This window comes from Nicotiana tomentosiformis, chromosome 3, assembly GCF_000390325.3.
Source record: "Nicotiana tomentosiformis chromosome 3, ASM39032v3, whole genome shotgun sequence".
Lineage (NCBI taxonomy): Eukaryota > Viridiplantae > Streptophyta > Magnoliopsida > Solanales > Solanaceae > Nicotiana > Nicotiana tomentosiformis.
This window is the reverse complement of record NC_090814.1, coordinates 58,711,774-58,783,862: the sequence shown is the minus strand read 5'-3', so window position 1 is coordinate 58,783,862 and position 72,089 is coordinate 58,711,774. Positions and strand designations below refer to the sequence as shown.

Below are 72,089 nucleotides of genomic sequence, written 5' to 3'. Positions count from 1 at the left end.
GGTCCAGAGTCGGAATGGGTGGTTGATACATCAACATCTTACCATGCCACACCGATAAGAGATCTTTTTTGTAGATATGTAGCAGATGATTTCGGTACTGTGAGAATGGGTAACACAAGTTACTCAAAGTTTGCGGGGATCAGTGACATTTGTATCAAGACAAATGTCGGATGCACATTGGTTCTAAAGGACGTGCGACATGTACCTGATTTGCGGATGAACTTGATCTCAGGAATTTGACCGAGATGGATATGAGAACTATTTTGCAAATCAAAAGTGGAGACTCACCAAGGGATCATTGGTGATTGCAAAGGGAGTTGCTCGTGGCACGTTGTACAGGATAAATACAGAAATATGCCAAGGTAAATCGAACGCGGCACAAGATGAGATTTCTGCAGATTTGTGGCACAAAATGATGGGTCATATGAGCGAGAAGGATTGATGATTCATTCCAGGAAATCACTCATTTCTTATGCCAAAGGTACAACGGTAAAACCTTGTGACTACTGTTTATTTGGTAAGAAGCATAGAGTCTCATTTTAGACATCGTCTGAAAGAAAACTGAATATACTTGATTTGGTATATTCTGATGTTTGTGGTCCAATAGAAATTGAATCGATGGGCGGTAACAAATATTTTGTTACTTTTATTGCTGATGCTTCACAAAAATTATGGGTTTAAATTTTAAAAACCAAAGACCAAGTATTTTAAGTTTTCCAGAAGTTTCATGCTATGGTGGAAAGGGAGACTACCCAAAAGCTAAAGCGTCTCCGAAGTGACAATGTAGGTGAGTAAACTTCAAGGGAATTTAAAGAGTACTGTTCGAGCCATGGGATCAGACATAAAAAGACAGTTTCTAGAACCCCACAACACAATGACGTAGCCGAAAGGATGAACCACACCATTGTGGAGAAGGTGAGAAGCATGCTCATAATGGCTAAACTGCCTAAGTCATTCTGGGGTGAAGCAGTTCAGACAGCATGTTACCTAATCAATAGGAGTCCATCAGTTCCGTTGGCGTTTGACATCCCAGAGAGAGTTTGGACCAACAAGGAGATGTCCTACTCACATCTGAAGGTGTTCGGTCGCAGAGCTTTTGCACATGTACTAAAGGAGTAGAGAACAAAGCTGGATGATAAATCTATTCCCTGCATATTCATCGGATATGGAGATGAAGAGTTCGGATACAGATTGTGGGATCCTGTAAAGAAGAAGGTCATCAGAAGCAGAGATGTAGTCTTCCGAGAAAGTAAAGTTGGAACTGCTGATGATATGCCAGAGAAGGCCAAGAATGGTATAATTCCTAACCTTGTTACTATTCCTTCTACTTCTAACAATCCCACAAGTGCAGAAAGTAGGACCGACGAGGTTGCCGAGAAGAGAGAGCAACCTGGTGAAGTTATTGAGCATGGGGAGAAACTTGATGATGATGTCGAGCAAGTGGAGCACCCCACTCAGGGAGAAGAACAACCTCAACCTCTGAGGAGACCAGAAAGGCCAAGGGCAGAGTCATGCAGGTACCTTGCCACAGAGTATGTCCTCATCAGTGATAAGGGGGAGCCAGAAAGTCTTAAAGAGATGTTGTCCCATACAGAAAAGAACCAGTAGATGAAAGCCATGCAAGAAGAGATAGAGTCTCTACAGAAAAATAGCACGTATAAGCTGGTTGAACTTCCAAAGGGCAAAAAACCACTCAAATGTAAGTAGGTCTTTAAACTCAAGAAAGATGAAAATGGCAAGCTGGTCAGATACAAAGCTCGATTGGTGGTTAAAGGCTTCGAACAGAAAAAAAGGTATTGATTTTGACGAAATTTTCTCACCTATTGTCAAAATGACTTCTATTCGAATAATTTTGAGCTTAACAACTAGCCTAGATCTTGAAGTGGAGCAATTGGATGTGAAAACTGCATTTCTTCATGGAGATTTGGAAGAGGAGATTTATATGGAGCAGCCATAAGGATTTGAAATATCTGAAAAGAAACACATGGTGTGCAAATTGAATAAGAGTCTTTATGGATTGAAGCAGGCACCAAGGCACTGGTACATGAAGTTTGACTCATTCACGAAAAGTCAAACATACATAAAGACCTATTTTGATCCATGTGTATACTTCAAAATATTTTTTGAGAATAACTTTATTATATTGTTGTTGTATGTGGATGACATGTTAATTGTAGGACAAGACAAGGGGTTGATTGCAAAGTTGAAGGGAGATTTGTCCAAGTCATTTGATATGAAGGACTTGGGCCCAGCACAACAAATTATGGGTATGAAGATAGTTCGAGAGCGAACAAGCAGAAAGTTGTGGTTGTCTCAGGAGAAGTACATTGAACGTGTACTGGAACGCTTCAACATGAAGAATGCTAAGCCAGTCAGCACACCTCTTTTTATTCATCTAAAGTTGAGCAAGAAGATGTGTCCTACTATAGTAGAGGAGAAAGGGGACATGGCTAGAGTTCCTTATTCTTCAGCAGTCGGAAGCTTGGCGTATGCAATGATATGCACCGGACCTGATATTGCTCATGCAGTTGGTGTTGTTAGCAGATTCCTTGAAAATCCTGGAAAGGAACATTGGGAAGCAGTCAAGTGGATACTCAGGTACCTAAGAGGTACTGTAGGAGATTGCTTGTGTTTTGGAGGATCTGATCCAATCTTGAAGGGATACACAGATGCTGATATTGCCGGTGATACTGATAATAGAAATTCCACTACTAGGTATCTATTTACTTTTTTAGGGGGAGATATATCATGGCAGTCTAAATTGCAGAAGTGTGTTGCACTTTCAACAACTGAGGCAGAGTACATTACCGCTACAGAAGCTGTCAAGGAGATGGTATGGCTCAAGCGGTTTCTTCAAAAGCTGGAATTGCATCAAAATGAGTATGTCGTCTATTGTGACAGTCAAAGTGCAATAGACTTGAGCAAGAACTCCATGTACCATGCAAGAACAAAGCATATAGATGTGAGATATCATTGGATTCGTGAGCAGGTGGAGAGCGAATCTTTACAGGTCAAAAAGATTCACACGAGTGAAAATCCTGCTGATATGTTGACCAATGTGGTACCACGAGACAAGTTCGAGTTATGCAAAGAACTTGTCGGCATGCACTCAAACTAGAAGATAGTGCTACCTCCTCTAGATGAATGAGACTGGAGGGGGAGATTGACGGGGTCCATCTCATTCAAAAACCAAAGTAATAGGCATGTGCCTAAGAAAAATATTTGGCTGAGAATTTTTTTGGTTTGGTAGCCAACTTTGTTGAATTTTTTTTTTGTTTGGTAGCCAACTTTGTTGAATTTCTTTGGTTTGATAGCTAACTTTGCTGAATTGTTAACATTGAAGAAAAAGAAGGAAAATTGTGCGCAAATTGTCAAATATAGTAGGCTTTAGAGAGTGAGGCTTTGGCTATAAAAGGAGAACCTTGGCTCTCATTTCTACACACCAACAAAGAGAGAAACAAAGAGTGAGGTTTCACAGACAAGGTATAAGAAATGATAATTCATTCCACGTAACTTTTTCTCAATTGTTTATCTTGTCTCCCTCTCATGTTAGAAAAACTAACTTGCTTCCTCAACTTTAGAAATCCACCTTTGTGCGTTATAATATTAATCAAAATATACACCGCATATCAATAATAATAAGATAAAATTATTTGGTTTCAGACCCTGAACCACTTGTGAGGGGAGAATATAATATACTTTCATATATAGCCTATATCAAACAGATATATATAACTTTGTCCTCATAAGCAACAGTTTAGCTATTAAATGGAGGCACTCAATAAATTATTTTGCTATATTAACTGTGATGTAAACTAACTTATCAAGATGAACTGTCTTGAATAGAAAATTTAAAAATTATGCTCTAAATTAAATTATTGAGCAAGTTACCTCGCAAATACCAGGTTGCGGGTTAATAATAATTGCACATGTAACCATCTCATAGATGCATCTTATGTGGTATACATGGCAGGTGAATGGGCACATATTCACCTTTGATATTTCCAGCATTCATGGGATTCAATCCCAATTTTAATTGGTCTACTGATTAATGAGAACAAGCAACATAAGAGAATTCGTAAAGAACTTTGTAGTTCTTTAATATTTACCCATATGAATTCTCTTTTATTTTTGCATATCATACTTAAAGTAACATGGCTAAATTAATTATGCCAACCAGATAAATTATCAATATGATAAACTTCAAGTTTACACCATGAGCGTGCAATTATCAATAAACTCCAAGTTTATTTTAATATGAGTTTTATATCAATAAACTTCTACCTTATTATGGCATTCTTTTATTCATATAGTACAAACCGGAGAATAAAGCGCGTAGCTTTTCACATACATATTACTCCGCTATAAGTTATAGTAATAGAAGATATTAAATTTTTCCTTTATTTATAGTCTCAATATAACCAATCACTTTCCCGATACTTTAGAAACTCTATAAATTTCTTTGAGACTTACTACAGCTCAATACTTTATTGATAATCAATTTTATTTCTCCGAAATAGTACAATTGGCTCTTTCAGAGTTCTCAATTAATTTTGTACTGCCACATATTTATCAACATACATATGGTGAATATCTCTTTCAAAGAGAAAGTTATACCATTATGGTTAAGGTCAAATTATATGCAAGATCTGTTTATTGCATTACTGTTGTCCTTTAATAATCATATTGCCAAAATATTTTGGCGTACAATAGGTACGTGACCAATGATCATTCATGCCATAATAATGACATTATTTTCTTATTTTCTCTCAACCTCCTTCTAGAGATGAATATGGTATATTCACTACCGCTAGCACATTTATATTCTTTCTAGTAAATATATATTCATAAATCACATGTTGTCACATTCACACCATGAATGGACCATAATCATCTATATGTGCTTTACAAAATCTCATGTCAAATCAATGACAAATATTATTTTCACAAAGTGAATGATTATTTTGAGGATCCTTATTGTTCTCTCCACAATAGTGATGATTATAATTTTGTCTCTTGCCACGCCCACATCTATTGATACCTTCACGGTAATAATTTTGTCTTCTTTCAGACTTATCACATATTGCTACCACATTCTCTTAAGAGAATAAGAATGAAGCAAAGTCAATGGGACATGTTTCCACTTCTTGTGCTCATAATCATACATGAATTTGATTATGGCAAGACATAAAAATTTTACCACTTCGGGTGGTTATAATTTCTACAAACTCCATTAGAGTTATAATCAAAATTTATTGTCTTTGCTTGTATTTAAAATCAAATTATAGAATTTCAAGAATTTAAAAGAGACAAATAAAGTAAAATACTTACCTTAAATTCAGAATTTATTCCTAAAGTTAGTTCATGGAACAATTGACAATCATTATGCTCAATATTATGTACAAGTTGGGCAGCATGCACGTATCCCAAAGTCTCTACTCAATTGGTTAGAGTTTCGTGTTGATAACGTGTTATGAAACAATAAGAGAAGAAGAGTATTGCAGAGAAAAGTAGAGAGATATTTCTTACTGATTTGGGATGAATTACAATGATATAGAACCCCTCTATTTATAGGAAAAAAGTAACTTAGCCACCAAGTTACAAACCCTAAAATCTTTCTAAAATATAGACATTCACCTTAAATACAATTCTATTTATAACAAATAGTTCTTTTAAAGACTTTGCTATAACGTTGGGGTGTGATCAGCGACGGACACACCATTATGTAAAGCGGTGTCGCCCGACAGTAATTCATCGAAAAACTCTAATAAATATTTATATATATATAATATGGAAAGTCTAAATATTGATAAAATGAATATAAATGACACTGCTTGACAGTAACGACTTCCGGGACCACTGGCGAAGCGCCTTACTTCTTTAGAAGAGGTTGAGGGTTTGAACCACAGTAATTGAATTTCCTCATTTCTAAAATAATTTCCATCTTTAGACTACTCAAAAATATAAGGAAACACCTTACACTTAACAACAATTGAACCAAAACCAGGAAAAATGCTCAGATTTCTATTTTTATGGGGTCATCCTTACTTAAGCCCGAAAATTCCCTATCTAATTAACCACTACAGACCCATCTTTAACAACTAGGACCCAATCAAATTTACCAAATAGACCTGAGACACCACAAAACCAAATCGGACCATTTCATCAAAATTGAAACCTTAAACAAATTGTCAAAACATTGAAGTGGAGGTACACTCAATTAAAACTTTAATTAAACTTATTTTAATCATGCTGAAACTCCTATCAAATTAAACATGCAAACTAATTTTAGTTAACAAATAAACATGCGACCTATTTTTAATTAACAATTAAATATGCAATCTAATTTGAATTAACAAATAAACATACGACCTAATTTTAATTAACCATGCAACCTAATGTGAATTAATCAACTAAACATAAAAAAAAAGCAGAAATATATTCTAAAGTAGTTAGGCAAACAGAAGCAGAAGAGAAATAAAATAAGGTTTAGATGTACCTCTATAACTCGAAAAAGTAATGGCCACTATGTGGCGTTCAATTTGCTACTTACCACCGTAGGTCTTTGCTCCTAGAAGACCCATCATGGGTTCGACGACCGGATGGGTCTTCTTGGAACAAAGACCTACGGGACTTAAGATAATGTGGAGAGGCAGAGAATAAGGGGGAACTAAACAAAACTTGAAGGATTCTGACCGGTCAACGGTGAGTTGACCGGCGACAAGTGGATGGGAATCGAACTAGAACTAACATCAATTGACAACTAATGCCAAGAGCTGTTGATTGATGTAAGTATCAACATCAAAAGTGCCAGAATCGATAAGGAAACGAATAGGGGATTGTCACGATCCAATTTTTCGCTATAGGTCGTGATGACGCCCAACATCGCCGTTAGGCAAGCCAACGGTGAACTATCAAATTAATTGTTCATTTCATTACTTTTGAAATCATGAGTTTTATTAAATAAAGAAATTTGCGCATTAAAATCATGATAGATACACAATTAGTAAGATATAAAAATGAAAGGTGACAATGTTGTGCCATCCAGTAAAATATCAACTAAAATATCTCGAAATCCGGTGTCACAAGTGCATGAGCGTCTGCTAAGAGTGCAATAATAGTACAACATCTGTTTGTAATGTAAAATAGACAGGATAAAGTAAATAAATAAGATAGTGACTCTGAGGGTTGCAGTGCGTAGCATAGAAAGCAGCTCACCATAAAATCCCCTCAGCAGTTGCGCCTACGCGCCATGATGACCATCAAATGAACCTGTCAGAGCCTGCACGTTTAATGCAGAAGTGTAGCATGAGTACGTAAATCAACGCCTACCCAGTAAGTATCTAGCCTAACCCCAGTGAAGTAGTGATGAGGGTCAGCATCGACACTTACTAGTGGTCCAATAAATAAAATGCAGGAATCATAAGCAGGCATGAAATAGGAAAGGATCAATAGAATAAGGAACAATAAATAACAAAATATGTTAGCAAAATATCATCAGTTTACAAATCCCCAAGCGCCACATGCCATATCCACAATTAAGAACTATCAACTAAATATCCGATATCAGGTCATAAAGAGAATAACATGAAAATTCTAAGTTAAATCAAGAGGGTAATCTCGTGGGTATTCGCACTCCTAGCGATTTTACGCACGAATTATGCCGAGGTCGTTCGGCCCGATCCATAGTCATGTACATACACTGCCAAGGTCGTACGACCCGATCCATGGATGCATCTCATATATACATATACTGCTGAGGCATTCCCGATCCCCAGGAAGAGAAGAAACTTATCGACTTATGACTCGCGTATTTACTATACAGGGTCATAGGCGTAACATAAACATGATATTTACCATCAGTCGATTATCCCGCCAAATAACTCACAAAATTTAGATTCAATATAACATGATCTCTATCAGCTTTCACTTATAGACTTCAAGTAATTACACTAACAATTAAATTCAAGTAATACAATTTATTGCATGGTAAAGTCCTATGTCTACCTGGACATAAACATGAATCTAGCTACGTACGGACTCTCGTCACCTCATGCGTACGTAGCCCCCACAATAAGTAACACATATCAAATACATCACCAGGGGTAGTTTTCTCACAAGGTTAGACATGAGACTTACCTCGCTCCGAAGTTTCATAACCGGCTCCAACGCCTCTCTAACACCTCAATCGATGCCCATCGATCCTAAACTAGTCAAACAACATGCAAACCAATCAAAATATACTCTAATACTCTTAATTAATCAATTTATAACAATTTCCAACTCCGCTCGAAAAGTCAACAAAGTCAACCCTCAGGCCCGCGTACCTGGATTTCGAAATTTTTTGAAGATAAACTTTACCCATAACGCCACGAACTCAAATATATGATTTATTCCTAATTTCATGTCTAATTTCGTGGTCAAAGTAAAAAAATACGATTTTTAGATTTTTCTTCAAAAATCCCACAATTTCCATAAATTTTCATGTTAAATCCTTTTAGAATCCATATAATTAACTTACAATATGTGGGAATTACTTACCTTGCAATAGATGATGAAAATCTCCCCTTGAAGAGCTTCAAAAATCGCCCAAACCATGTGAGAAGTGGAAGAAATGAGCCAAAACCCGAAATAAATTGAAGTCTGCCCATTCCCCCCCTCTTCGCGATAGCGGGAATGACTTCGCGATCACGAAGACCAAACCAACTTGCCCTAGAAATCCTTCTACGCGAACGCGAGCTCTACTACGCGATCACGCTTCACAGTTATCCAAACCTTCGCGAGCCGTCGCGAACGCGAAGGTATAAACTCCTAGCCTCAACACTTCCTCATACGCGATCGCGACACACCTCCCGCGATCGCGTAGAACAACTCACCCATAACAGCCCAGCCTCAACAACCCTACGGTTTCACAACTTCTCCCACGCGAACGCGAAGAACCTCCGGCTCAAACATGGCGATCGCGAGACCATTTCCGCGATCTCGTAGAACAAAAACTCTGCCATTCCACTTTACTCTTCGCGATCACGACTGTTCTTCTGCGATCGCGATGCATACCCAACACACCAGAAACCAACAGCTGCAATACTTAGAGAAATGGTCCGAAACTATCACGAGGCCTGCCGGACCCCGTCCAATCACACCAACAAGTACCAATGCCTTATCCAAACTTATCCAAAGGCTCAAAACACCACAAATAATATCAAAATCACAAATCTATGATCAAAATCCTTCTTTCAAATTTCAAACATTCAAACTTCGACGAACACGTCTGAATCATATCAAAATATTCCGGAATGACGCCAAACTTTACGTACAAGTCATAAATCATGATACGAACCTATTTCAAGTCTCGGTATCCCAAGCGGACATCGATAATGCCAAAGTCCACTTCATAACAAACTTAGAAATTTCAAAAACCTTCAAAATGCCAACTTTCCACAATAAGCGCCGAAATGCTCCCGGGCCACCCGATACTCAACCCGAACATATGCCCAAATTCAAAATCATCATACGAACCTATTGAAATCTTAAAATCACGATTCCGAGGTCATTTACTCAAAAGTCAAATGTTGGTCGACTCTTCCAACTTAAAGCTTCTAAATTGAGAATTTTCCTTTCGAATCAACTCCGCATTTCCTGAAATTCAATTCCGAGTACAAGTCATAAAAAATGAAGTAAAGCTACTCAAAGCCTCAAACCGTCGAATGACGTGCTAGAGCTCAAAACGACCGATCCGGTCGTTACATGGATGATTTAGGTTTTTGGCCAATTATCGATCTACTAACCGAAGAGTTCTAGGTTTTTGTTTTGATGAAACTAATAGTAAGGGAGGCATGGGAAGAGGATGGGGAGTATATGGTGATAATTTGGGACCGTTTGAAATTTTTCGGCAGTGGTGAAAGGTGGTGGCAAGGCTGAGGGCGGCGGAAACGATTTTCGGCCGCATGGATTCCAAAATGTGGCGGAGGGAATGAGAGAATTAGGGGAGGAATGTAAATATGGGATTTTTAGCGTTTTATTTTATGAAAAAGGGGTAATTGACTAAACGACGTAGTTTCGGCGTCAAACTACGTCGTTTGGGTGGTCTGATGGGCAAGGCTTTGGACCGAGTTATTGGGCTGGGGTGGATTAAGGGGTAACTGGTCCGTCCAACTGGTTTCGCCCAGTTCAGATGCAAAGCAAACAACCCTTTTTTTTGTTTTAATTTTCAAAACTAACCTCTTTAAATAAAACACCTAAATTAACCTACATACCTATTTCATCTAATAATTAACTGATTAATTAATTAATATTGGAAATTAACAAAAGGAACTAATTAATTATACCTAAAATGCAAAAATACAAGAAATGACTTTGTGATTTTTGTATTTGAACAATGCATTTAAAGTGCGACTAAATCCTAAGAATTCAATAAAGAACCTAAAATGCAATGAAATAAAGATTAAAATATTTTTGATGATTTTTTTATAATTTTAAAATGCTCCTAAGAATGCACTAATGCAAGTAATCTAGAAATGCAACAAAATATAATAAAAAGAAATTCTCTAAAATTCTACAAACTAATTAATAGACTATTTGGAATATATTTTAGGAGTAAGTTTATGCACGGAAAAAAAATTATGTGCTCAGAATGGTAAAATATCAACCGGATGCAACATATCAAAAACAGAATATTATTTTCCATACTACTTTACTGTTAGGCAGGAGATACTTTATACTAATACATTTTTTATGTATGCACGTCAACTAATAATTTTATGATTGCCCACAATACTACTTTACTCTTGATAACCTCACAGGGCTTACTTTAATTGACAGAGTCGTGGAAAACTGTCTGCTTTTAAATACCAAAAGAGGTATATTAGAGTGAAACAATTACTGTTATTTATTAATCCACGTAAATATCCTAGAACTACAATCATATTTTTTTTATATCAAATACGTACATACAGGTGGCCTAACCCTTTGTCACTCACTTCTCCACGATTGTCTCTATTATTGAGTTATCACCAAAACTATTGGATAAACATAGCTTTATCCTACCAAAGGGAGTTGGCACTTATCCATTCACTCTGTATTCATAGAATAGTTGATCTATTATTTAGAGTAGTTACCAAAACACAAATGAAATTGGTGGATCTCTTCTTTCCCAAAAATTGAGAACGAATAATACAGTAGGGTCCCACAAATGAACAAATCCGCAAAACACTTCCAATTTAATTCCAACTTTTCTTTTTTCTACTACTTTCTTCAATTGATCTGTTCATTTTGCAATATCCTTGACGCAAGGGATCTTTCCTGATAGACCGTGACCCGACCGCAATGCTTTTGATAATTCATTTATTTGACGCTTTTTTAATTTTTGAGTTTTCTTTTAACGTTTGATATTCGCATTGGGGCTTGACTGAATTCGAATTAGCGTTTGAAGTCCGACATTGAGAAATAAAACGCTCCATAATAAAGACAACCTTATACTTATAACTCGAACTCGAAACTTCTAATTAAGAATAAATGTATATTTACCACTTCATCACAACTCTCGTTGGTATTTGTTTAACGCTTTTAGCATTCCATTACAAGATTCCCATTTTCTTCGTAATCTCAAAACCTAGATAACCCTACCCCATACAAAAAGGATAAAGTTACATATATGTGATTCAAATAACCTTGTAAATGTGGACCATCCAATTTGGACAAGACTGAAAAATGAGTAACATGGGATTTTTTTTTTTTTGGGGGGGGGGGGAGTTATGGATAGGTAGAGGCACGTAACATGAGTAAGCTAGCCCATAAGGTAACCACTACTAAGCATGCTTCCTTGCTAGGAAACCGCTCGCGTTGCACTTTGACAATTGACAATGTTCTTCAAAGTCAACACAGCATGACATTTTCTGGATATTCCAATCTTCCCAACAAAGATCACATAATCATTATGTTCATATCCCTTTTTCTGGTTTTCATATCTCTGACTCGCGGATAAACCATTTTCCTTTTTTTTTTTCCTTTCTAATTTTAGTCTCTAATTTTTTTCGGTAAAAATCATTTTGATCTTATAACTTTATCTTAAAAATCAAACTGCTCCTCCAACATAAAACAATAGATATTCTGCTCCTCCTATTGTATGTATTATCTATTTTACCCTTGATATTTTCAATTCCTCTTCTATGCATATAATTTTTTTATTATATTATATAAGATATATTTTATCTTTAGCTAAGTGTTTTACCAATTTAAAAATCTTATTATAAATCTTATTGAAAGGCTGATGGAGAGTTGAACCTCGCATTTCTAGAAGAGAGCCGAATTAAGAACAAAACTTCACACCTCAAAAACTCAAACTCCAGAGGGCAAAAAATATAATAAGAAAATAAATGTATTTCTTAATTGCGCACCTCTAATTAGCGACACTTTCTGTTCCTTTAATAAATAACCAAAAAGAATTCTTGGCTCCTTCACCTTTTCTTTGGTTTTATTATTTGCAAGCGAAAAATATTGGACCGCAATTAGATGCACATATCTGGTAGTTGTTATATTCACCACCTTTACTTCAATACATGCATTTATAGATGAAAAGTTTCAAGGAAAAAAAGAAGAAGAAGAAAGATTATTACGGTAAGACTTGTTTACCCGAAAAACGGATAGTTAAATTTATTCGTAGTTCTAAGGATATGTGATATAGCTCAATACGAACTGCAGGGATAGAAGGAAATATCGAATATGGACCGCAGAGAAGACAAAATAAACACAATTGTAACGAAAATGATTTTTTGGGATTGAGTAAAATGAATCAATTTATGAGGCTTACAAGAATAACTCTTCCATATAAGAGAATATGGTACTTCAATTATAATGTGTCCTAATAATTCTCCAGAAACCCCCTTTATAGTAGAGGGACCTTACTTTAAATATAATTTAAAAATACTCAGTGGGAGATCCATGATAAATCAGCTTTTCCACAATTCCTGCCAAGATTCTCTCATCTAGTGGGATTGCAATGACTTATGTCTATGAGTCCGATCTGACTCGGGCTTTGATCTCGGCTTGACCCCGATTTTAACTCGAGCTCTCGATCTTTGGCTTAGGCTCGATTCTGACTCGGACCCTTGAATTGATTCGAGGTCGATGTTGGTTGGTCTCTGGCTCATAAGCTTGATAGCTCTATTCTGCATTATAGTCAGATTTGGGTTCGAGCTCAGTAACAATATCGAACTCGACGTCGATCGGCCCCTCGGGTTCGAGACTTGTTTGCTCCATCTTCGGAGATCATCTCGAAGTCTCACTTCGATCGATTATCGTTCGAACTTGAGCAGACGTGCGAAGGCCGAAAGCTATTTCGACCGTATACAGATAGTCCCCTCATTTCTCAGAAAGAATGTGGTGAGAAACGATATGATCTTTTAACGGCTCGATCGGATTATAACCTGACGTTTTCATCGGGCTCGATCATGACGCATGTGATAGCTTTTAGTCTTTCAAGGCATTTAATGCATATCAGATGGTGGTCGGCCACCGCTGATACTGAACCGCCATCGCTTGAACCTATAAATAACCCTTCCTTTTATTATTTACCACTTTTACATCTTTAATCTTCCAAATTTCCCAAGTCCCTTTTCTTATTCTCTGACTTACCCGTAAATCTGTGATTTCCTTTTGCAAAAGCCCCTCTTCAATTCTATCAAATCTTTGTCACTTTCTTCTATTCCTCACCTTTGAATTCAAAAATGGCAAAAATATCACAAACCATTCCTCAGAAAGAGAAAGCTTCATCTTCACAATGTGCCGTCGATGAGACACCGGCAGAACCACGGCTTGAGGAGTGCGTTCCCGGGGCGTGTGTTCTTACTTTTGATTTTAAGGTCAATAAAGGCTCATCGATCCCTGGCCGATGTGAGCCAGTATCGAGGTACATGTGTTCGATAACCGAGAAGCATCTCAAACAGCTAAAGAAAGATTGCAATTGGGATGAAAAAGAAATAATGATTCCTTTTTCTGACGAAGATATCACTTCTTACGTGAAAGGGTTTTTGAATGTGTATACTTATCCTTTCACGTTAGGTCCTCTCGATTCCGTTATTATTGACTTCTGTCGTCAATATCAAATAACCCTAGGCCAGGTCCATCATTCTTTTTGGCGGATCATTATCTTGATCCGATATTTTGTGAGCAAAATCGAGGGGATGCCGTTCACCCTCGACCATCTTATCTGTTTATACTGTCCTCGACTTTTTCGAGGAGGGTTAATAAAACTTCAGCGTCGAGCTACCAAGGCTCTGTTCTCGAGCATTAACGAGGACAGGGATCAGGGCTGGATAGGTAGGTTCGTTCGAGTGAGGACTTGGGACCTAATTCCGACCAAAAAGATGCCCTTTCCCGAGGAGTGAAATATGAAACGTAAGTGTGATCCTGTTGTTGCTTCTATTTTGTTCTTTCATTTCTTTTCTCATCCACACCTTTTTTTTTATGATGTAGCGGTTCCTTGGATATCCGGAGCAGTTCCCGATCTCAAGAACTGGGTATGAGCTCTTGTTTCGACCTCCACATATGCCGAGCGCTCATGGCCCGATCTGTCAAAGGGTCGGTGGGAGGCAAAAAATCATGGTAATCCCCTTTCTTGCGCTCTTTGGTAATTCGAACGAGGTGATTTCCAAATATTTTAATAAAACTTCCCATATGCAGGTTTGGGCAAAGATGCGGTTTTGAGGCCCTTGTCCAACGAGGAAGAAACTTTGGCTTTTGTCCCAAAGCCGGTGAAGGGAAATAAAAGGAAAAGAACCCCGTTCCCGAAGATCCGAAACCAAAGAAGAGGACGGCTCGTAAGCCGAACAAGAATGCCATTCCTTTGACCGTGGAATCAGTTCTGCGTCTAAGGGATGAAAATGAAGAAGAAGAATAAAATGATAAGTCCGCGCTGGCGGCCCGAATGAAGAGAACCACCGATGCCCTATCGGCAGCTGGATCGATGATGCTTCATGAGGCTCCGCCTCGAACTGAGGATATACCGGAGAGAGATTCAGGTGGAATCCCTGAATTATTGGAGATCAAAGACGCACCTCATCGGAGCCAGCGGATGGGGGATATGTCTGAAAGGGCCCTTGAATCCCTTCGAACCGAAGAGAATGCTCTAAGTGATTCATTTGGGGCAGCAGCAATCGAAGATTCGCCTACCTTTCCTGCTTTTTCTGCAGGGGTGATTCGGGAAGCCCAAGCTCTGGGGGGCCTCGATCTAGACAAGCCTCACGATGGAGAGGACCCCTTTCGTGACCTGTTTACCGGTATCGAGGACGTTGCCAGTACTGGTGATGAATCAGATCTTTTTCACGGGGTGCGGCAGGCATTGAATTAGGTATTTTGGGTAAATTATTTTGTCGGTACCATATTTATGTTTAATTTTCGTTAACTTCTTTTTTTGTTTCTTTGTAGGCAACGACAGTTCATCGAGAAACATGTTCTCGGTCCCAAAATGAGCTGCGTCGATATGAGGCCGATCTTCAACGGGTTACTAATGAGAGGAACTCCCTAACACTTCTCTTAGGGCAGAGAGAAGAGGAAATAAAAGACCTCAGAGCTGAGTTGGTCAAGGCTCATCGAGACCAGACCGACTTGTCTGAGCAGGTAATGATACTTTTAAAAGCCTATGGGCTTGATACCAGAACGATGGCTAAATTTTCGGTCTCACAGTTGCAGCAAAAAATTGAGATGATCGGGAAAGTTTCGTTAGGAGGTCGACGTGATAAAAGCGGAGTTTTTGCAGTGGAAAGAAGGTATGGACCGCTTTGCTACAGAGAAAGAAACTGCTCGAGCCCAATTATCATCGGCTGAAACCCAACTTCAGGGAATGAAGGAAAAAGGCATGGTGAAGCAAGGAGAATAAATGAGCTCGAGACTTGGTTGGCCTTTATACTTGCCAAGGCCGAATCTGACGCCGAAAAGGCAAAGGACGATGCGGATGCGCTCGTGGCCGTCTATCGGGCCGATGCTGAAGCTGCCCAGGTCCAAGCAAGAGAGGCAGCCGAGATCGCCGATACTCGAGTACATTGTGTCGCCGAACTTGCTAAGTGCCGATCTCGGAGGGAAACCCTCGAGGAGATCCATGCTCGTGGTTTCGATCTCGCTGAAGAGATAAAAAGGGCCAAAGAACTCAAAGCCGATGCTGAGGCCCTGGTTTCTGATGATGGTGATGATGGTAATGATGATGATGATGGGAGTAAGAGCGGATCCGAGAACGGGGGGGGGGGGGGGAGCCCGATAGAGAAGAGTCCGCTCCTGAGGATGGCCAGGAAGCTTAGTCCTTAATTTTTACGTTGTAATCAATAATATAGATAATTTTGTTGACTTGCTTCTATTTTGTGAAAACTTTATACATACCTTATGAATGTTTTCACAAGGATTTAAACAACTTAATCAAATTTTGGACTTTGTAGCCTCTATAATCGAGCGAGTGCTTATTCAAATTTGAATTTATGTAGCCCTTAGGCTTATTAGTCGAGCCAATGATTCAAGCTACGAGAAATATAGCATGTAGGCATAATGGTCGAGTGAGTGCTTGCTCGAACTCTAAATAATAGTAGCCCGTAGGCTTAGTTGGTCAAGTGAATGATTCGAACTCAGAGTAATGTAGCCCGTAGGTATAATGGTCGAGTGAGTGCTTGCTCGAACTCAAAATAAAAGTAGCCAGTGGGCTTAGTAGTCAAGTGAATGATTCGAACTCAGAATAATGTGGCCCGTAGGCGTAATGGTCAAGTGAGTGCTTTCTCGAACTTGAAATAAAGTAGCCCGTAGGCTTAGTAGTCGAGTGAATGATTCGAACTTGAAGTAATGTAGCCCATTGGCATAATGGTCGAGTGAGTGCTTGCTCGAACTCAAAATAAAAGTAGCTTATGGGTTTAGTAGTCGAGTGAATGATTCGAACTCGAAATAATGTGGCCCATAGGCATAATGGTCGAGTGAGTTCTTGCTCGAACTCGAAATAATAGTAGCCTGTAGGCTTAGTTAGTCGAGTGAATGATTCGAACTCGGAGTAATGTAGCCGGTAGGCGTAATGGTCGAGTGAGTGCTTGCTCGAACTCAAAATAAAAGTAGCCCGTGGGCTTAGTAGTTGAGTGAATGATTCAAACTCGGAATAATATGGCCCGTAGGCATAATGGTCGAGTGAGTGCTTGCTCGAACTCGAAATAAAAGTAGCCTGTAGGTTTAGTAGTCGAGTGAATGATTCGAACTCAGACTAATGTGGCCCGTACGCGTAATGGTCGAGTTAGTGCTTGCTCGAACTCGAAATAAAAGTAGCCCGTAGGCTTAGTAGTCGAGTGAATGATTCGAACTCAAAGTAATGTAGCCTGTTGGCGTAATGGTCGAGTGAGTGCTTGCTCGAACTCGAAATAAAAGTAGCCTGTGGGCTTAGTAGTCGAGGGAATGATTCGAACTCGGAATAATGTGGCCCGTAGGCGTAATGGTCGAGTGAGTGCTTGCTCGAACTCGAAATAAAATTAGCCCGTAGGCTTAGTAGTCGAGTGAATGATTCGAACTCGGAGTAATGTAGCCCGTAGGCGTAATGGTCGAGTGAGTTCTTGCTCGAACTCAAAATAAAAGTAGCCCGTGGGCTTAGCATTCGAGTGAATGATTTGAACTCAAAATAATGTGGCCCGTAGGCGTAATAGTCGAGTGAGTGCTTGCTCGAACTCGAAATAAAAGTAGCCTGTAGGCTTAATAGTCGAGTGAATGATTCGAACTCGAAATAATGTAGCCCGTAGGCATAATGGTCGAGTGAGAGCTTGCTCGAACTCAAAATGAAAGTAGCCCGTAGGCTTAGTGATTGAGTTTATCTTAATTCTGTTTGCATAATAAATCTTCAAATAAAGGAATTTTTCTCGGATATAGGATGTTGGCAAAGAGGCGAACTTTCTTTGTAAGTCACTATACATGTGTTTGTGTTTCGTGTCTGGGTTCGGGCCAACTACATGGGCATGGTTCGTTTTGACCATTTGGCTCTTACAACTTTTCCTATTGGAAACCCGTTGTTTGCGAAATAACTTTATTGCATCAGAATTTGATATATTCGAGGGCTAATGCTCCCCCAGTATTCGAGGTCAATTGTAAGGGGGCCTCGGATATTGTTGTAAGCGCAACACGATCATTGGTTGCCTCATTAAAAACCTTGCCGAAAACCCATTTGGGATAAAACCGATCTAAGGGAAAAAGAGTGCAACGCGTGCTTTCAGATCTTAAGGCTTCGTATTGAAGGATCCATCTTAGCCCCTGATCGGACTTCTGCAGGGGTCAGTTTTGAAATATAAATGAATATGGGAGGGTCGTACCTTAGCAGTAGTATCATTTTAGATGTGACACATTCCAATTGCTTGATAATTATTTGCTGTTTATAATACCGAGCATGTATGATCCCTTTCCAATGTTCTCGAGAACCTGATATGGTCCTTCCCAATTCGGTCCTATTTTTCCTTCGTTTGGATTTTGGGTATTGAGGGTGACTTTCCTTAGAACTAAGTCCCCGGGCTTGAAATGGCGGAGCTTGGTTCTTCGATTATAATATCTTTCGATTCGTTACTTTTGGGCGGCCAATTGGACGAGAGCAACTTCTTGTTTTTTGTCAGATAATTCGAGGCTAGTGTTCATAGCCTCGTTATTTGATTCTTCTGTTGTGTATCAAAATCTGATACTGGGTTCGCCGACTTTGACTGGTATTAATACTTCAGACCCATATACTAAGGAGAACGGGGTTGCCCCCGTACTGGATTCTGACGTCGTTCGATATGCCCAAAGGACTTCGGGTTGGATTTCTTTCTACTTTCTTTTAGCGTCGTTCAACCTCTTCTTTAGGTTCTGAATGGCAGTTTTGTTCGTTGATTCGGCCTGTCCGTTCCCACTGGGGTGATACGGTGTTGATAATATCCTTCTTATTTTGTGATCTTCGAAGAATTTCGTCACTTTGCTGCCCACAAATTGTTTCCCATTGTCACATACTATTTCGGCGGGTATCCCGAATCGGTATATGATATGACCCTAGATAAAGTCTATAACTTCTCTCTCTCTTACTTTCTCGAACGCCTGTGCTTCAACCTATTTAGAGAAATAGTTAGTCATAAATAAGATGAATTTAGCTTTACCTGGGGTCGATGGCAGTGGGCCAACGATATCCATTCCCCATTTCATGAATGGCAATGGGGATAGGACCGAGTGAAGTTGCTCTCCGGGTTGATAGATCATTGGTGCAAACCTTTGACATTTGTCACATTTTCGAATAAATTCCTTCGCATCTTTGCCCTTATCGATCCAATAATACCCTGCCCTGATTATTTTTCGGACTAATGGATCGGCACCGGAGTGATTCCCATAAGTGCCCTCGTGCACCTCACGTAATATGTAATTGGTATCTCCTGGACCCAGGCATATCGCCAATGGTCCATCGAATGTCCTTTGGTATAGCGTTCCATCTGAAGCCAACGTGAATCGAGTAGCTTTAGTCTGTAAGGCCCTTGAGTCTTTAGGGTCTGATGGGATCTTTCTGTTCTTTAAGTATTCAATATACTTATTTCTCCAATCCCATGTTAATCTTGTAGAATTTATCTCAACGTGACCTTCTTCGATCACGAATCTCGAGAGTTGAACGACATTCCCCAAGATCAAGTCACCTTCCTCGACCGATGATCCCAAATTCGCAAGTGCATCAACCTCATTGTTTTGCTCTCGTGGAACATGCTGTAAAGTCCATTGTTTGAAATGGCGCAAAGTGACATGTAGTTTGTCTAAATACCTTTGCATTCTATCTTCTCGAACTTTGAAAGTTTTATTTACTTGACTTACCACCAACAAAGAGTCACATTTGGCTTCAATGGTTTATGCTCCCAAGTTTTTAGCTAGCTCGAGACCTATAATCATGGCCTCATACTCGGCCTCGTTGTTAGTCAACCTGGTAGTTTTAATAGATTGCCTAATAGTGTTACCCGTGGGTGGCTTTAAAACTATGCCTATCCCGGACCCCTTTACGTTCGAAGCCCTGTCCGTAAAAAGGGTCCATACCCTCGATGATGTACCTAATTTCAGCATGAGTTCTTTTTCGACTTTGGGTACGAGGGTTGGCGTGAAATCGGCCACAAAATCTGCTAAAATTTTGAGACTTGATGGCCGTACGGGGTTGATATTTGATATCATACCCACTGAATTCGACGACCCATTTGGACAATCGGCCTGATAGTTCGGGCTTGTGCAAAATATTACGAAGTGGGTAAGTTGTTTATACGCATATGGGGTGGCATTGAAAGTACGGTCGTAACTTTCTAGAGGCGCTTATCAGTGCAAGTGCCAATTTTTCTAGGTGCGGATATCTAGCTTCTGCTTCTCCTAAGGTTCGACTTATATAAGAAATGAGAAATTGCGTACCTTGCTTATCTCGAACCAGGACACCAGTTACTGTGATTTCTGATACTTCCAAGTACAAGCAAAGTTTTTCGTTTGTTTTTGGAGTGTGAAGTAGTGGCGGGCTCGACAGATATTGTTTTAGTTCCTTTAATGCCTGTTGGCATTCCGGGGTCCAAGCGAAGTCGTTCTTCTTTTTGAGTAGGGAGAAAAAATTGTGACTTCGATCTGATGATCTCGAAATGAATCGGCCTAAGGCCGCAATTTGTCCAGTTAGCCTTTGTACAGCTTTCACGCTGTCCACGATGGTGATGTCTTCGATGGCCTTGATTTTATCGAGGTTAATCTCGATTCCCCGATTTGACACCATGAAGCCGAGGAACTTGCCCGAACCGACCCCGAAAGCACATTTTTCGGGGTTGAGCTTCATGTTGTATTTTCTCAAAATCTCGAACATTTCCTGCAAATGGGTCAGATGGTCCTCTACGCGCAGGGACTTAACTAGCATGTCATCAATATAAACTTCCATTGATTTACCTATTTGTTCTTCGAACATTTTATTTACTAAGCATTGGTAAGTTGCCCCTGCATTTTTTAGCCCGAAGAGCATCACATTATAACAATATGTTCTATATTTGGTGACAAATGAAGTCTTTTCCTGGTCCTCTAGGTTCATCTGGGTTTGATTATACCCGGAATAGGCATCGAGAAAAGTGAGGATCTTGTGACTGGCCGTGGCATCGATCATGCGATCGATGTTGGGTAGCGGAAAAGAATCTTTGGGGCATGCTTTGTTTAAATCCTTATAATCCACACACATTTTAAGTTTGTTTCCTTTTTTAGGCACTACAACTATATTGGCTAACCATTCGGGATATTTCACCTCCCGAATGGACCCTATCTTGAGAAGTTTGGTTACCTCGTATTTTATGAATACGTGTTTTACCTCGGACTGAGGTCTTCTCTTTTGCTTCACCGGTCTGAACTTAGGGTCCAGGCTTAGTCGATGCATCATTATGTCCGGTGGAATCCCTGTTATATCTAAATGGGACCAGGTAAAACAATCAATGTTATCGATAAGAAATTGAACAAGTTTCTTCCTGAGTTCGGGGCTCAACCCCGTTCCCAGGTATACCTTTCGTTCGGGCCAGTGCTCGATTAGTGTGAGTTGCTCCACTTCCTCAATTGTTGATTTGGTGGCGTCGGAGTCATCGGGAATCACGAAGGATTGAGGGACCCCCTGATCATCATCTTCTTCGATCTTCTGGTTATCTGGTTGGGTCGAAGCCGATGTCTATGATTGCTATTTGGTGTCTCGTTCTCCTTCTGAGCCCGATCCCTTTATTGGCAAAGGCGAGGATATTGGTTTCACTTCCTCGACGACGAACATTTCTTTTGCGGCTAGATATTCTCCGTACACTGTTTTGACTCCTCTCGATGTTGGGAATTTGAGGACCTAGTGTAGGGTCAAAGGTACAACTCTTATGTTGTGGATCCATGGCCTTCCGAAAACGGCGTTGTATCTTATGTCACCTTCGATCACGTGAAACTTCATTTCCTGGATGGTCCCGACCACGTTTATTGGTAGAATTATCTCGCCTTTGGTGGTTTCACATGCCATATTGAATCCGTTTAGAACCAAGGTTGCGGGTACGATCTGGTCCTGCAGGCCGAGCTGTTCTACGACCTTCAATCTGATGATGTTGGCTGAGCTACCTGGATCAATCAACACGCACTTAACTTTAGTTTTATTCAAGAGTACGGATATTACTAGTGCATCATTATGAGGTTGTATGACTCCTTCTGCATCTTCATTATTGAAAGACAAAGTCCCTCTGGGTGTGTAATCATGAGTTCGAGATCGCTTTTCTCTCACAATCGATGTTTTAGTGCATTTAAGCACGAGTCCCTGAAGGGTATCGGCACCGCCGATGATGATGTGAATGATGTGTTGTGGTTCTTCCTGTTCATTTTGCTTGCCGAAATTCCTGTTTTTAAAATGGTTCTTCGCCCTATCGCTCAAAAATTCCCGAAGGTGCCCTTTGTTGAATAACCAGGCCATTTCCTCTCTTAGTTGCCTGCAATCTTCCATTCTGTGGCCATGGGTGCCATGGTATTCGCACATTTGATTGGGATTCCTCTGGGCAGGATTGGTCTACATGGGTCGAGGCCATTTAGTGTCTTTTATGTGCCCGATAGCCGATACGACGGCGGATGCATCAACACTGAAGTTATATTCCGATAACCGAGGTGCTTCCTTAAATCCGGCAGGCCTATCGAAACTACTTATGTTTATCCCTCGGGACACTTGACCTCGATCACTTCTTTTGTTATTTTTCCTGAGGTTATGTCTCGATTCACTGACTCTGTGGCTTCCGTTGTACGGTTGGTATCGATCCCCAATCGGACCTCGTTCCCGATTAGTATCCCTTCGAACAACGGGTTCAGATCCCAATTGATCATCTTCAACCCTAATTTTCGATTGGTATCGATTGTGTATGTCGGCCCATGTGATGGCAGGGTGTTTGATCAAGTTATGCTTTAATCGCCGTGAAGCCGTCGAACTTCGCTCGTTCAAACCTTGAGTGAAATCCTGATCAGCCCAATCGTCTGTGACTGGTGGCAAGTCCATTCGTTCCATTTGAAAACGAGATACGAACTCCCTCAGCACCTTGTTATCCTTTTGTCTTACCTTGAAGAGGTCCGATTTTCTTGTTGCGAATTTTATGGCGCCGGCATGTGCTTTCACAAAAGAATCTGCTAACATGGCGAACGAGTCGATGGAATTTGGCGGTAGGTTGTGATACCAAATCATTGCCCCCTTCGAGAGGGTCTCAGAATTTTTTTAGCAACACAGATTCGATTTCATCGTCTTCTAAATCATTTTCCTTGATGGCACATGTGTAAGAAGTGATGTGCTCGTTGGGATCGGTCGTCCTATTATATTTGGGAATTTCGGGCCTACGGAATTTTTTGGGGATTTGTTTCGGGGCTGCGCCCGAGGAAAAAGGTTTTTGTACGAATTGTTTTGAATCTAACCCTTTTATCATTGGTGGAGCTCCCGGGATCTGATCGACCCTAGAGTTATAAGTTTCTACTTTTTTATCGTTGGCTTCGACTTGCTTTGTGAGTTCCTCGAGCAATTTAGTAATTTCGGGAGTAGTCCCCAATTCTTGCTCATTTGAATTTACTATGGCTGGTTCCATTCTGTGAGTGATTTCTTGGGGTGGATTGGGCTTCGGCCTGCTTTGTAGCTGGGTTTAGCTCTGCAACTGAGCTATTGCTGCATGTTGGGCTTGCAACATTTTGAAAATCATACGCAAGCTAACACCGTTTTCCTCGATGTTATGGGTATCTCGAGCCGCAGACCGAGTGCCACCATGGATGCTATTCTCGGGTTCGGCATGTAGGTTCGCCTCAATGGCTACATGCAAATTGATATCAATTGGCGCTCCGATTTGAGCTCCAACGGTATTCACAGGTGGTCTTTCAGTACTGGGTGTCAAGTTGTTATTTTCGTCTTGAAGACCGACCCCGTTATCGATAGGTGAATCCATTTGATTGACGGTTAGTCGTAGCTAATTCGAAATTCAAGATATTTTTGTAAAACACAATAGCGTATTTTTTCAGATTCGTATCAAATAACCACTGTTATCCTTAGCCCCACGGTGGGCGCCAAACTATTTACCGGAAAAACGGATATAGTTGAATTTATTCGTAGTTCTAAGGATATGTGATATAGCTCAATACGAACTACATAGATAGAAGTAAATATCGAATATGGATCGCAGAGAAAACAAAATAAACACAATTGTAACGAAAGTGATTTTTTTGGGATTGAGTAAAATGAATCAATTTATGAAACTTAAAAGAATAACTCTTCCATATAAGAGAATATGGTACTTCAATTACAATGTGTCCTAATAATCCTCCAGAAACCCCCTTTATAGTAGAGGGACCTTACTTTAAATATAATTAAAAAATACTCAGTGGGAGATCCATGTTAAATCAGCTTTTTCACAAATCCTGCCAAGATTCTCTCATCTAATGGGATTGCAATAGCTTATGTCTGTGAGTCCGATCTGACTCGGGCTTTGATCTCGGCTTGAGCCCGATTCTAACTCGAGCTCTCGATCTTTGGCTTAGGCTCGATCCTGACTCGGACCCTTAAATTGATTCGAGGTCGATATTGGTTGGTCTCTGGCTCATAAGCTTAATAGCTCTATTCTGCATCATAGTCCGATTTGGGTTCGGGCTCAGTAACAATATCGAACTCGACGTCGATCGGCCCCTCGGGTTCGAGGCTTGTTTGCTCTATCTTCGGAGACCATCTCGAAGTCTCACTTCGATCGATTATCGTTCGAACTTGAGCAAACGTGCGAAGGCCGAAAGCTATTTCGACCGTATACAAGGCTAATTGTCACATAATAGTATTGGGCGGAAAGACATTTACTCTTACTAATTGAAAATCTTAAATCCTCTACGTTGTCCTTGATATGCCTAGAGATGTGGACTAAAAATTGCATTCGTGATTCATGTTAGGCTAATATTTCTTTTGTGAAAATAACTTATTTTTGATGGATCACCCCCCCCCCCTCCCCCCGAGATTTGGTCCAACATTTACTTCTCAAAATTCTCTCTTGTTGGAGCTTTTAGATTTCACTCCATCTCTGATATTTCCCCGTTTACTCGTCCTTGTAGCAATCATGAACGGCAAAGACATTCCGTATTTTAGTTCCTTTTCTTTGGTGACAATAGTGAACGACTTAATTTTGGCGGATCATTTAATTTCAAGATTCTCCTTAGTTGGAGCTTTCACTCGCAACTCCGTTCTTGAATTCCTTTTCTACTCCGCCATTGTATTAATTATTGAAGGCAAAGAAATTCCGTCTTTTAGGGTGTGTTTGGTACGAAGGAATTTTATTTTATTTTTTGTAAAATATTTTTTAATTTTTTCATGTTTGGTTAGCTTAAATATTTTGGAAAATATTTTTATCATTTTTCACCAATTGAAGGAAAATAATTTCCCTACCAAAATGAGGAAAAACTGTATAGGGTAAAGTTGGTTTACATTAAATGATCGAATGGTAGCGTGACATGTGGAACTGAAGACAAGTAGAAAGCAAATCGCGTAATAATCAGTACCGAGAGCAAAAGCTGCAATTGACATCGGATAGACGCCGAAGGGAGCATGATCAATGTGAGCAGATCGAATGCTTGCCATCGGATAACATTCAATGAAGAATTTCTCCGGTATTAAATGGGTAGTCGTTGCAGAGGATATTTGCATTCATGGCCTGCCGTTACATATTCATCAATGACCCATTTATTGTCATTTAAGAGGGACTTGATCCTAGGATCTTATTTTCCTATGTATAGCTATAAATAGTAGACTCAACAGCCATTGTAAGACAGGAAATCTTGGCAAAACTTATGCTATATTCTATTCTCAAGATAAATAAAATCACTTTACTTGCTCTTTATATTACTTATTTCCGTTCCCGGAGGCACTCTTATTCGTATTCCCAGCAGAGGAAGAACGTCGCCTTTTTGGTTGCTTATTCTCTGTATGGGGACTCCAAGAGGAAGTGCCCCCACCGGAAGTAGACCAGAGGGCATCATTTCGAGCGAGAGCACTTTATAACAGTCTCGCGGCCTCCACGGGGTCAGCCAAAACCTCGACCTCGGAGCAGGTGACAGAGCCCTGTGGGAGTCCTGAATCAAGCAAAAAGATATGGTTAGAAAATTTACTTATGTACATACAAAGGCAGAAAGTAGAAGGACTCAGTTTACTGTAGTTCTTGGCCTACCACGTATATTTGGGGGCCATCTCCTTCCACTGACGGGTTTCTAGCGTTGTAATATCCAGAATCTTCTGAACCCATTGACCCAGGACTTGAACACTTGGTGGTGTCACCAAACAGCTGAAACAACGGAAACAAAGAGGTCAACAATGACGGAAAGCAGTCTTTTTACAAAGAAAAAAGATGAATAAATTACAAACTTACATGAACGATTTCATGATTCAGGAAAGGATGGAGTTGTGGCCGGGATGATATCCTTACTAGTAATGATGACAAGCCACTCTATCCATCCACGGTCATTGTCATCATCCACGTCAATAAGAAGGGCGTGGTGGCCACATTTACTGAAATTTATTACTCGCCCACGAAAGATTTTAGGGGAGATTCTATCGACTCTCTCCTGCCAGCAGTATCGTTGTAATTATTCTGATTGTGTGATTTTCTGTAACAAGCTAGCGAGTGTATATATATTTAAGTATAATTTATGGTGTTAGTTTAGCATGTAATAAGTACTTCTAAATCACAAAAGAGAGTTTTTTAGAAGAGGAAATCATTTTGTGCAACTGATTATTGCTGGAGGACTCTAAGACCACATGTAAAACTAGCTAGAACATGTTTTTTCAAAAGGATGCCACCCAAAAGCTATGTCATGCATACTTTCATGTGTTGCACTAGTTAATTATTTACCCGTGAATATATAGTTCTTTGCCTCCATTTGTTTTTCTCTTAATTAGTAGTGCAGGGCAGTCTAGTAGTTGGATTGTTAGATAGTAGTAACAAGCTCTATACTTAAGACTCTAAAAGTTTGTGTTTCCTAAAGGACTAGTGCATTATCAGTACAATTGTTTACCCTAAAAATTGAGTAACAATTAAACTTATATTGTTGTTTTAAGGATATATGATTTGAACCAACATCAATTGATAAATAACGTATTAAATAGATAAATTGGACAATAAAATAAATCAAACCGGTCCACAAATAATACATTGACCTCGATTCGAGATAGTCTCGAGGTTAGTTATAAGAATAGTGGATGATGGAACAAACAACGATGAACAGTAAGTAAAACAAAGAAAGCATCGTATATGTATATTCTTATCAGTGAATACTCATTCTTCTTTTTACAAGTGAATGGTATCCCTCTTTATATAATAGAGGAATCCTAAATAAGGTACAACTCTAATAACGGAAGTAGATCCCATGATTGGCACTAATAACCGCTTTGATTTGATATGTTCCGGGATTTCCGCTGGGATCTTCAACCGGTTGCTGATATCTCGCAATTCCGTTATTGCCTTACTCGAAGTCAGTCATGTTTGATCTCGAGTGTTGCCGGCCTCGATCTCAATGAACACTTCAATGTCTCAGGTGTGATGTTCTATTTTCAAGCTCGAGCCCGATCTATTATGAGGTTACCCTCGAGGCAACTCCCTTGCCAACGAAATCGGGTATTCCCGATTTCGACCGTATACAGATAGTCCCCTTGTTGTTTGGAGTGTAACGAGAAGAAACGAATTTGAGACTTTGATTTAATACCTCGATCAATTATGACGTCAACATCGTGACGTAAGTGACAGAAGCGATTGAAGCATCGCGTCTGCGCAGTTCCCAAGGTCATTAATTAACGCCAGTTGATGGTCGGCCACCAGTGCTTTCAAACCGTCAAAGTGAATATTATAAATAGACCACCTTCATAATCTTTTCAAACTTTACTTTCAAACTTCTTCTAATCTTCAAAAGCTTTTCTATTCTCTTCAAGTCCATCAACTTTGTCGGTTTCCGTTTGCCAATCTCTTATTAAAACGCAAATTCCGCCTTTTCCTTCCTTAAACCTCACATAGCAATGGCAAAAACATCAAAGATCATTCCTCAAGAAGAAAAAGGCCTCTTCATCGTGGCCGGCCGGTGATAAAACACCGGTGGAGCCACGCATCGAAGAGTGCATCCCCGGACCATGTGAACTTACTTCCGACTATAAAGTCGAAAAACCCTCTTCGGTTCCTGGCCGATGCGAGCCCATGTCTAGATACATCTGTTCGATATCCGAAGGCGATCTCGAGCAGGTGAAAAAGGACTGCCACTGGTAGAATAAAGAGACGGTGATTCCTATCCCTGAAGAGGACATTAGTACTCATGTGAAAGGGTTCTTAAGTGTGTATACATACCCTTTCACACTGGGTTCCGTCGATCCTGTCATAATCGACTTCTGCCGCTACCTGGTAACCTTAGGCCAGATCTACCCCTCTTTTTGGCGTATTGTCATTTTGCTCAGATTCTTCTCGAGCAAGATCGAGGGGATGTCTTTCACCCTCGATCATCTCATTAGGCTATACAACCCCCATCTTTATCGGGGCAGACTGATAATGCTTCAGCGCCGGGCCACGAAGGTGCTATTCTCGAGCATAAATGAGGACAAAGACCGAGGATGGATGTGCCTGTTTGTCCGAGTCAGTACCTCTGATTTAATCCCCGCTGAGAAGATGCCATTCCTCGAAGAATGGAACATGAAGCGTAAGTAGAACTTCACCGATAACGTTTGATTACTTGTTATGTTTCCTTTACTTCTTAACATCTATATTCTTCTTTATGGTGCAGCTTCCCCCCTGGTTTCCTGGTGCAGTCCTGGACCTTGCAGGTTGGGTTCGACAACTAGTTTCAACCTCTTCGTATGCTGAGCGCTCGTGGCGTGATTCGGCCAAGGGTCGATAGGAGGCCAAAAATTATGGTAAGTTTCCCTGTCCGTGTTTGATGCTTTCCTGTGAAATACTTCCTTTTAACTTGATTTTTTCTCATATAGGTCTTGGAGATAATGTCGTTATGAGGAAGCCTCCCCTCGGGGGAGAGGAGGTCCCAAAGCCGACCAAAGACAATAAAAGGAGAAGGGCCTCGCCACCAGAAACCCCAAAGCCCAAGAAAAGCAGCCTCGAAAGTCGAAGACTGATCTCATCGTTCTGCCTTCCGATGTAGTCCAAACACTACGAGATGAAGACGAGGAGGGAGAAGATGTCGACTGCATGTTGGTGGCTCAAAAGAGGGAGGGCATCGAAGTTTCGAGAACTGCTGAGCCGGTGACGGTCGAAGAGGTTCAGCCGTAGACCGAGGTAATCTCGAAGGAAGGTCCGAGCAAAGTCCCCAAGTCATCGGGTTTTGTGGATGCCTCCTGCTGTGATGAGCAACCAGTGGGTGTGCTCGAAGGGTCTAGTTCTGAGGCCCTTCAAAGAGAAGAGAATGCCCCAAGTGACTCACTTGGGCAATTAACATTGATGATTCGCCGCCCGGCCCCACGTTCTCTGAGGGGCCGTTTCGGGATTCCCGGTCCATGGGGACACCCAATATGGGGACGACCCCCTAAGGGGATGATATATTTTGTGGCTGCTTCGCGGGGGTCGATGATGCTTCCGACCTAGATGCATCACTCATTTTTGATGAGGCCCAGCGGCTTCTGAACCAAGTGAGCTTTACTTGTGGTCGATAATGTTACCATGCTTGTGTTTGTTCTTATTTCTCTAAGTCTGATTTCCTTTCTTTCTACACAGGCTACGACACTTCATCGAGAAGCGTCCTCCAAATACCGGGCTGAGCTGGCCCGATGTGAGGCTGATTTCAAAAAGCTTATGTGAGCTAACAAGAGCTCATCGAGATCAGACCGAGCTCATTGAACTAGTAATGTAAATTTTTGGGAGTTTGTTATGTATTAACTTGATATTGGCAACTAACACTTTGATCCTGCAGGTTTAGCAGAAGGCCGAACTGGTTAAGCAGCTTCGTGAGGAGGCCAAGATGAAAGAGGCAGAGACTTTAGGGTGGAAGCAGAGCATGGACCATCTCGCCTCGGAGAAAGATGCGGTTCGGGACCAACTATCTTCGGTTGAGCGTCAACTCCAAAGTGTGAAGGTGGAGAACTTGGCCCGAGCCCATAAGGTTGAAGAGCTCGAGACTCGGTTGGCCGCTGAACTTGCAAGGGCCACATCCGAGGCAGAGGCGCTCGTGGCCTCCTACCGAGCCGACGCTGAAGTCGCTAATACTCGGGCAAAGGAAATTTCTGACGCTGCTGAGGTTAGATTGTCCCGTGTTACCGAGCATACTAGGCGCTAGTCTCGAAGAGAGACTTTTGAAGAGGTACATGCTCGTGGCTTCGACCTCATAGATGATATCGAGAGTGCGAAGGTTTTGGTGGACGAGGCCGGAGCTTTGCTTTCCGATGATGAAGACTCTGCGAGTAGATCCGAGAGCGGAGGAGATGAAGATGAAGCTTCCGATTTATGATTTATGATAAATTCTGTTTTGCCTTTGCCTTGTGAAGACTTTGTTACAATCGGGTTGATGTATCCTCTATAATCGAGTGAGCAATAGCTCGAACTTAGAGTAGAACAAACCCTTAAGTTTCTTAGTTAAGTGAAGGCGAGTCCCCAGGCTCAACAATATATTCGGGATTTTGATTTCGGATGGCTTGATCGAAGCCGTAATTGTACTGTTTTTATAGCCGAGTTCGAGTAAGTTTTGAACTCACAGTAACATACCCCTTAAGGTTTTATATCAAATAATGATGAATCCTCGAGCTATATTCAAGTCAGTTTCATTTGAGCTTGGAATAGTAGAACCCTTAGATCCGAATTGAGTGAGAACAAAATCTCGAACTCTAAGTGTATTGGCCCTTAGGCTCTTTAGATTTGGTCGAAATGGCCTCTAAAAGATGGCTATTTTTTCTCTTTTTCGACTTAGTAAAAAATTTCTTTATGCCTTAACACGTATTCTTTACCCATTGGGTTTTTTGAGGGTTCGATGTCGATTGAAACCCCTTTGCTTTTTGTGCCTTAGCACGTTTGTGTTAAGATAATTTGATACCTATTAAGGTTTTTTGAGGGCTGATTTCATCGAAACCCTTTTGATTACTTGCCGAGGGTAGCCTTTTTTAATAGGTTTTTCAAAGAATTCGAAGGCCTATTTTTATTGAGGGATTCGGACGTCTCTGAGCCGCCTTAATTTGGCCGTAGCCTTTGGGTATGCCTCTTGGGCTTATTTCCCAATAACACTTCGAACTTGTTCGAAGTGTTAGTCCTCGAGAGTGATGTTCTTGGCCTATAGATCGAGGGGTGCCTCTTTGAGGTCTTATAAATTTGAGTTTAGATTACTCGAATATGTCGATCGCCGATGGCAGTCCCCGAGTGTACGAGGTATATTTGCACTTGGCCCTTGAGCCATTTCTCACAAAATCATAAGTATAGAGCTTGTATATTAGAAAATTTTCTTTGAGACACAAGATAATTGATATAGAAAGAACGCTTCTTTGTATAATTTATACATGCGTACATGTTTTGCCATCGGGGCTCGACTAATCTATACGGACACGGTTCATTCGACCGTTTGGCCAATTACAAAGTTTCTCTATCGAGACCCTTTGACACGAAGTATTTTCCTCGAAAGTGTAACATCCGAGGGTGATGTCCCCCTGTATTCGAGGTTGATTGTAAAGAATACTTGGATATTGTTGAATTGTCCTCAGGTAGCACATAATTGTTGCCTCGTTAAAAATCTCGCCGAAAAAACCCATTTGGGACAAAAACCAATCTAAGAGAAAAAGAGTGCAATGCGCGCTTTAATACCCGAGGTCTCGATGTCTTCGATCGAACACCTTAGCAATAATACCGTTTGAGAAGCAATATGTTACAATTATTTGGCAGTTGTTCGCCGTCCATCGTGCCAAGCTTATAAGATCCCTTTCTTACGATATCGAGGACTTGGTAGGGTCCCTCCCAATTTGGTGGGCCGAGCTTCGCTTAATTAGGATCTCGAGTGTTAATGGTGACTTTCCTCAGGACTAAGTCCCCGACTCTAAAGTGGCGAAGGTTGGTTCTCCTATTGTAGAATCTTTCGATTCGTTACTTTTGTGCAGCCATTCGAACGAATGTGGCTTCTCGTTTTTTATCCAATAATTCGAGGCTAGTATTCATAGCCTCGTTATTTGACTCTTCTGTTGTATATCGGAACCTGACACTGGGTTCTGCGACTTCGACTGGAATCAAGGATTCAGAGCCATATACTAAGGAGAAAGGGGTTGCCCCCGTACTGGACTTTGATGTTGTTCGATACGCCCAAAGGACTTCGGGTAGAATTTCTCTCCATTTTCCCTTAGCGTCGTTCAACCTTTTGTTTCGGTTTTGAATGATAGTCTTGTTCGTCGATTCGGCCTGTCCGTTCCCACTAGGGTGATACGGTGTTGATAACCTCCTTTTATTTTGTGGTCTTCGAGGAATTTTGTCACTTTGCTGCCGATAAATTATTTTCCATTGTCACACACTATTCCAGTGGGTATCCCAAATCGACATATGATATGATCCCAGATGAAGTCTATAACCTCTTTCTCTCTCACTTTCTCGAATGCCTATGCTTCAACCAATTTAGAAAAATAGTCAGTCATAAATAAAATGAACTTAGCTTTACCCGGGGCCAATGGCAGAGGGCCGACGATATTCATTCCTTATTTCATGAACGACCACGGGGATAGGACTGAATGAAGTTGTTCTCCGGGATGATGGATCATCGGTGCAAAACTTTCACATTTTTCACATTTTCGAACAAACTCCTTAGTGTCTTTTTCCATGCTATCCCAGTAGTATCCTGCTTTAATGATTTTATGAATCCGTAATTCGGCGCCGGAGTGGTTCCTACAAGTGCCTTCATGGACCTCTCGTAGAATATAATCGGTGTTTCCTGGTCCTAAGCATACTGCCAATGGTCCATCGAATGTCCTTCTGTATAATGTTCCATCTTCAGCCAATGTGAATCGAGCAACTTTGGTTCGTAGGGCTCTCGACTCTTTAGGGTCCGATGGGAGCTTTTCGTTCTTCAAGTATTCAATATATTTATTCCTCCAATCCCAGGTTAAGCTTGTAGAGTTTATCTCGACATGACCTTCCTCGATCACGGATCTCGAGAGTTGAACGACAGTCCCCGAGCTGATCTCATCTTCCTCAACCGATGACCCTAAACTTGTAAGTGCATCGGCCTCACCGTTTTGTTCTCGAGGTACGTGCTGTAAAGTCCATTCCTTAAAATGGTGCAAGGTTACCTGTAGCTTGTCCAAATACCTTTGCATTCTATCCCCTCGAACTTCAAAGGTTTTGTTTACTTAGTTCACCACTAGCAAAGAGTCACACTTGGCTTCAATGACTTCTGCTCCCAAGCTTTTAGCTAGCTCGAGACCTGCAATCATGGCTTCGTACTCGACCTCATTGTTAGTCAACCTAAAAGTTTTGATAGATTACCTAATAGTACTACCCTTGGGCGGCTTCAAAACGATGCCTAGCCCGGACCCCTTCACATTCGAAGCACCGTCTGTGAAAAGGGTCCTTACCCCCGATGATGTACCCAAGTTTAACAAGAGTTCCTTTTCGACTTTGGGTACGAGGGTCGGCGTGAAATCGACCACGAAGTCCGCTAAAATTTGAGACTTGATGGCCGTCCGAGGTTGATATTCGATATCGTACCCACTGAGTTTGACGGCCTATTTGGCCAATCGGCCCGATAGTTCGGGCTTGTGCAAAATATTACGAAGTGGGTAAGTGGTTAATACGCATATGGGGTGACATTGAAAGTATGGTCTTAATTGTCTAGAGGCGCTTATCAGTGCAAGTGCCAATTTCTCTAAATGTGGATATCTAGTTTCTGCTTCTCCTAGGGTTCGACTTACATAATAAACGAGAAATTGCGTACCTTGCTCTTCTCGAACTAGGACACCACTTACCGCAATTTCCGATACTACCAAGTACAAGTAACGTTTCTCATCTGCCTTTGGAGTGTGAAGCAGTGGTGGGCTCGATAGGTATCGCTTCAATTCCTCTAATGCTTGTTAGCATTCCGGGGTCCAGGAGAAATCGTTCTTCTTTTTGAGTAGAGAGAAAAATCTGTGGCTTGGATTCGATGACCTCGAAATGAATCGGCCTAAGACAGCTATCCGTCCAGTTAGCCTCTGCATAGCTTTTACATTGTCCACGACGGTGATGTCTTCGATGGCCTTGATTTTATCGGGGTTGATCTTGATCCCCCGATTCGATACTATGAAGCTAAGGAACTTGCCCGAACCGACCTCGAAAGCACATTTCTCGGGGTTGAGCTTCATGTTGTATTTCCTTAATTTCAATTATCAGCAAAGATCCTAAACACAATGACTACATAACAAGGAGCAGAATATAGGATAATTAAAAATAGCATGTCACGTTAATAAGGATTTCGTGGCTATGTTCACTTTAACCAAATATTAAAGATCTTTTGTCACTGCTTCTGTGCATAGAATGTTAATACTCATAATACCTAATAATTGATAATTGTTATGAAATATATATCAAAAGTAACAATATAGAATAAGGAAAAACAAGCTAAGAGATATAGAGAGAAAGAGAGGAGAGATTCTTATTTCTTCTTCAATTGTGTTATCTTTCCTATCTATTACAAGACATTTATATAGGCATGAAAAGTGAAGAATCACTATTGTAAAATAGTGAGTGAAATTGCCACTATTGAGAGAAATGGCCACTATTGGGTGGAATGATCACTACATAAATATGTCATTGAATATGTCATTAAGCATTTGAGAGAAAAATCATGGAGGAAGATCATGGGGGAGGTTATAGAGATAATGGAGACGAGTAGTGAGCATTACTCCTTTGGTGGTTATGGACATCCATCATAATTCAAAATTTTATAACACTCCCCTTTAGATGTCCATAGATAATGTGCCTCGTTAAAACCTTGCTAGAAAAAAATCTTATGGAAAAAAAATCCTAGTGAAGGAAAAAGAGTACACATATCATGTAATACGTATTGCTTGCTGCCTCATTAAAAATCTTTCCAGAAAAATTCAGTGGAATAAAATCGTAGCTAAGGGAAAAAGAGTACAACTCGTATTTACCTCCCCCTGATGAAAATATCAATTTATTTCACCGAGATGATGTGTTCCGATCCTGTATACCAACTTCTTAAATGTTGAGGTTGATCATGCTTCGTTGAATAGAATCACCAAATTATCAAGCGAACAAATTTATTGAATATCTATTTCACTGTTTGGTGAAGATTGTGTCTGATAAAGAACATTGATGAAATATATGATTTATTCTGTCTCCTTCAGTATATCCGTCTTTCAATTGAGATAAGAAAACATCATCGTCTTCACTATTATTGGAGTCTTCTCTTCAAAGAAAAGTCACACATCGGTTGTGTGTTGAGTGACTTGATTTATCAGTTGCTAGTATATTGACATGACTTGAATAAGTATCAACAATTGATTGCCTTGTGAAATAGTAATATGGCAGTACCCTCACATACAAATAGATTGTTTGAAGAACGAACTTCAGAAAATGCATGCATTTGCATAACTAACAAAACTTTGGCAATATTTATTAGAATAAACAAATCTATATCAAGGATTTCTTTTGCAATATAATCCCAATAGTATTCCTTAAAATCTCGAACGTTTCCTGCAAATGAGCCAAATGGTCCCCTGCACGCAGGGACTTAACTAGCATGTGATCAATATAAACTTCCATTGATTTACCTATTTGTTCTTCGAACATTTTATTTACTAGGCATTGGTAAGTAGCTCCTGTATTTTTTAGCCCGAAGGGCACTACATTATAACAATATGTTCCATACTTGATGATAAATGAAGTCTTTTCTCGGTCCTCCGGGTTCATTTGGATTTGATTGCACCCGGAATAGACATCAAGAAAAGTAAGGATCTCGTGGCCGACCGTGGCCTCGATCATGCGATCGATGTTAGGCAATGGAAAAGAATATTTGGGGGCACGCCTTGTTTAAATCCTCATAATCTACACATATTCTAAGTTTGTTCCCTTTTTTAGGGACTACAACTATATTGGCTAACCATTCGGGATATTTCACTTCCCGAATGGACCCTATTTTGAGAAGTTTAGTTACCTCGTCCTTTATGAATGCGTGCTTTACCTCGGACTGGGATCTTCTCTTTTGCTTCACCGGTTTTAACCTAGGGTCCAGACTTAGTCGATGCATCGTTATCTCTGGTGGGATCTCTGTCATGTCTAAATGGGACCAAGCAAAACAATCTATGCTATCAATAAGAAATTGAATAAGCTTTTTCTTGAGTTCGGGGGTTAATCCCGTTCCCAGGTATACCTTTCGCTCGGGCAGGTACTCAATCAATATAACTTGTTCCAGCTCTTTGACGGTTGATTTGGTGGCATCAGAATCTTCGGGAACAATAAAAGTTCGAGGGGTCAGAAAATCCTCCTCTTCTTCTTTTATCTTCTGCTTCCCTGAATCGGTCGAGGCTGATGGTTGTGATTGCTATTTGACTTCCTGTTTACCTTTGATGCTCGACCTTTCCGAGGTTGATAGTGTCAATATCATCGTTACCTCATCAACCGCAAACATTTCCTTTGCAGCATGCTGCTCCCCGTATACTATTTTTACACCGGCCGACGTCGGGAATTTCATCATTTGGTGGAGAGTCGAAGGGACTGACCTCATATTGTGGATCCAAGGCCTTCCGAGTAGGGCATTGTACCTCATGTCGCCCTCGATTACGTGGAACTTGGTATCTTGATTGGTTCCAGCCATGTTCACCGGTAGAATAATCTCCCCTTTAGTTATTTCACTGGCCATATTGAAGCCGTTTAAGACCCGAGCTGCGGGAACGATTTGATTTTGTAGGCCGAGCTGCTCCATGACCCTCGATCGGATGATATTCGCCAAGCTACCTGGATCCACTAAAACACGTTTAACTTGAACTTTATTTAATAAGATAGAAATTACCAGAGCGTCGCTGTGGGGCTAAGAAATGCCTTCTGTTTCTTTGTCGTTGAATGATAAAGTGCTTTCGGGCACATAATCTCGGGTTCATTTTTCCCTAGTGATTGATACCTTAGTGCGTTTAAATATGGGTCCCTGCGGGATGTCGACCCCACCGACGATCATATGAATGACATGTTGGGGTTCCTCCTGTTCATTTTTCCTATTGGCGCCCCTTTCTTTGAAATGATTCTTGGCTCGATCACTGAGGAACTCTCGAAGGTGGCCCTCATTGAATAAAAGGGCTACCTCCTCCCTTAATTTCCTGCAATCCTCAGTCTTGTGACCATGCGTGCCATGATACTTGCACATCAAATTTGGGTTTCTTTGGGAATGATCTGTTTGTATGGGTCTGGGTCACCTAGTATTTTTGATCGTTCCGATTGCCGATACAATGCCCGATGCATCGATGCTAAAGTTATATTCCAATAACTGAGGTGCCTCTGTGGGATCGACATACTTGCCAAAATCACTTTTGCTCATAAGTCCCCGAGAATTCTATCCCTGATCACTTCTTTGATCGTTCCGGGCAGAATTGCGTCTTGAACCATTGTTCATTCGATCTGCGGTATATGGTTGATATCAGTCTCTGTTCGATCTTGGCCCCCTATCAACGTCCCTTTGATTTTTAACTGCCGACCTATTTGGATGTACTGAATCGGAAGAGGCTCCTAATTGGTCATCCTCGACCGTGATCTTCGATTGATATCGATTGTGCACATCTGCCCAAGTTACAGCTGGATACTCGATCAAATTTTATTTCAACTGACGTGATGCTATCGAACTCCGCTCATTCAACCCTTGGGTGAAAGTTTGAACAACCCAATCATCTGTGACTGGTGGCAACTCCATGCGTTCCATTTGAAATCGGGACACGAACTCCCTCAGCATTTCATTATCCCTTTGTCTTACCTTGAAAAGGTCCGATTTCCTCGTTGCGACCATTATGGCGCCGGCGTGTGCCTTTATGAAAGAATATGCTAACATGGCAAATGAGTCAATGGAATTTGGTGGCAGGTTGTGATACCAAATCATTGCTCCCTTCGAAAGTGTCTCTCCGAATATTTTCAACAACACAGATTCTATTTCATCATTTTCCAAATCGTTACCCTTGATGGCACATGTATATGAAGTAACATGCTCGTTGGGATCGGTGGTCCCATTATATTTGGGTATGTCTGGCATACGAAATTTCTTTGGAATAGGCTTTGGAGCCGCACTTGGAGGAAACAGCTTTTGTACAAACTTCTTCGAATCCATCCCTTTCAGGATTGGCGGTGCCCCCGGTATCTGGTCAACACTAGAGTTGTATATCTACACTTTTTTATCGTTGGCTTCGATTCTCTTCTCCCCTGATTCAATTCTTTTGGTGAGCTCCTCGTGCATTTTCATTACCGCAGGATCAGTCCCCGATTCGTTACCATTCGACCTTTTCGGTACTGGCTCGGTACGACGAGTAATTTCTGGCTCGACCCTATTCAGAGATCTATGTTGATTTTGTAACTGAGCAATAGCGGCTTGCTGAGCCTGAAGCATCTCGAATATTACTTGGAGACTTACTCCTTCATCTCCTCTGCCCTGTGTTTCTTGGTCACTAGATCGGCCTTCTCTGCGTACGCTTCCATCGAGACCTGCACCTAGGTCCGCATTTAGAGCAACGTGCGAATTGACATCGACTGGGTTGGCAACCGGTGCTCCCCCGAGATTAGCCTGTGGCACCTCGACTCCTGGAGCAATCACATTTTCGTTTTCACCGTGGAATCCGAGGCCATTATCACCGTGTGTGGATGCGTTTTGTGAGTTTGACATGTTTTAACCTGAAAGCAAAGATACTTGACAAGAACATGCGTAAAATGGTGTGTTTTACCAGAATCAGTACTGAACAATCACTATTATCCTTAGCCCCATGGTGGGCGCCAAACTGTTTACCCTAAAAATTGAGTAACAATTAAACTTATATTGTGGTTTTAAGGATATATGATTTGAACTAGCACCAATTGATAAACAACAAATTAAATAGATAAATTGGACAATAAAATAAATCAAACCGGTTCGCAAACAATACCTTGACCTCGATTCGAGATAGTATCGAGGTTAGTTAATAAGAACAGTGGAGGATGGAACACACAATGATGAACAGTAAGTAAAACAAAGAAAGCAGCTTATATGTATATTCTTATCAGTGAATACTCATTCTTATTTTTACAAGTGAATGGGATCCCTCTTTATATAATAGAGGAATCCTAAATAAGGTACAACTCTAATAACGGAAGTAGATCCCATGATTGGTACTAATAACCGCTTTGATTTGATCTGTTCTAGGATTCCTGCCGGGATCTTCGACCGGTTACTGATATCTCGCCATTCCGTTATTGCCTTTCTCGAAGTCAGTCATGTTTGATCTCGATTGTTGCCGGCCTCGATCTCAATGAACACTTCGATCTCTCAGGCGTGATGTTCTATCTTCAAGCTGGAGCCCGATCTATTATGAGGTTACCCTCGAGGCAACTCCCCTGCCAACGAAATTGGGTATACCCGATTTAGACCGTATACAACAATACTGATTGAAATAAATCAGCTACAGCTATTTCTGCATTTGGTAGTGCGAATGTAGGAACTATTTCACATCCAACAACTCTATTTGCTACTCATAAGAATATCAATGGAAATGAAACAATAGGGAATTTACCGAAAGTTAACAACACAGAATTAAGGCAGTTAATATAACACGGAAGGAAACAAATATTCACATGTTAAGGAAACAAACAACCAAGACATATACAACAAATAGAGAAAGATCAACAAGGGCCACTGCCGAGGTAGCGCCTCGTAGTTCCAAATCATAAAAGTAATTCACAGTCTTTACTTATATCACCGCGGGAGCCTTTACATTTAGTTTTAAAAATTATTTTTCCTGAAATAACATCCCGTATTTTAGCCCACCTTATCACACCACATGAATTTTAGTAGTTACCTTACTAGCCACGCATATCAAGCCCACCTTATCTCACTGCATGAGTTTCAAAACTCAGACCTTATACCACCGCATGCGTATCAATATCACAATTCGCACCTCAAGTCCCCAATGTCACAACTTTCCAGAAAAAGCCAAACAATAATAAATTTCACAATAAGGAGCCCACGACTCAACCACAATGTACACAAAATCTCAACAATAACAACCGGAGAGTAACTCAATAAAATGATATTTTACAACTTACACTTTGCCTCAATAGGAACCACGACCTTTACAACTCAACACCAAATTCAACAACAAGATATTCCAAGAATAACAATTTCAAGTAAAGAATTCAACAGTTAAATAATGAATACGGAATAAAGGAAGCAAGTACTTCAACTAAACATGTAGGACAATTCGCAAATAAGAGTTAAGACAAGTAGACATGTGAAATTAGACTAAATATGATGACTATAACATGTTAAAGTAACTCAAATAAAGCATGAGAGGAAACTACATAGCTAAAAATCGGGAATCTCAATATTTAACCAGTGTACACACTCGTCAACTTGCGTACACGGCTTTCACATATCACAATTATCACAACAATACCAAATCCTAAGGGGTAATTCCCCCCACAAGGTTAGACAAGTCACTTACCTCAAACCACGCTAAATCAATCAACTAGAAGGCCTTTCCCTCGATTTTCCAACTCCGAACGACTCGAATCTAGCCAAAATAATTTCATACTATAAATATAACTATAGAAAACTAATTCAAATAATGAAATTACGATCTTTGCAAAGAATTGAAAAATCGACCCAAAAAGTCACCCCGGGCCCGTGTCTCGGAACCCGACAAAAATTACAAAAACCAAATACTCATTCGATATCGAGTCCAGCCATATAAGAATTATTCAAATCCGACCTCAATTCGCCTTTCAAAACTCAAAAATTTAGTCTAAGGAGTTTCTACCAAGTTTTCCCAATTTCCAACTCCAAAACACTAATTAAATGATGAAATTATAAATAGATTCATGTGAATTAATAAAAAACGAGTTAGAATTTCTTACCCCGAAGTTCTCTCTCAAAATCCCGAGTAGAGGTTTATCATATCTGCCAGGGTTAGGGTTTTCCCCGTTTCCGTGCACAACTGGCGTAGGCAAGCTACCGTTCGCCATATAGAAGGGCCTACTTATGCCAAGCAGACCTGATACAGATGAAAAAACTCCAAGATCACGGGGTCGAGCCCTCCGCTCAAAGAAAAGGGACCCAAGGTGAAGGGGGTACGTATAGACATACGTAAAACCTTCCTTGGTAAAGGTAACCCGCTCTATCAGGTCAGGAGCAATGATGTTAAGGTCTGGGCAGTCATAGTCCTTCTTCACGGTAGGAATACTGAAAGGGCGAATAGAAGAAGGATACCTGCTAACAGCCCAAGTCCGTGGATTCATGGAGGGAAACTTGAGGATCAGCATCAACATCCACCTCTTTATCTTTTATTCTCTTCGGGCCTCTACTAAAGAGAAGGCCAGAGTTCTTGAAATACTCAGTAAAAGAAGCCATGATAGCAAAAAGATAATGTAGTTTTTTGAAGAAAATCGGAAATGGATGAAAGAAGAAGATTAAGTGCAAAGAAGATAATGAACTTATGAAAGTTTTGTAAGTGAAAGAGGTAAAATGATGAGTATAAATATAGATATAGACGACAAAAATTATGGTCATGATTACCTCGAGAACCATCGAAAATATTGCTGAATCGTGGGGCAACACGTATTCGGGGTATTAAATGCAAGAAGAGGTGCGTCCTTTCAAGCGTCAGAGACTGTTCAGAAGGATTTCTGAAGATTTCCCTCCAAGAAAGGGATCTTCACCAACTTTTCGGTGACACAAAGATATGCCACTGGAAAGCAGGGGGACTATATGTATAAGGTAAAATTGGTTTACATTAAATGATCGAATGGTAGCGTGACACGTGAAACCGAAGTCAGATAGAAAGCAAATCGTGTAATAACTAGTACCGGGAGCACAAGCTGCAATTGACATCGGATAGATCCCAGAGGGAACATGATCAACGTGAGCAGATCAAATACTTGCCATCAGATAGCATTCAATAAAAAATATTCCCTGACATTAAATGGGCAGCCGTTGTAGAGAATATTTACATTCATGGCCTGCCGTTACATATTCATCAATTGCCCCTTTATTGTTATTTAAGAGGGGGTTCATCCTAGGATCTTGTTTCCCTAAGTATAGATATAAATAGTAGACTCAACAGCCATTGTAAGACATGAATTCTTGGCAAAGCTTATGCTACATTCTATTCTCAAGCTAAACAAAATAACTTTACTTGCTCTTTATATTATTCTTATTTCCGTCCCCGGAGGCACTGCTCTCGGAGCCAAACTTGTCATTTCCTTTGATTTTAACCGCTAATTCTTATTTTTAATCTAATTTATTTATCATTTTTTGATCAAATCAGTTCGCTTGTCTATAAACCACGCAACAAATTCAACTGTACCGTTTTACGGGTAAACAAAAATATTTTTCGAAACTTTTTTTTCAATATTTTCCACCCTATTCCCCCACCCCACCCCACCCTCATCCCCACCCCACCTACCTCCCACCTCCACCCGCGCCTCAACCCCCGCCCCTTCCCCCTCCCGTGCCTCATACTACTCCCGCCCTTACTCCCCATGCCTCAACCCACCCCACCCCTACCCCCACCGCCTCACCTCCCTCACCACAGCGCACACTCCCCCATCCCGCCACCCCTCCCCTAACATTGCCACCGTAACTCCGGCCCCTAGACCCCGACCTACCACCTTTCCTCGCACTTACCCGTTTCGTCTCATATAGTGTTTGCCTAAATTATATATTTTCTAAAAATATTTTTTTATACCTAACGAAACACCGAAAAATATGTAAGAAAACTACTTATTTTCCAAGGAAAATATTTTCCTTGATGCCAAACACACCCTTAGTCCCCGTTACTGACAGGTTCTGGATGTGAAGTTGGTCAAATTAATTTCAAAAGGATAAGGAAACCTTGCTAATTAACCTAAACTACAATACCATCTACCATTAGTCATTACAACTGTAAATTGGAATAACACTAGGGCCGCTTTCTTGGCGTTTGGATCACTTGTATTCTGGCCAAGGGTAATCCGACACATGTCCTGTTAATCCTAACGTGCAAGCCATTTTAACTAACGTTATACTTATAATATAATGGGAACCGCCCAACCAACAGTATGTGTCCACATACAGTTGTGGAGTAGGCGAAAGAGTAGTTCGATCGTACCCTTAATTGGGTTTGAATAAGAATGGGTATTTGGTACATGTGACCCTTATTCCACCTGTCGTCTCATCCATTTGAGCCTTTCCTCAACAGCAAAGTCACATCTAGCTGGTTAGTGAAATCTCCAGTTTGCTTAGTTGGACAATGGGAATTAGGCCACGTCGGATAGCAATAACAGCGGTGGGAAATGGGAAAAGTAAACTCATCAACCTTTGAAGATTGAAGCGGTAAACACGGAGCTTTGCGAGTGAAATGGGCCAATTGTTTCTGCTTTCCTCGTCCTTGCCCGCTTATGTTTGAAAAATGCTTTCTAGGAGTCTTATGCCTTATCCATAACCAACGGAACTATGTTTCTCTTTTATTTGAATTCTGAAATTGACCCATTGTTCAATTATAATTTTACTTTTACCCATCTACTTTCGAAAATGATCTAAGAATACCACTCGTTATACTATTGGGTTATCTATAACCCTGGAGTCATACTTTGGGTTCAAATATACCCCTAATTTAAACGGAGTGACACGTGTCATCGTCCTGTTGGTCAATTCTAAATATCTCCTAATAAATTAAAAAGACTCATTACCCATACTCAAAAAATAATTTTTTTTATTTGTAAAAACTGGAAAAAACTATAAATTCTTTTTTTTTTACTAAAAACTGAAAAAAATGAATTTTTTTTTCCAGTTTTTACAAAAAAACTGCTTTAAAAAAATTAAAATATATTTTGTAAAACAATATTTTTATATAAATTGGAAAAAAAACTGAAAAATAATTTTCTAAAGCAACTAAAATCTGAAAAAAACTGAAATAAAAATTGCATGGGGCTCCCTATTTGGTCGCTCCCATTTAACCTATACCCATATTTTTAAAATTATTTAACCTATACCCTAATTTTGACAACTTCATATCCTGCAACCTATGCGTTCCTTTCTTCCTCCTCTTCTTTTCCTCTTCTTCTTCTTTACTCTCTCAAACATATTATCCTGTAAGTTACACATATTATCGTTTATGAAAATTGGACAAAGCGATAAATCAAGAAGAAAGAAAGACTCGCCACTGCCTCTCAAACATTAATACATCCCAACACAAAGTACGTAAATAATAAAATAAGAGTTTATTGTCAAAACTCGAAGAAGCATCAACTGAAGTTTGGGACTGCAGGGCCAAACTTCAAACATTACCAAGTTAAATTTTGTCTGAAGTTTGCAACTATCATGCCAGGAAAAATTATTTGAAGTTCAAATATAACAAGCTGATTTTGTCTGAAGTTTGCACTACAAACTGAAAAACTTCAGACTAATTTGTCTGAAGTTTGCACTACAAACTGAAGAATTTCAGACTAATTTGTTTGAAGTTTGCACCCCAACACAAATCACGTAAATAATAAAAGAAGAGTTTATTGTCAAAACTCGAAGAAGCATCAACTGAAGTTTGGGACTGCAGGGCCAAACTTCAGACATTATCAAGTTAAATTTTGTCTGAAGTTTGCAACTATCATGCTAGGAAAAATTATCTGAAGTTCAAATATAACAAGTTGATTTTGTCTGAAGTTTGCACTACAAACTGAAGAACTTCAGACTAATTTGTCTGAAATTTACACTACAAACTGAAGAATTTCAGACTAATTTGTCTGAAGTTTGCAATACGAACTGAAATTTTTTTGATTGCTTTTGCAAGTCAGGCCAAACTTCATACGAAAGTATCTGAAGTTTTACTTTGATAAGGTCACACTTCAGGCAAAAAAATTTTAAGTTCAAACTTCAGACATAAATTCTTGCTAGTTCAGGCCCCGTATGTCTGAAGTTACCCGAAAAATAGGTATACTTGTAATTATTTTTATAAAGTGAGTATAAATTAAATTGTGACCCAAATATTAGGTATAGATGCAAATCCCCTGTTAATGTTCACGTGGTCTGATGTCCATCAAAGACAATCTGATGTTTCGGCCAAAAATCGGATAAGATTACGATTTCAATTTTTTCTTTCCTTTTCTATGTTAAATTTTTTAAGGCCCTTCTGAAATGGAAAATTGAAACGGTTACTTAACTTCATGGTGAATATTTAGTTCGTTATTATATTTTAAACCATTTGAGTCAATGTTTGGTTATTGTTAAGAAACAGTGTTTTAAAAGGCTTTATTGAGACTCGTCCCGGGCTCGCCCCGGAGCGGAGCACTATTAAAACGCGTTGAGACTCATGTGTGAGGCTTAGTTATGTGAGGCTTACGCCTCAAACGTCCGATATTGCGCCTTAAACACGCCTAAAACTCAAAGCTCGGAGCTCGCCCAACAATTCCTATGCAAATCATATGTTGAATTCACTAATTAGCACCGCTAACTCTCAACATTTTTTAACTAATGAATGGTTAAAGTTCTTTTTATTTATAAGAATATGAAAATTGTGAATAACTCAAATAACTAACCACATTATTGTATATTACCATACGAACCAGAAATCGAGAAAAAACTGCAACAGTTGAGGAAGGAAAGAAATCTCCCAGAGAATATTGAGAAGGTCGGGCAATCCTCAACCAAAGAAATTATGGCGGGAGATTATGATAATGTTGCTTTGGCTGCAAGAGAGGCAGCCCAGCAAAGAGAAAAAGTTGCAAGAGATGCTGAGGAAACAACTCTTCGAAATGCACAATTTGTCTATGAGGAAGAGAGGGCTCGGAGAATTGTTCAAAATCAACCATTGGGTGCAGACCAATTCGAAAATATATCTCTCGGTGCTGGGAGACCACTTGGCGATTATGCTAGACCAGTCTACAACCAAGGCTTATCAAGTGTGAGACCACCTCCAGTTGTAGCTAACAATTTTGAGTTAAAGCACGGGTTGCTTCAAACCCTTCAAAACAGCTGTGTCTTCGGAGGAAAGATGAACGAAGATCCAAACAATCATCTAATGGACTTCGAGGAGATTATGAACACCTTTAAATACAATGGTGTGTCACAAGATGCAGTCTACTTAAGGGCATTCCCCATCACACTCAAGGAGGATGCAAAGCACTGGCTTCGAAGCTTGCCTAATGGATCGATTAGAACATGGGATGAGATAACCAGAAAATTTCTTGATAAATATTTCTCATCAGCTAAGACATGCAAGTTTAGAAGAGAAATCCATAACTTTTGCCAGAACGAGACTGAACCTGTGTTTGAAGCTTGGGAGAGGTTTAAGAAGATAGTGCGAAAGTGTCAACATAGCGGAAATGAACTCTGGATACAACTCCAGGATTTTTGGGATAGATTGACACCAGTCTCACGTAGAACATTGAGTAATGCAGCCGGAGGCCCGTTGATGAAGAAAACTCCAGAGGAGATAGTCACAATTCTAGATGAGTTATCTGAAGATGCAAATCAGTAGCCTTCTGAGATTGCTGAAAGAAGAAGATCAACTGGTGTTCACCATGTTGATGCAAACACATCTGTGCAGGTACAGCTTGATTCCATGGCCAAGGAAATAAGGAAGCTGACTTTAGCTCTTGTGATATATGTCGAAGAGGACACCCTACTCATGAGTGTCAAGCCTCGATTGAGAAAGTTAATGCTGTTGGGAATTATAACTTCAATGCAATGGGTCAGAAGCACCCCGGTTTTTCATGGAGTTCACCTGGGGGATTTGAAAATGCATGGCAACAAAACAACTCCAGATTCCAAGGACAAGGACCCCCAGGCTTCCAAAATCAGCTTAGGCCGCAGTTCCAGCCTCAATATTCCACTCAGCCTAGGCTAGAAGATCTAATGAAGTCCTTCATTGTCAAGATAGATGAGAGATTAGATTCTCATGGTTCAGCTATCAAAGAACTTGGCACTGGTTTGCGGAACTTGGAGAAGCAAATGAGGCAAATTGCAACTGTATTGTCTGAGAGAATCCCAGGTACTCTGCCAGCTGATACTGAAAGGAACCCCAAAGAAATAGTGAATACTATGACATTGAGAAGCGGGCAAGTGTTGAAAGATCCCACTCCAGCCCAAAAAGAGGTGGTACCTGAAAAAGAAAGTGAGGAGAAAAAAACTGTAAAAAAATAAAATATTTGTTTTAGAAAATATTTTTTAGCTTTTTTTAAAGCAGTTTTTTTGTAAAAACTGGAAAAAAAAATATTTTTTCATTTTTTTTTTTTCAGTTTTTAGTAAAAAAAATTCAGTTTTTTCCAGTTTTTACAAAAAAAATTTCTTTAGAAAATTGATTTTCAGCTTCTTTTTTTTTTTTTTTTTCAGTTTTTACAAAAATATCGTTTTAGAAAATATTTTTCAGTTTTTTCTAAAGCAGTTTTTTTATAATAACTGGAAAAAAAAATATTTTCGTTTTTTCAGTTTTTAGTAAAAATAATATCAATTTTTTTCAGTTTTTACAAACAAAAAAAATTATTTTTCGGGTATGGGTAATGAGTCTTTTTAATTAATTAGGAGATATTTAGAATTGACCAACAGGACGATGACACGTGTCTCTCCGTTTAAATGAGAAGTATATTTAAATCCAAAGTATGACTGCATGAGTATAGATAATCTAATAGTATAACGAGGGGTATTCTTAGATCATTTTCAAAAATAAAGTGATATATTTGGCCATTTTCCGTTTCATTTAATGATAGTGGAATTCGGATAAGGCTTTGAAACATCAGCTTTAGAACAATGTTTCAGTCAACTAATAATAAGAATTAAATGACTTCCAAGAAGCTACCATTTATAAAATGATTCGAACGACCATATTGACCCAACATTTGAGCCATATATTTGTTTGTTAGGGCAGTATTTACCTACCATAAATGTTTATATCTTATATTCCAGATGGTTGTAGAAATTGCACAATTAGACTCAGTCTAGAAATTGATATTCCAAAAATTTAAATCAAGCTCTAGTAGGTGGTATGACTGTGTCCCCATGGTAAGTTTATGAAGAAGAAAATGAGGAATTCTAATTACCTTTTACTACAACTTAAAAAAAGTTTTTGGGAGGAGTGGGGGCGTTGTTAGCAGCATGAAGTGGATCTTATCCTTTTGCCAGCCTTAACGACAACATAAAAGAAAAAATCTTCTTTTCAGGAAACAATATTTTTTGGATTTCCAGTAGTTTTCCAAAATATACTTATCATTCATTACTTTTACGTTAAACAGAATAGATTAAAACGTTAGCCGCAATATTGGAATAAATTTTCAATCTCAAGATCTCCAAAATCACAAAGGTAAAATTTTCAATTGTTGGCCGCAAAAACTCTTTCCCATAGATCACGGGCATATATGCTGTTTCCAGCCCTTTGAACGAATTGGACTTAGCGACGAACGGTTACCAAATGTCCTAGGTTTAATATATTCTTTAAGTGCAACCAAAGTCAAAGTCACTGTTGCCTTATCTTCAATTTCAAAGCCCATTGGCCTCACTGGCACGTTTCGTGAACCACGTCGTAGCTGATTGACACCCTGGCTGCCTTAATTGAAAGAAAAAGCGTCCCATCACTAACACCTTTCAATTTCCTAGCGGTAGGTGCTTGCCATTTGGTCAAGTAAACGAAGTTGCGCTCACTGTTTTATGGGAATATCAATATATCCGTATATGGATAATCATCATGTTTTTTTTTATTTTTTTATATTTTAGTTTATGGCTTTCAAAATAATTACTATAGAATATTCAACACAGCCGCGTCTTTGAAACTCCTTCCTTTCCACACGCCTTTTCTTCTGTTTTCAATTACACCTTTCTATAAATAGCTCCCTCTCTTCTTCCTTCCAAAACCAAGCAAATCTTACAACATTTTTCTCAGCAAATTTACAATTTCTTCCCTTTTATTAAAAAATGGTTGATTACGATAGAAAGACAACAAAGATGATATCCTCTGATATGCCTAGCAAATCGCCGAAGATTTCAAATAAGCTTCAAATTTCAATACCAGCTGCGGCACCTATTCGGTTGACGGAGCTGTCGGCGGCGTCTGATTCAGCTTGTTCAGCTTACGAGCACTACCTAAGGCTACCGGAGCTGAAGAAGATATGGAGTTGTGTAGAATTTCCGAGTTGGAAGAATGAATCGTTGCTCAAACCGGCTTTGCAAGGTTTGGAAACGACTTTCCGGTTCATTTCTATTGTGTTGTCTGATCCTAGACCGTATATGAACCGGAGAGAATGGAAGCGGAGGCTTGAATCATTGGCAATGGATCAGATTGAAATCATAGCTATGTTGTGCGAAGATGAAGAAGAGGATTCGGAGACACGTGGCACGGCTCCCGTCGGTGACCTCACGTCGTCAACTAGTGTATTGGCTCGTCAGAATAGTTCGGCGGAAGTGTGGAAGCTTTCCGATGAGACGACGGTGGTTAGCCAAACGAGTGAAGCCAGCTTGTTGCCTCGTCTCGCGGCTTGGCAGAAGTCCGAAGACATAGCGCAGAAGATTTTGAATTCCATTGAATGCGAAATGAGGAGATGTCCATACACACTCGGATTAGGCGAGCCGAATCTGAGCGGCAAGCCAAGCCTTGAATATGACGCAGTAGTCAAGCCATCGGAGCTTCACGCTCTGAAGAAAAGCCCTTCCGATCGCATGAATTTGGAAAATTTCGAAAACCGAACGCTGTACACGACGCACCAGATCCTCGAGACATGGATCTACGCGTCAAAAATGCTTCTAAAGAGAATCGCCGAGAGAATCGATCGCAAGGACTTGGAAAAAGCCGTTAACGACTGCTGGTTACTGGAGAAAACGTGGAAACTTCTAACAGAAATCGAAGACCTTCACTTGCTAATGGATCCGGACGATTTTCTGCGCCTAAAAAACCAATTATCCATTAAAGCAACTACCGAATCGGAGCTATTTTGCTTCCGATCCAAAGGACTCGTAGAAATTACCAAACAATCCAAGGATCTAAAGCACAAAGTGCCGAACATTCTAGACGTAGAGGTAGATCCCCAGGGTGGGCCGAGAATTCAAGAGGCAGCCATGGAGTTGTTCAGGAAAAAGGAAAGCTTCGAGAAGATTCACTTACTTCAAGCTTTACAAGCAATTGAAATGGCAGTGAAGAGGTTCTACTATTCGTATAAGCAGTTGTTGGTAATTGTTATGGGGAGTTTAGAAGCTAAAGGCAACACAACATTTATGGCCGTTGATACAAGCGATGCATTGGCTCAGATCTTCCTTGAGCCAACATATTTTCCGAGTCTGGATGCTGCAAAAACTTTTCTGGGAGAACAATGGAGTCATGAGCATGGGAAGTATAGTCCAGAGAGAAGTAACAAGGCCTAAAGTTGATTAGTCACTGGGGATTTACTACGATAATGAAGTATTACAAAATCAAACTTGGGTGGAATACAGATTTTATTTTATTTTATTTTATGTTCACCTTCGTTAACAGTATAGTATACATTATACAGATGGTATTTATTGTATCAAATCATTTTTTAGAATTTTGCCAAGGCATTCTTTTGGAAATATAATGAGATTTTCATGTATGCGTCACTAGAATGCAAAATTTCTAGAGGATTAAATCTTCATTGGCGTTGATGTAGTTTAGAGCGCGTTTGGACATAGGAATTTTTTCAATTTTTTTTCGAATTTTTTTTTATTTTTTTTCGAAATCAGTGTTTGGCCATAAAATTTTCAATTTTTGCTTGAATATGAATTTTGAAATTTTTCAAAAATTTGAAAAATTTCAAAAAGTTATTTTTTAAAAGTTTTTCACTCATATCACTCACAAAACTTCAAAAACAATCTAAATTATATTCATGTCCAAACACAATTCTAATTTTCAAATACAATTTTTACTTATTTTTTTTTTTATTTTTATTTTTTGGAATTTTACAATTCTTATGTCCAAACGCCCACTTAATGTCTTTGAAGTGTAGGCCAATTTTTTAATCCGATATTTAAGTGTAACGATGATCATTACCCTCTTTTAAGGTAATTGCGGATCTATTAAAAGAGATTTGGGGTTCGACCTATGATTGTAGTGATACATTTTCTTTCTAGTTTGAATTATTTGATGGGTATTTAATGACAACAAATTTACGTGGAGTGACAATTATGGGCTGTTGATTTTCCATTGGAACTTTTACCATACTAATAGCCTATTTGGTCGAGTTGAAAAAATCAGCTTATTTTGGAAAGTATTTTTGGAGAAAACAATTTGTGTTTAGCTAATCAATTTAAAAAATACTTTTGAATATTAATTTATCTTTGACCAAACTTTTCAAAAAATATTTTCATGTGTCAAATTACAAATAAGGACTTGAACAAATTTACTTAATAGTTAATATTATATAAGTAGATAAATTATTACAAATATTTATTATTAAATATAATAATTAAGTTTTTATTTTATTTTATTTAAGTAAAATATAAAAATAAAATCGAAAAGTACTTTATTCTTTCAAACATCCTATAAGTGGGCGTTTGATCATAAGAATTATAATTTTTTTTAAAAAAAGTGATTTTTTAAAAAAAAAGTAAAAATGGTATTTGAAAACTAGAGTTGTGTCTGGACATGAATATAATTTTGACATGTTTTAAATTTTTATGAGTGATTTGAAGTGAATTTTGAAAAGCAATTTTTTTTGAAGTTTTTTAAATTTTCAAAAAATTTCGAAATTCTATTTCAAGTGAAATTTAAAATTTTCATGGACAAACACTAGTCCGAAAAAAAGTATTTTTTTTTTGAAAAAAAATGAAAAATATCTTATGGCCAAATAGGCCCTTAAATTACAAACTTATTTATCCCTAGTAGAAAGGTGATACCTAATTACATTCTCATATACAAATTACTAAGTTAGCGTTTAGCCATATATTTTCAAATTTGTTCTGAAAAAACTAATTTGGGTGAGGTTTGGTTTGAAGATGAAAACGTGTTTGAACATCAGTTTTCAAAATATATTTTCTAAATTTATTTTGGAAAAACATGAAACATGACTTATACCCACAAGTTATAAAAACTATCACAAATACCCAACAGTACCATTATCAATAACATTCATTATATTATCGCAAACCATAGTTCTGAACATAAATAAATTTGATACAAAATTATTATTTTTATAATGAACTACATGATACACTATCAGGTGACTGAGAAGACGAAGCAACATTGTTACAAAATAATAAATTGTGGGCTATTTTATAAAATACAAAAGTTTGGGGCAATTTTTAAAAAATGTAATAGTGATATTTTGGCCAAAAACCAGCTATTAAGCTGGGTTTGGGATTTGAGATTTGGAATTTGGAATTTTGTCAAAATGTAGGTAAAATCTATGACCAAACATGTATTTGCCAAATAAAATTTAAATTTATTTTAGCAAAATCTATGACCAAATGATAATTATATATACAAATAAATGATAAACGCGTATCTCAGTAATCATAGGCACTTAAATAGGTAATAATGAATACATTCATTATTCTCTCTCTCTTATCGGCTCTATTCTTCTTCTTTCAATCTTCTTTGCTTTTCTTCTCTTTTCTCATCTTCTTTCTCTTTTCTTCTTCACGGAATTCAACAATAGATTTCGATCTTTTGGCTATGGAAATTCAGCTTAGCAATTTGTTTTCTATTACACGATTGTTGTTCGAATTGAAGTTTCCAATCTATAAATTTTCTCAGTTTTGCTAATCGATTCTTTCTAATTCAGTATTACTTCGACATTACATTTGATGAAAATTAGTGTAGGTTCTGGTTTGAATTACAGAATAAAAATTGAAGAGAAAGAAGAATACACCACATGCAAAATATATATAAATCACATACAAATACATAAAAGACATATTGACCACACGTTTGAAGATGTATCAAAATTATATTAAAGTTGCATTATAGTTATATGCTGAGTAGTATGAAAATTATATTTAAGTTATATATTATTGTAGTTGTATTGAATTTGCACGAATATTGTATAAAAATTATAAATAAGTTGTATGCTATATAATTAGTTGTATGAAATTTATTTTTAAGACGTATGTTGTTGTAAATGTATTAAATTGTATCTATTTTGTATGAAACTTGTAACTAAGTTGTATATTTGTATCATATACATTCTTTTTTCTTGCTCGATTTACTAGGGAAGGAAAAGCAGAGATTTTGAAACCAGTAAAACACATTCTTACCTTCAATCTTCCCACAACGTCGAAGTTGGACAGTGATATGCTGAATCTGTTCAGTGGAAGGAGTTCTCGTGCCACATACATACAACTCCTTAAGGGATCAAAGTTATTCTGGAGTTGGATTCCAACATGCAATATTAGATGCTTCGAATTATTAGAACTGCAAAAGTAAGATGCTTCGAATATCTTGCCAAAATTTCAATTATCAGCAAGGATCCTAAACACAATGACTACATAAGGAGCAGAATAGAGCACAATTAAAAATAGCCTGTCACGTTAAGAAGGATTTCGTGGCTATGTTCACTTTAACCAAATATTGAATGAGGATCTTTTGTCACTGCTTCTGTGCATAGAAAGTTAATACTCATAATACCTAATAATTGATATTGTATTAAATCTGCAATTGAACTACTGTCATCATACTTTTCTATAATGGAGCTACTATATTTCTTGTCCTGAGTTAGCAACAAATATTGTATACTATGATTAGTGGTATGTTAGATGGTATTTACAATTATGATTAATGATTACTATTGAATTATGATATACTACTTTTGGTATACTATGATTATTGTTGAATCATAATATACTATTTGAGTTTTTGAAATGATATTTCCAATATTCTTGGTTACACATTAGTATACCATGATTCGACAATCATGATATCCTCATTATTCTTAGTATACTACTTTTTGGTATACTATAGTTACTGTATGTAAGACCCCGTAAAATTTTCTAATGACTTAAGACTTTAGAATGCACCACAGGCGATCAGGAATAACACTTTCAGTGTCTAAGGAGACCTACTAACTTGGACCATATCATCTGGTCATAGAAACATATGAGGAATGTCACGACCCAATTCTCCTATAGGCCGTGATGGCACCCAACATTACCACTAGGCAAGCCAATAGTGAATTAAGCCATGTTATGCCTCTTTTAATAAGTTTTCAATAATTAAATTTCATTAATTAAAAGGTTAAGAAACAACAAGTTTAAATAAATAGACAAAAATGGCTGAGTGCAGTCATAACAATAGGTAATCCAAAACCAGATGACTGTTAGTGTGTGTGCCAAGACCTGGTATCACCAGTGTATGAGCACTAATAGATTATAAAAAACTCTAGCTACTGTCTGAAATGAAAATAGAAAGGAAATAAATGCAAAGGAGAGGCTCTAGGTGTTGCGGAATAGCTCAGGAAGCAACTCAACACTAGGCCTCGGGATATCTGGGATGCGCGCCGGTAGGACTGCAAGTTGTACCTGCCTCAGATCCTGCACGATTAGTGCAGAAGTGTAGCATGAGTACATAAACAACATGTACCCAGTAAGTATCTAAATTAACCTCGAAGAAGTAGTGACGAGGGGTTGACTTCGACAATTACTAAGTGCTAACAATATGAATACCGAAATTCTAAATAAGCATGAGTTATGTAAATAATTATACTAATTCATTAACAAGCAGGAGCAAATAATTCATTCACATTTTAAATAAATCCCAAATAAATTCCCGTCATTTAATAAATGTAACCTCCTAAGCCACAAAATAATATAAAGTATGAATAGGCTCCGAGTATTATTAAGCACGATTTATGCCGAGGTCGTACGGCCCGATCCATAATAACGTGTACACTGCCGAGGGACGTGCGACAAGATCCATAGATGCATCTATCTACTGCCGAGGTGTTCGGTCCGCTCCACAAGAAGAGATGATACTTTATAAGCATTTGATTTAAACGTTATAACAAGGCTAATACACAATGTAATAAAATTTTCATTAACGGTCAAGTAATCCGCTAAAAATTCAAGTAGGTGAAATTCGGTCTTTTACAATTTTTCTAATTAGTTCTAATATAATATAGGCACTTAAATTGACAAGTATGGTGCAAATATTATAAGTAATTCATGATTTGGGTCCTAAACTACCCGGACATAAGCATAAATAGTAGCTACGCACGGATTCTCGTCACCTCGTACGTACGTAGCCCCCACAATTAGAAGCAATTATTAACTTAAATCACATATGGGGCAAATTCCCTCTTACAAGGTTAGACAAGAGACTTACCTCGTCTCAAAGCTCACTTTCCGATCACAATTTCGCTCTAAAGCCTCAACTCGGTGCCGAACAATAAAAACTAGTCAAATTTTATATAAATTAATCAATACATGTTCAAAAGTTCATATTCTAACTATTAGAGTGATTACCCAATCCCAGTTGGAAGATTCCTAAAATTTACCTCTGGCCCCACATGCCCGGATTCCGAAAATTTTCGAAAAACGTTGTGAGCCATAAACTCACGAACTAAAATATATAATTTTTACTCAATTCCATAACTATTTTCGTGGTTAAATTTCAATTTTACCAAAATCTAGTTTTTTCAACTAAACTCACAATTTTTTCATGTTAAAATCTACCCATAATCTATGTATTAAACTTACATTGGGTAGGAATTATTTACCTTCAATAGCTAGGTTGAAATCCCCCTCTTTAAAGCTCCAAAATCGCCCAAGTGTATAATAAATGAACTTAAAATAGCCTAACTCTCGTTTTTAAAAGATGTTCTGCCCAGCTGCCCCTTCTACGCGAACACGGAAAGGGCCCGCATTAGTGAAAGCAAACGGCCCAGGCCTAGAAAAATTGGCCATCGCGAACGCGGCCAGGGCCTCGCGAACGCGGAGGCTTACCTGCCCTGCCCTGCCCTACGCGAACGCGAAGACCAACGGTGCCACTCCCACCCAGGTCGCCATACTCTTCACGAGCGCGGACCCCATCACGCAAACGCGAAGCACAAAAATCCCCCCAGCCCAATTCCTTCACCGCAAACGCTAGTGTTCTTCCGCGTTCGCGAAGAAGGAAACCAGAACTGGAAAATCTGGTTTTTTCAACTTAGCTCCGGGTGGTCCAAAACACACCCGAGCCACTCGGAACCCCGTCCAAATACACCAACAAGTATATAAATATAATACGGACATGCTCGAAATCTCGAAGCGCGTAAAATAATAACGAAACTAAGTATCGCACCCCAAACTAAATTGAATCAATTTATGAACTTCAAATTTCCAATTTGCTTTGAACGCGCCGAATCATATTTACACTACTCGGAATAACATCAAATTTTGCATGCAAGTTTTAAATATTCAGCGCCGAAATGCTCCCGGTTCATCCAAACCCCGATCCGAACATATGCCCAAGTCCAAAATTATCGTACGAACCTATTGGAACTGTCAAATCCCAGTTCCGAGGTCATTTACTCTAAATTTTGACCAAAGTGAAACTTAGTCTTTTATAGGCCAACTAAGGAACTAAGCATTCCGATTTCAACCTGAACTCTTCCAATGCGGAATAACATAATGGAAATATAAAATAAATGATACTGCAATTCAAATAATTTCAATTCCCAAAACCGTGTAGAAATAAGTCACAATCTTCTAAGAATTTATTCTCTATACATTAGAGTCTAAAGAGAATAAGGAAAGCAACATAATAAGGATAGAAGGTGACTTAGAGGTCTGCGGACGCTAGCAGATGTACCTTGAAGTCTCCGTGTACGACTAGTTCACTGATACCTGATCTGATATGAAGTACCTAGATCTGCACAAAACGATGTGTAGAAGCGTAGTATGAGTACACCACAACCGTACCCAGTAAGTGCCAAGCTTAACCTCGGTAGAGTAGTGACGAGGTCAAGCCAGACCCTACTGGAAATAATAAAAGACAGGGTAAAAAGTTTAACGATATAATAATAATAAAATGACAATAGGATTGAATCAAGTAAGTAGTATGTCACAATTTAACTACATAGAATAAGGGCAAATAATACCTCATAGAAGGAAAACAGAAATTTATAACTTTAAGAAAAATATAAATTAACCAAAGGCAAATGCAGCCATAAAGAAATATCAACAAGGGCACTCCCGAGGTACCGCTTCGTAGTTCCAAATCATAAATAAATTCACAATATCTCATTTTCTTATATTACCGCAGGAGCCTTCACATTTAATTTTAAAGAGAACATTTTCCCGAAATAGCATCCTGTGTTTTAGCCACCCTTATCACACTGCATGATTTCTAGTAGTTCCCCTACTAGCCACGCGTATCAAGCCACTCTTATCTCACCGCATGCGTTCCAACACCAGACCTTATACCACCGCATGCGTATCAATATCACAATATATCACAATTTGTATCTCAAGTGCCCAAATATTTCAACTTGCCAAAATAAATCAACAATAACATTATTTCCACAATAAATAGTTCACGTCTCAATCACAATGAATACAAAATCTCACAAAATATTCGAAAGTGAATAAATCATCAAAAATAATATGTCACAAATTTAACACCCTCCCTCAATACCAAATTTTTAATGTCAAATACTTCATTTTAATAATAATTCAATTAAGAAATTCAATTTTCAAATAATGAACACCGAATAAAAGAAATAAAGTTTCAACTAAACAGGTAAAGCAATTAGTAGGAAAAATGTCAGGCAAATTTAAAATATAAAAATAGATCAATGATGATGAATATAACCGGATAAAATAATTTAATTAATGTGTAACAGAGATCTACACAATTTAAAAATAGAGTTTTCCATATTTAGCCCGTGTACACACTTGTCACCTTGCGTACACGATTTTCAACACATCACATTATCATATCAATACCAATCTTAAGGAGAATTTCCCCCACACAAGGTTAGACAAGTCACTTACCTTGAACCGTGAAATTCTTTACTCCGCTATGCCTTTGCTTCATGAATTGGCCTCCGAAAGCCTCGTATCTAGTCATAATAATTTCGATTAAGTCATTACAAATTATTAGAATTAATTCCATATGAAAATACTAATTTTCCAATAAAATATGAAATTTAACTCAAACATCGCCCGTGGGGCCCACGTCTCGGAACCCGACAAAAGTTACAAAATATGAACTCCCATTCAACCACGAGTCCAACCATACTAAAATTACTAAATTCCGACATCAACTCGACCTCCAAATCTCAAATTCTTATTTTGAAATCCCTAGGCCCAAATCCTCTAATTTCACATCGAAAACATGTAATCTAGTCGAAATACTCAATGATAATCCAATATTATTGACTAACAATGATCATAAGTGACTTACCTCAAGTTTTCCCGTGAATTCTCTTTGAAAAATCGCCCAAAACCGTGTTGGAAATGTCCAAAAATGACAAAAACTCGGAACCCCCTGTTTTTGTACATTGCCCAGAGGTTTCGCTTCTGCGGAATTTTAACCGCATCTGCGGTTTCGCTTTTGCAATTTCACTTTTGCCGTAAATCTCCCGCTTTTGTGACTGCCTTCACTTCTGTGGACAAGGAGTCCGCTTCTGCGGTCCCAAGTGCACTGCGATCCTTCGTCCGCATCTGGGGTCGCGCAGATGCGAAAATTTTCCTCCGCACCTGCGGCTACTGCTCCACTCTCCCTTTACCGCTTCTGCGCTCCCACGCTCTCTTCTGCGAGCTCGCACATGCGAGCCAAATTCCGCAGGTGCGATTGCATTAGATGGCAGAAAGTTTCCAACTTTGTTCTAAGTCCAAATTTCGATCCGTTAACCATTCAAAACTCACTCGAGGCCTCCGGGACCTCAACCAAATACACCAACAAGTCCTAAAACATCTTACGAACTTAGTCGAAGCCTCAAATCACATCAAACAACACTAAAAACACGAATCATATCTCAATTCAAGCCTAATGAAACTAAGAAATTCCAACTTCTACATTCGATGCCGAAACCAATCAAATCAAGTCCGATTGACCTCAAAATTTGCACACAAGTCATAAATGACATTACTGACCTATTCAAATTTCCAGAATTGAATTCCGACACCGATATAAAAAAATCAACTCCTCAGTCAAAAATCCAATTTTAAATTTCTATTTTAGCCATTTTAATCCTAATTTAACTACAGACTTCCAAATAATTTTCCGGACACACCCCTAAGTCCAAAATCACCATAAAGAGCTATTGGGATCATAAAAACTCTATTCCGGGGGTCATTTACACATAAGTCAACATCCGGTCAACCATTTCAACTTTTGCTTTCAACCTTTAGACTAAGTGTCTCAATTCATTTCGATATCTCTCCGGACCCGAACCGACTACACCGACATATCACATAACAACTATAAAGTACAAAATGAGCAGTAAATAGGGGAACGGGGCTACAACTCTTAAAATGACTGACTGGGTCATTACAAAACCTTGTGCTCAACTTGCCCTTCTTCCTGAACCTCATGATTTCCTTTATCGGCGAGACTTTCAAGAGAACCTTCTCGCCCGCCATAAATGATAAATCATACGTGTTCTGATCCACGTAACATTTATGTCTGGACTGTGCTGTGCGAAGCCGCTCCTGAATCAACTTTACCTTTTTTCAAGGCATCCTTCACCAAATCAGTACCATATAAATTAGCCTCGCTGGGCTCAAACTATCCGATGGGTTAACGACATCGCCGACCATATAAATCCTCGAATGGAGCCATCTCAATGCTGGACTTATAACTGTTGTTGTAAGCAAACTCGGCCAAATACAAGAATCGATCCCACTGCCTTCCGAAGTCAATCACACATGCTCTGAGCATATCCTCCAAGATCTGAACTGTCCGCTCCGACTGCCCGTCGGTATCCGGATGAAAGGCTGTGCTGAGCTCTAACCGGGTCCCCAACTCACTTTGTACTGCCCTTCAGAAATGAGAAGTAAACTGAGGGCCTCTATCTAATATGATGGATATAGGCACACCATGCAACCGAATAATTTCCTGAATATAAATCTAGGCCAACCTCTCTGAAGAGTACGCGGTCACAACCGGAATGAAGTGTGTTGACTTGATCAACCTGTCGACAATGACACAAACTGCATCGAACTTCTGCAAGGTCCGCGGCAACCCAACTACGAAGTCCATAGTAATGCGCTCCTATTTCCACTCAGGTATAGTCATCTGCTGAAGTAGGCCTCCTGGCCTCTGATGCTCATACTTGACCTGTTGGCAGTTTAGGCACCTCGCCACATACCCAACTATGTCTTTCTTCATCCGCCGCCACCAATAATGCTGCCTTGGGTCGCGATACATCTTCGTAGCACCTGGATGAATAGAATACAAAGAACTGTGTTCCTCCTCTAGGATCTTCTCCCTCAAGCCATCAACATTAGGAACACATAGGTGACCTTGGAGTCGTAGAGAACCATCCTCACCGATAGTAACCTCCTTGGCAGCACCATGTAGTACCGCCTCTATGAGAACCAACAAGTGTGGTTCGTCAAACTGGCGAGCCTTGATCTGCTCGAATAGTGAAGTCTGAGCGACGACGTATGCAAGAACTCGGTTGGGCTCTGAAATATCCAACCTCATAAGTCTGTTAGCCAGGGACAGAATGTCCAAAGCTAGTGGCCTCTCCTCTGTTGAAATGAATGCCAAACTACCCATACTCTCCGCTTTTCTGCTCAAGGCATCCGCAACTACATTAGCCTTGCCCGGATGATAAAGGATGGTAATATCATAATCTTTTAGTAACTCAAGCCACATGCGCTGCCTCAAATTGAGATCCCTATGCTTGAACAAATGCTGTAAGCTGTGATGATCGGTGTAAACCTCACAGGACACCCCATAAAGATAATTCCCCCAGATCTTAAGAGCATGAACAATCACGACCAACTCTAAATCATGTACAAGGTAATTCTTCTCATGGGGCTTCAAGTGACGTGAATCATATGCAATAACTCGCCCCTCCTGCATCAATACATAACCCAAACCAATGCATGATGCGTCGCAATACATAGTATACATCCCTGAACCGGAAGGCAACACTAACACCGGTGCTGAAGTCAATGCAGCCTTGAGCTTATGACAGCTCACCTCACAATCATCGGACCATCGGACGGAGCACCCTTCTGGGTCAACCTACTCAAAGGTGCTGCAATAGATGAGAAGCCCTCTACAAACCGGCGATTATAACATGCTAACCCCAAGAAGATCCTGATCTCAGTCGCCGTAGTAGGACGAGGCCAACTCTGAACTGCCTCGATCTTCTTGGGATCTACCTTAATACCCTCGCCTGATACAATATGCCCCAATAATGCTAGAGAATCTAGCCAAAACTCACACTTGGAGAACTTAGCATATAGCTTCTGTTCCCGCAAGGTTCGAAGCACCGCTCTCAAATGTTGCTCGTGCTCCTCCGTGCTACGTGAGTAGATCAAAATATCATCAATAAAGACAATGATAAACAAATCAATATATGTCCTGAACACCCGGTTCATCAAATCCATAAACACCACCGGGGTGTTAGTCAAGCCAAAGGACATCACTAGAAACTCATAATGGCCATATCTAGGCCGGAAAGCCGTCTTCGGAACATCCGAATCCAAAATCTTCAACTGATGGTACCCCGATCTCAAGTCGATCTTAGAGAACACTCTAGCACGCTCCAACTGGTCAAACAAATCATCAATACGTGACAACGGGTAATTGTTCTTGATGGAAACCTTGTTCAACTGGCGGTAATCAATGCACATCCGTATAATCCCATCTTTCTTCTTCACAAATAACACTGGTGCACCCAAGGCGATATACTCGGTTTGACGAACCCTTTTGCTAGTAACTCCTTAAGCTGTTCCATCAACTCTTTCAACTTTTTCGGAGACATACAGTACGGTGGAATAGAGATAGGCTAGGTACCTGGATCCAAATAAATATAGAAATCGATATCACGATCTGGTGGCATGCCTAGTAGGTCAGAAGGAAACACACCGGAGAACTCCCAGATCACGGGCACTGAATCAATTGCTGGAGTCTCTGTGGTAGTATCTCGAACATAAGATAGATAAGCCAAACAACCCTTTTCGACCATGTGTCGAGCCTTTAGAAAAGAGATAACATGGCTAGATGCACTGACAGACGAACCCTTCCACTCAAATCTAGGCAATTCTGGCATCGTCAAGGTAATAGTCTTGGCATGGAAATAAAGGATGGCATGATATGGAGATAAACAGTCCATGCCCAGGATGACCTCAAAGTCCGTCATACCGAGTAACAGAAGATTCGCTCTAGTCTCATAAGCACAGGATGTAACAATGCAGGACCAGTTGATCCGATCCACAACAACAGAATCGCCTACAAGAGTGGACACATAGACAAGAGTACCCAATGACCCACGAGGAACACCCAGGAAATGAGCAAACAATGATGAAACATATGAATATGTAGACCCTGGATCAAATAGCACTGAAGCATCCCTACCGCATACAGAAATAATACATGTGATCACGGCATCTGAGGCCACTACATCTGGTCTGGCCGAAAAAGCATAAAACCTAGCTGGAGAACCACCTCTAGGACGGCCCCTACCCACCTGCTCTCAGCCTCTGGGCGGTCGGACGGCTGGTGGGGCAGCTGGTGCTGTAATCATAGTCTGCTGATCCTGCTGCACTGCCTTGTCCCGAAGCTTGGGGCAGAACCTCCGCACATGACTGAGATCCCCGCACTCGAAACAACCTCTCGGTACGGTTGGCTGCTGACCTGAAGTATGACCCTGATGGCCTAAATACCCACTGGAGGAACCCTGAGTAGCTGGTGGGCGGTAGGAACACTCTGGCATGGCGCTGAAATAAGGTTGCACTGGAGCACCCTGAGGAGGTGGCAATGCTGGATGTGTGGGCCTTCTAGACTTACCCCTCATAAACTGGCCTCTACCCCCAGTTGAGGCACCTCTGAACTCTGCAGAATACCAAAATCGCTTATCCCTCGTAGCCTGCTCCCAAGTACGCTGACGTACACCCTCAATCCTATGAGCTATCTCTATAACTAGCTCGTAAAAAGTCCCCATCTCAACCTCTCGAGCCATGGTGGCCTGAATGCAGTGTGAAAACTTGCAACAAACCTCCACACCCTCTCTGCATCGGTGGGAATGATCATAACTGTATGGCGAGACAACTCAGAGAACCTCGCCTCATAGTCGGTCACTGACATCTGACCCTGTCGGAGTTGTTCGAACTAAAACCATTACTCTTCCTTCTGAGAGGGCGGGATATACCTATCTAGGAAAATACGAGTAAACCGGTCCCAAGTAATGGGAGGTGAATCTGCCGGTCTGCCGAGGAGATATGACTACCACCACCTACGGGCCCTGCCCTCCAACTGGAAAGTAGTAAAATCAATCACATGGGACTCCAATATCCTCATGTTGTGCAGTCTGTCCCTGCACCGATCAATAAAGTCCTGGGGGTCCTCATGTCGCTCACTTGCAAAGACAGGAGGATGAAGCCTGATCCATTTGTCCAATAGCTTCTGCGGATTGTCGGTTGCAGCTGGTCTGGGCTTAGGTATAGCTGCTGCAACTAGCTGACCTCCGCCTATGGGTAGTGCGCTCGGGGTCTGATATACGGCAGTTGCATGCCCTGGAGCCTGAGCGGTAGGGGTCTGTGCTGCCCCTCCCGCCTGAGTTGTGGCTGGGTCTGCTGGAAATAAACCAGCCTGAGTCATAGTATCAATGAATCGTAGCATACGGCCCATGACCTCCTGAAATCCCGGCGTGGCCCATTACTATTGAGTTATTGTATACTACTTTTGGTAAACTATAATTATTGTTGAATCATGATATACCTTATTTGAGTTTTTGAAATGGTATTTCCAATATTCTTGGTATAATACACATTAGTATACCATGATTCGACAATTATGATATTCTCAATATTCTTGGTATACTACTTTTTGGTATACTATAGTTACTGTATGTAAGGCCCCGTAAAATTTCTTATTGACTTAAGACTTTATGCGCCACGGGTGATCATGAATAACACTTTGAGTATCTAAGGAGACCTACAAACTTGGACCATATCATCTGGTCATAGAAATATATGAGGAATGTAACGATCCAATTCTCTTATAGGCCGTGATGGCGCCTAACGTTACCGCTAGGTAAGCCAATAGTGAATTAAGCCATGTTATGCCTCTTTTAATAAGTTTTTAAGTAATTAAATTCCATTAATTAAAAGGTTAAGAAATAACAAGTTTAAATAAATAGACAAAAATGGCTGGGTCCAGTCATAATAATAGGATAATCCAAAACCATATGACTTCTAGTGTGTGTGCCAAGACTTGGTGCTACAATTGTATGAGAACTAATAGATTATACAAAACTCTAGATACTTTTTGTAATGAAAATAGACAGGAAATAAATGCAAAGGAGAGGCTCTAGGTGCTATGGAACGGCTCAGGAAGCAACTCACCACTAGGCCTTGGGATATCTGGGATGCGGGCCTGATAATTGGGAATTTTGACTACTTATTAGCGCCTTTTAGCTTTTATTTTTATCCAAAAGCGTTTAATTGTGTTCCCGAAAACTAATGAAATGTGCTTAATTGCAGAAATATTGGAAGATGACCTCCCGAGAGGAAATACAACTCAAGAAGGAGTAATCTGAACTCAAGGACAAAAAAGACACAAAAGCTCAATTGTGCGGACTGCAGAATATCATCTGCGGCCGCAGGTTATGAAGGAATTTTCATCAAAGACTGGTGCAAAGTGTGGTCCGTACATGAATTGTGCGGCCGCAAAAGTTGAGCCAGAAGCAAAGTTTAGAGAAGATGCATTCCAAGTCTCCCAGAAGTGCGGACCGCATAACAATTGAGCGGCCACAGAAGAAGAACTATGCGGCCGCAGATACAATTGTGCGGATCGCAGAAGAGAAAGGTGTGGCAACAGTTACATTTCTGCGGACCGCAGAAAGAGTGCATTGCTGCCGCGATTCAGAATTATGCGGCCGTAGACTTCCAATCCGAAAGAGTATTTTTGTCTGAAATTTCTAGTCATGTATAAATAGACAAGTTTCATATTTTTAGGTCAATTTTTGACATCAGCTGCTACGGTTGCTGTTTCCTTTTATTCTTTTTAGTAGTTTTTCATATTTTAAGCTACTTGAACATAGATTTTATCATTTTAATTAGCAATATGAGTTTAATTATTATTTCTTCTTCTTTTTCTTCCATTTCAAGCATGAGTAGCTAGATTTTTACTAGGGTTGTGACGCAATCCTAGTGAGTAAACTTAATAGGTATTTAATATAATGCTTGTTTATGGTTAGGTATTTATTATTTAGCCTTGTTCTTGCTTTTATTTGTAGAATTAATGGTTACAAACATTAGTTCATGCCTATTTGACTTGGTCTATACTTGAGAAAGAGAGACTTAGTCTAGGAAAACTTGGCTAACAAGAAATTGGGTCAATCGAGAGATTGATAATCCAATTAAAGGATTGAACCTAGAGATATTAACAACCGGACTTGAGCTTTTTGTCAACTATTTTGTTCAATACCTATTTGGATTTAAGAAATCCAAAATTGGGAAAATCACTCTCTAACAGAGAGATATTGAGAGGGTAATTGAGTGTTGATAGCTATAATACACCCCGATCAATAAAACAAGCATTAAGGTTTATATCCCATTAGGCAAACACCCAGGTGAAGGTCATAACCCTAATTTAGACTTTAAAACAACCCAATTTTGTGAAAATGCAATTGTAGATATACAAACTCACACACTATGATATATACTACTAACTTTCATACATATAGTTCCTTGCGGAATTTGACCCCGACTCTTGTTGGGTATTATTATTGCATCGACCGTTTTCATAACCTTGAATTGAGGTGTGAACTTCGACGAGATCAGCGCCGGTAGGACCGCCAGATGCACCTTCCTTAGATCCTGTATGATTCGTGCAGAAGTGTAGCGTGAGTACATAAATAATATGTACCCAGTAAATATCTAGTCTAACCTCGAAGAAGTAGTAACAAGGGGTCGACTTCGACACTTACTAAGGGCTAACAATATGAATACCGAAATTCAAAATAAGCATGAGTTATGTAAATAATTATAGTAATTCATTAACAAGCAGGAGCAAATAATTCATTCACATTTTAAATAAATCCCAAATAAATTCCCGTCATTTAATAAATGTAACCTCCTAAGCCACAAAATAATATCAAGTATGATTAGGCTCCGAGTATTATTAAGCACGATTTATGCCGAGGTCGTACGACCCGATCCATAATAACGTGTACATTACCGAGGGACGTGCGACACGATCCATAGATGTATCTCTCTACTGCCGGGGCATTAGGCCCGCTCCACAAGAAGAGAGGATACTTTATAAGCATTTGACTTAAACGTTATAACAAGGCTAATGCACAATGTAATAAAATTTCCATTAACAGTCAAGTAATCCGCTAAATATTCATGTAGGTGAAATTCGGTCTTTTACAATTTCTCTAACTAGTTCTAAAATAATTTAGGCATTTAAATTGACAAGTAGGCTGCAAATATTACAAGTGATTCATGATTTGGGTCCTAAACTACCCCGATATAAGCATAAATAGTAGCTATGTATGGACTCTCGTCACCTCGTACGTACGTAGCCCCCATAATTAGAAGAAATTATTAACTTAAATCACCTATGGGGAAAATTCCCTCTTAGAAGGTTAGACAAGAGACTTACCTTATCCCAAGGCTCACTTTCCGGTCACAATTTCGCTCTAAAGCCTCAACTCGATACTGAACAATCAAAAACTAGTCAAATGCTATATAAATTAATCAATACATGTACAAAAGTTCATATTCTAACTATTAGAGTGATTACCCAACCCCAATTGGAAGATTTTTAGAATTTACCCCTGGGCCCACATGCCCGGATTCTGGAAATTTTTGAAGAAAGTTGTTACCTATAAACTCACGAACTCAAATATATACTTTTCACTCAATTCCATAACCATTTTCATGGTTAAATTCTATTTTTATTAAAACCTAGGTTTTTCAACTAAACCCACAATTTTCATAATTTTCTCATGTTAAAATCTACCCATAATCTATGTATTAAACTTACATTGGGTAAGAATTACTTACCTTCAATAGCTAGGTTGAAATTCCCCTCTTTAAAGCTCCAAAATTGCGCAAGTGTGTAATAAATGAACTCAAAATAGCCTAACTCTCGTTTTTAAAAGATGTTCTGCCCATCTGCCCCTTCTACGTGATCGCGGAAAGGGCCCCGCGTTCGCGACAGCAAATAGCCCAGGCCTAGAAAAATTGGCCACCGCGAATGCGGTCAGGGCCTCGCGAACGTGGAGGCTTACCTGCCCTATGCGAAGACCAACGGTGCCACCCCCACCCAACTCACCTTACCCTTCACGAACGCGGACCCCATCACGTGAACGCGAAGCACAAAAATCCACCCAGCCCAATTCCTTCATCCCGAACGTGAGTGTCCTTCCGTGTTCGCGAAGAAGGAATCTAGAACTGGAAAATCTGAGTTTTCCAATGTAGCACCGGGTGGTCCGAAACACACCCGAGCCCCTCGGGACCCCGTTCAAATACACCAACAACTCCATAAATATAATACGGACATGCTTGAACTCTCAAAGCGGGTAAAATAATAACGAAACTAAGAATCGCATACCAAAACTAAATTGAATCAATTTATGAACTTCAAGTTTCCAATTTGCTTTGAACGCGCTGAATCATACTTAGACTACTCAGAATGACACCAAATTTTGCGTGCAAATCTTAAATCACCATACAGAACTATTTCCAGGCTCGAAATCCCAAACAGACCTCGATTACACTAAAACCTACTCTAAACCAAATTAAAGGAACTTTAAAACCTTCAAGCTTCCAACTATCAATATTCAGCGCCGAAATGCTCCCGGGTCATCCAAAATTCGATCCGAACATACGTTCAAGTCCAAAATCATCATACGAACTGTCAAATCTTAGTACCGAGGTCGTTTACTCAAAATTTTGACCAAAGTCAAACTTAGCCTTTTAAAAGCCAACTAAGGAACTAAGCGTTCCGATTTCAACTCGAACTATTCTAAATCCCGAACTAACCATCCCCGCTAGTCATAGAATAATAAAAGCATATACAGAGAGTCTTATTTAGAGGAACATGGATCTAGAAAGAAAATTGACTGGTCGAGTCGTTACAAGGAAAGTAATTTGGAGCATGTTAATGAAGTTTAGAAGTGAAAAGGAATAAGTTGGAACAAGTTGAAATTGTCAAGTGGAATAGAATTTCCTAAGATGTGCATCCCTTGACTTTGAAAAAATATAAAAGTATTTTTAATGGATTTTGATTCTACATTATTGCTCGTCGACTCTAGTTTCCAATACATCCAACCGTTCATTATCTAGATATTCCTACAAGAAGTTATGATATGTTTACCGAGGACTATCTAGCAGTTGAAACCAGCGCCTATGTCAGGGCACCACATTAGGTATGGCGTTGGAACTAGCTTTTAAAAGGGCCATTTTGGGGGCTTTGTCTCCCATTTCACATACCCGAATTTTAGAGCTCCTCTCTCCTCTATCAAGACTCCCAACCTCCACAATCTTCAAGGTAAGCAATCCTCATTGCTTTAATGTTAAATTTCTATCATTTTAACACTTTGAATAAACACAATCTATGCATAGAAACCATAGATTTTCAAGGAATCGACATCAAGAGCTCAAGAAGAGGGTTTTGCAAGATTTCTTTCAAAAGAAAATTCTACACCTTTAAACTTACATGCATGGATTAATATTGAGTATATGAGTAGGAATTGAGTGTTGGAACATATGAGATGGTGATTGCAAGCCATATGTTCTCAACCTAGGATGGTGGATATTGTAGAGATTGTGAAATGTAATAATTGATGATATTGGTTGGTTTGAAGTAGATTGTTCGACATGCATGTATTGTTAGAGGTTATGAACTACTTAAGGATGGTTGTGGGATGAGTAATTGGTAGGAATGATGATTATTGGAGGAAGAAATTCCATTGAAGGAGATGATAGAGGATTATTCACACTAGGTGTTTGATAAAATGTCGAAGTGACATAAACCATGTATTTTCTTGCTAGTAGTGACCCAAATGATTATGTTGTAGATTGATGTTGTAGAGTCAGTCGGGGGTTGTAGTAGCATTAACGAAGCTTAATGGAGGTATGAATGGCTAAATTCTTTTCCATAAAATTAATTAGAAGAAATTTTATGTTCTCTTCCTATTCATGGTTTCATAATTCCATGGTTCCCCCTTCTTAGCCTATAGTTGTGGAAGACAAGCGGCTATATACTATCCATGTAATTTCTTCACATGTTTAGTTCAACACACCATGATTTTTCCATTATGATAATGTTATAAAGATTCAAGTTTTCAAATAAGCATGAAATTGAAACTAAGACATTCCAGTGGTTTCAAATGATGAACTTGGCTAATGATCCTAAGATAACAAATGAATACGTTATGAAATGAAGGAGAGATGTTCTATGTTTAACGATGATAAACCTTAAAGATGGTGAATTAGGCCCATGCGCCTTTATAATCTATTCATGAATTCTTCACAAATGTTCTAATGTAATAAACTATGTTTTCACATAACAAACATGCTAATAACATCCCCAGATCCGAAAAAAGTACGAACATGAATTTAAAGTATTCCATTGATCCAAAATCTTATGACTCAAAAAGTAATAAATATAAAAGACGTGATGCTAAAATTTCAAATGACATGATCACAATGCTTTGGCTATTCAAATGGAAGTGAACACAATTAATATTAAATTATAACGACCTGAACAGTCGTTTTGAGTTCTAGTGCTCTAGTTTGAAATTCAAGGCTTCAATAGGTCCATTTTTGAGGTTTTATGACTTGCGTGCAGGGTTGGTTTTTGATTTCTAGGAGATTCGAGAGTATTTTGGAATAAAAATACTCATCTTGGAGGTTTTAAGTTGTCGGAGTTGACCAATGATTGACTTTTATGAAAATGACTCCGGATTGATAATTTGATGGTTCTACAAGAAGAGAAAGACCCAAGGATTAAAGGAATAACGCACATAGTAGGCATAATGTGTGAGGTGCCCAATTGTCCTCGTAACGGAGGAAAGAAAAAGTTAAGGATAAGACCAAGGTAAGCAAGATCATAAAGTTGGCCTCAAGAATGTGAGACCTCGTATTAAGGATTATATAAGAACGTGACAAGGAAGCTCGATTTTCAGAAGTAATTGAGATTTTACAGAGATTCATGCATGGATTTCAAATATAGAATGAATGATGGCATATTAATAAGTTATGTATTAGGCGACATCAAGCTTGATTCTGAAACTCTAGAATGGTCAATTATTGTAATGACCATCCTCGGATAGAGAAGTCAAGAGCCAAATGCGAAAGTTTGTGCCCCATACTTTTAAGAGGATCAACTGAGAGAGGATAAGCACCCAATGGCTAGAATGATGCATACTAATGAAGTTACACGAGTTTCTCATGGTTCAAAGTAGAAGAAGAGGCAAAAACATGTTGAGCATGATAGTGACTGCATATTTTTGGTGAAAGGAAGACAGTAGGAAGATGATTCTTAGAATATAGTGGGGGTTAGTTGAGGTTTAGCTTTGATGAGTCATGACCATGTAGCTCACTTGCGGAGCGGTGCATGCAAAATGAATTGAATCATGTGGGTATAATAGTTAAGTCCAAGGTATTGAAAGCATGATATACATGAGAACACGTTTGAAAGGATAACTACCTCCAAGGAGATATGGGTATGTCCAATAGACATATGGTCAACTAGTGCATATGGGTAAAGTATAAGAACCATTCTTATGGACGAAAGATTTGAAAAGACAAATAAGTAGCTTAAGCCCACGATATGTGAAAGGTATGATCTGAAGGGTAATGATGATTCCATATGTCTCTCTCTCGGGAGACGAAAAATTATGAAAGAAATAAGGATGAGTTTATTGTGCCATGTAATCCTTGTTTGGCAATGATAAGTCTAAGTAAAATAAGAACCAAATATGTAACATAAGATATTTTCTTGAGTATGAGAGGAGTCAATTGAAATAGAATCAAGAGGTACACCAGCTTTTGTACATAATAAGGATTCCAGAAATATATAAAGCAAGGTTGCGCTCCTAAAAGCTATGGACAAGAGGGATTCGGGGGCCAGGCCCATGACACTGTATAGGGGTAAGTACCTACGTGGTTATTACCATGAAATTTTAGCTCTTGCTAACAGGTCACTCTATACAAGAGGACTAGAAACATGACAGACCTTTTTCTTAAGTTGGTAAAGGCAAGGCATGTGTTGAAATCTGAGACGTTCATCCCCAAGTAGGGAAGGAAGGACCACAGTAAAGCTACCTAAATTCAAGAAGCAGGAGTAAGATCATACGGTTATGTTATTTTAATATCATAATGAAGATGTGTATCAGCTGAAAGGGGTGCGAAGGATTAAAGAAATACCTCAAGAGAGGTGCTAATGATAAATTCGTAGTCTATTTTAGAAATTAGAATATTGGGAAAGGTAAAAGTGTTTCCATAATACAAGGTCCATGAGATAGTCAATGGTCCAATGATGCAAGAAAAAGGAAGGGATATGTATAAGGTCTTCTTTGAAGGCTATTAAATTTATTTAAATGATAGAGATAATGGAACCCAAGAGGATGCCTGTGAGCAAATGAACAGGGCATATGAATGTTCAGAAGGAGTTTAATATGTAATCGCGACTTAGCAAAGTTCCTAGACCTTACAGAGAAATGGGTCAGGCGTTACTAGAAGATGCAAAGTACCAATTATAATGTAGCTGACTTTGATGTCACTAAATATGGACTAAGAGAAGTAGGGAAATTCACGCCTCCATATCATAATGAAATGTGAGAATGTCAGGAAGATTTGGTGTTGTGGCTAACTCAAGAAGCACATACATCCAT

General features: G+C 39.4%; 2 protein-coding genes across 2 annotated transcripts; both read left to right on the top strand.

Annotated features, from left to right (window-relative positions):
* Nucleotides 1–14,962: 14,962 nt before the first annotated feature.
* On the top strand, nt 14,963–30,270 carry LOC138907867 (protein NETWORKED 1B-like). Its single transcript, XM_070198487.1, has 6 exons — nt 14,963–15,334; nt 15,424–15,764; nt 15,852–16,207; nt 28,973–29,138; nt 29,712–29,838; nt 29,917–30,270. The coding sequence occupies exons 1-6, from the start codon at nt 14,963–14,965 to the stop codon at nt 30,268–30,270; spliced, it is 1,716 nt and encodes a 571-aa protein (XP_070054588.1).
* Nucleotides 30,271–48,954: 18,684 nt separating this feature from the next.
* Nucleotides 48,955–50,693, top strand: LOC104106788 (nematode resistance protein-like HSPRO2). The gene has a single exon (XM_009615417.4). The coding sequence runs from the start codon at nt 49,048–49,050 to the stop codon at nt 50,485–50,487; it is 1,440 nt and encodes a 479-aa protein (XP_009613712.1). The 5' UTR covers nt 48,955–49,047; the 3' UTR covers nt 50,488–50,693.
* Nucleotides 50,694–72,089: the final 21,396 nt, after the last annotated feature.

Bases quoted from the DNA above. Each gene is read 5' to 3' on its own strand.
- LOC138907867 (XM_070198487.1), top strand. From the start codon at position 14,963: ATGATGCTTCATGAGGCTCCGCCTCGAACTGAGGATATACCGGAGAGA. The intron at 15,335-15,423 runs GCATTGAATTAG...GTTTCTTTGTAG, and splicing joins TTTTTCACGGGGTGCGGCAG to GCAACGACAGTTCATCGAGA. The intron at 29,839-29,916 runs GTAATGTAAATT...CAGGTTTAGCAG, and splicing joins AGACCGAGCTCATTGAACTA to AAGGCCGAACTGGTTAAGCA.
- LOC104106788 (XM_009615417.4), top strand. From the start codon at position 49,048: ATGGTTGATTACGATAGAAAGACAACAAAGATGATATCCTCTGATATG.